Below are 60,948 nucleotides of genomic sequence, written 5' to 3'. Positions count from 1 at the left end.
GTTGAAGAAATACAGTTTGACAAAGTGAGAGAGTGGCATGGACATATATACAGTACCAAACGTAAAATAGATAGCTAGTGGGAAGCAGCCGCATAGCACAGGGAGATCAGCTCGGTGCTTTGTGACCACCTACAGGGGTGGGATAGGGAGGGCGGGAGGGAGGGAGACGCAAGAGATATGGGAACGTATGTATATGTATAACTGATTCACTTTGTTATAAAGCAGAAACTAACACATCATTGTAAAGCAATTATACTCCAATAAAGATGTTAAAAAAAAAAAGAAGAAATACAGTTTGGAGGCAGCAAATCCTCACAGAAAGTGAATATGAGTGTGCCTTGCTTTAAGCCACCACTTATAGGAAAACTGCATAGCTCCTGAGGATAGACCAAGGAGCAAGTCCATATTTTAAAGAAGGACTCTCTTTGGGGATAGTGGGCATGCGTGAGCTCCCCTAGTGAACTGGAAATTGTTGCCTTTATGAATATTCCGCTTCCACATAATAATCATTTGAAATGTGGCACTCTCTGATTTATAACATGCCTTCAAAGATGTAAATACTTTTCCACATATATATTCTCATCAGATTATCAGAGGGTCCTATGAGATCCCCATTTTACAGATGAGAAAACAGAGGCCTAGAGTGGGTAAGTCGTACAGTTCAGCCAGGTTTTTGGACTTGAAGATCTTCCCAGCCCAGCATGCTGTCCCCATGTGATTCCTACAACATCTCTACAGAGCAGGAGACTATGATCCCTATGACAGAAGAGAAAACCGAAACCCAGTGGGTAAAGGCTCCAACCAGATTCCCAACTCTGAGCCCAGGCTTTGGAGTCAGACAAAGTTTACAGCTCACTAGCTCTACTTAGCACTTACTTGACCTCTATGGGCCTCGGTTTCCTCATCTATAAAATGGGGGTAATAATACCCATGTCAGGCAAGCTGTGAGGGTGAACGATGTACGTTATTGCTTAGAGCAGTGGCTGACACGTAGCTGCTATTTTTATGCCTGTCATTCTTGTTATTTTTACAGTTTCTCACACTTCTATGTGAAACATCCACAGAGACGTGTTATGGAGTCTCCTCCGGGGTGAGCAAGACGTCAGCCCCTCCCTCATCCCAGGCTTTCACTCCCTTCCTGCTCTCGCCCCTTCCAGAAGGTCACACCAGGCTGATTCTCTCCCAACCCCCAGGAGCCACCCTGCCACCGGGCCTCGGCCCCACCTCACGGCTGCCTTGGCCAAGGATGAAGGGCAATCCCCACAGCCCCTGCCAGCGTGTGGTCACCCCACCTCTGCCTGCTGCAGGGCCCGGAGCCCGGACGGGCCTGGCAGGCTACCAGTACTTCCTTGGTAGGATGCCCCAGCGCTCCCTCCGGGTCCCTCTATTCTGGGAGCTGTAATTTAGACGGCCTTCCCCGCCCCAATTGCTATCTGTGGTAGCAGTTACCCTTCCCTCAGGCCCTGCCCACCCCCACTAGGCTGCCTTTTCATAAACAGCTCCTAGGCTGCCCTGTTATCTTAGGCGCCCGTGGCTCTGGGGAGGAGGCCCTGCCAACCTGGAGATACAAATGACCCCTCAATCCCAGCAGAAGCCAGCCCAAGGCAGGCAAAGTAAGGATGGAACCCTCACCCACCAGAGCCCAATATAGCAGCCCTCAGAACCTGACCCTGCAGTCTGCCAGGGCGGGTGGGGCGCAGAAAAGAGGAGAGCCTGTCATTATGCCCCCAACACCCTGAGGACTGGGTCAGCTTAGGCTGTGGTCTCCCCAGAGGCCCCTGCCTCAGCTCAGCCTGCTCAGCCACAGGGGTGGGGTGGGGGGCATGGGGGGGCATGTGGCAGTCAGTAACAGCAGCAAAAGTGATGTTTCTAAAATGCAGCTGTGACTGTGTCAACCCCTAGCTCCACACCTTCAGCGGCTCCCCATGGCCCTTAGGGATGAGGCTTATAACACCCTCTGCCCTCTGCCCTTTCTACCGCCTCTCTCGCTTTAGGACCTTTGCACAAGCAAAGAGTTCTTCTCTTCATCTAGCTCCTACTCATACTGCAGGTCCTAGCTTAGAAGTCACTTCTCATGGACCCTTCCCCCGACATCACCACACATCACGCTCCTCCCAGGTCCTCCCTTAGACTGGAATGAGTGTCCCTCCCAGGCTCCCCTGAAGCACCAGGCCGTTGCCTATACACTTGTCTCTCTCGCTTGCTGGCTTTAAGTGCTCCCAGGGCAGGAACTCTGTCTTGCTCAGATTGTTTCTAACACCTAGCCCAGTCCTGGTATACAGTAGGTGTTCAAGAAAAGTTTGTTGAAAGGCAATTTCCTGGTGGTCCTGTGCTTAGAACTCTGCGCTTCCACTGCAGGGGGCCCGGGTTCAATCCCTGCTCAGGGAACTAGGATCCCACAAGCTGCACAGCACGGCCAAAAAAAAAAACGCTTGTTGAAAGAACTCATTGATGAATAAAGGGATGGCTCCTCTGCCCTCCAGGATGAGTGGGTCTCTTAGGGGCAGGGGTATTTGCTGCTTTGGGCCCTTCATTTTCCCAGAAAGCCCCATCTTCAGTGTTCTGTCCCTTTGTCCTCTAAGTATAACTTCAGGCTTGCTGCACTGTCTGTCCTTTCTGATCTGGAATATACAGTTGCTATCGTCATGGGCCTGCCATTGTGGAGCCCTGAGGGGCTCTGAGGACACACTGTAGGACAAGGTAGACATCCCTGTGTTGAGAGGGTGGAAGGCACAGAAAGAGGGAGTCCCCAGGCCATGGGTCACTTACAAGCAACAATTCTGTTACTAGGAGGCAGATGCGGGTTCTTATTTCGGCACTTTTTGCCGTGATACGTCCGTATCACACACTTTGTATTCTGCTTGCTCCAAAGACAGACATTGCGAAGAAGAGCCTACAACTACAGAAATGAAGCTGGAGTTAAATTGTTCTACCTGTTATCCCCCTAAATTATGGGAGGATCTCTGAAATTTGATCTCTGCATCCAAATTGCATTTCCTCCATCGTTTCTCTCATCCTGAAGTTTCACTTGAGTTTCTCCCAGACCGCCTGCCTGGGAGACTGGGAAAATATGGGCACTGCAGCTGCTTCTACTTCCCAAGAGCCTGAGACGCACTCCCAGGAATACAGCCACAGAGCCAAGGTCTAGGGCCCAGGCCTTTTAGGGGTAGAAGAGAGGGGGCTCAACACACCACCTCCCTGCTCCTGGAGGCTGCCTGATGATGTGGCCAAAGCCAGGCCTGGTTAGGACAATCAATCTAGAGGCAAAATATATTACAAAGTGCGAGCTCTGGTAGGTCCCATGATCCAGACATGCTCCCACCTCAGGGCCTTTGCACTTGCTGTTCCCTCTGCCTGATGCTCTTCCCCTCAGGTTTCTCTAAGGCTCACACCCATGGGTCTTTGTTTAACTGACCCCTTCGCAGTCAGACCTTCCCTGGTCGCCCTATTTAAATGGAACCTCCCTCACTCCCACTCCATTTCCCTGCTTTATTTTTCTCCATAGCACTTACTGCTTATCTAACATATAGGGTTCCTTTTCTCCCTCCCTCCCTCCTTTCCTCCCTCCCTCCCTCCATCCTTTCCTTCCTTCCACTGTCTCCTTTCTACAGAATGTAAGAAATACATGTACAGATGTATCACTCATTTAGTTCTCTATGGCTGTGTAATAGATGACCCTAAATTTTTAGCAACTTAAAACTAGCATGTATTATCTCCCACAGTTTCTGAGAGCCAGAGGTGAAGTTGCAGTCACCTCAAGGCCTGACCCAGGCTGAGGGTCTGCGTCCACACTGGCTTGTGTAGTTGCTGACAGGCCTTAGGTCTGCGCTGGCTGCTGGCCAGAGGCTTCAGTTCCTTGCCTTGTGTGCCTCCCTATAGGACTATCCATGACAGGGTACCTTGCTGCCACGAGAGCAAGTAATCCAAAAAGAGGAAGCGCAAGAGAGTGAGAGAGCCCCAGGAGGGAAGCCACACTCTTATAACCTATATTGGAAGAGATGTCCCTTCGTTTTTGCCCAATGCCACAGGTCACTCAGACTAACCCTGGGTGTGGCCACCGGGAGGCAGGCATCACTGAGGCCATTTTGGAAGCTGGCTACCAATCTCCAACACATCTTCCACACAGAGAAGATGCTCAAGAAACAGTTGTAGAATGAAAGAAGGAAGATAGGAATGATTTCAGCAGAAATCAGTTCTCATGGGGAGCTAATAGCTGTGACCACTGCCCCATCCCTGAAGGATCTGGACCACATTCAGCTTCCCTCCCCCTCCCCCCCCACCTCTGTCCCTGCGATGCTGTCTTATAATTCACCTCCACCTCTTCCCAGCCATGTGACCTCGGGCAAGCTGCTAAACTCACGGGCCTGTTGTGGGGATGAAAAGAGATGAGGGTGTAAGCATCATAGTGTCTGACCCACACAGCCCTCAAGAAATGTAGCCATCGTGGGCCGTACTGTGTGTTACTAATACCAGAGGGAAAAACCAAAGTATTTCCCTGGCGTCAGGAGCAGTTTTAGAGCTGCGTGTGGCATGTGCGTGTGGCATGTGTGTGTTTCTGTATGTTGACTCCTCCAGAAGTGGCTGAGAGGAGCTGTCCAGGGTCTCAGTGCCGAGGATGGGTCATGTGGGCCAGAGACGGTCACGTGCTGGGGCCTTAGTCACCCAAACAAGCAGGACAGACTGTTGAGCACATGGGCCGCTGTCCATTTACAATAAGTAGCATGTGTTACCCCAGTGGTGCTTAACATTTTTGCAGGAAGGGGAGAGGAGGGCAGGTGGTGTCACGAAACTTTTTGAAAGTTTACATAAAAAATGCACGTTGGTACATAAACACACAAAAATGTATGTACTAAATTCAGGCCATTCCCAGATGGACCACAGATTCAAAATGCTAGCACTGGACTGTGACCTTCTTGAAGGCAATGTGGAGCTTATGTCTCTTGGACAAATTAATGCATGAATGAATAAAAAAAGAACAAAAGAGTCAACTGCCAAAAAGGCCAGAATCTTGGACTCTTTGCTGGTTAGCAGCACGTCACCTCCCCTGGTATAATCACCTCTGGAAAACTAGCTGGTTTCATAAGACCTGGGTTCAAGTTTTGCCTTATCCACTCTACTGACTGTATGACCTTGGACTTGTCACCTAACCTCTCTCAGCCTCATTTTCCTCACCAGGAAAATAATGTGAATTACAGAGAGTGTTTTTTTTGTTTTAAGTTTTTTTTTTTTTTTGGCCATGCAGCGCGGCTTGCGGGATCTTAGTTCCCCAAGCAGGGATCGAACCCGTGCCCCCTTCCGCGGAAACGTGAGCACCAGGGAAGTCCCCAGAGTGTTTTGTAAGCTCCAAAGTCTACTGAAAACATGAGGGACTCTTATTGTTGGTGCACCTGGACCTAGGCAAAAGGAACCCAAAATATTGTTCCTATCAACCTGCCCTCAAGGCCTCCAGCTCCCAGAAGCACAGGCCTGCCTTGGGATAGGAGATTCCTGGGTGGGTCAGCTTGCTCAGAGGAAGGTGTAAAGACACGCTGAGCTGCCAGCACCATCTATTGTTAGCAGATCCACAGTCAGACGGCCAGGTTGCAACACAACTGAGGCTGAGACAGCTTGCTTTGGTCTCATTCCAGGCCTAAGGCCACACCCTATACCAGTAGATGAGGTAGACTCCTGCAATCCTTCAGGCAACAAGTATTTATGGTGCGGCTGGCTGCTCTAGATCAAGGCCTGTGCAGCTGCTGCGGATATCCTGGGAGCAAACGCACTATGGCCCTATCCTCGTGAAGGTGACAGTCTGATGGGAGGCAGATATTAATCCATCACCCAGGACAAGTACAGGGTGCTGTGGAGATGTGGAATGGGAGGTCCCCACATCAAGGTGGGAGGAGGGGTTGCGGGCATAACAAATTTCCTTTTAGAAGTGACTTACAGAGCTGAGCCCTGAACTCAGTGAGAGGCCATGGATGGTGTGGGAAGAGGCTACAGCATGTGCAAAGGGCCTGTGGTAGCACACGTGAAAGTCTGAAATAAGGCTGGTATGTTTAGAGCACACAATACGAGGAGGAGAGGGATGCAAGAAGTAACCATGGACACGAGGCAGGCAGAAACTAAATCACCCTGTTCTCTCTAATGTGACATTTGCAAAAATGAAGAGACTAGAGTGGCGGATTTCAAGCCTCTGAAAGTTGTTTCACAGAAGGAGGGTGCTTAGAAGCCAAATGAGAGGACAGCAGACAGCTCAGTCCGGGTGAGCCCGTTGTATGGAGAAGGGGCCGGGGCTGGAGAAGGCAGGGAGGGAAATGTTACCCGAAAAACCTGGAAAGGGATTTATCCAGCCCTGGTCCCTAAGCCCCAGCACAATGCCTTAGACCCAGAGCACCTAAAACAGATCTTGCAGAACTGCCTCAGCGGGGTCACTCCCAGTGGCCTCTTCCACTAAGCCCACCTGCATCAGTTACCAGATCCCCAAGGGAACCTCTACCTTCTGCAGACAGAGAAGTGCTGACCTGAACATCGGGACTGACCACCACTTGCTACACAGCGTCTTTGGGCAAGGTGCTTTCTTAATGTCCCCAAGCTTCTGCTTTCTTATTTGTACAATGGAAATACTAAAACCCACCTGCCAGGGTTGATGTGGGGATTACGTTCTTGGCACCCCGTTGGTGCCCAGTGCCTGAATGCAATCGTCCCGGCGGCGATCTGCTCCTCCCTCTGGCCAGCGCCCCTCTCACCACCGGGCAGATTGGAGAGTCAGAGGTCACATTCCTGGCCTCCCGGCCTCCCAGGCCTTACAACCAAAACCTCGGGCAAGAGTTACATCCTCTTTGTGAAGACCAGCTGGAGAGCTCCATTCCTGGCCACCTGAGTCAGGGCTCACCAGGGACTCCTGTCCCTGTCACCTCAGATGGCTCCCATCTCCACAAGCTCTCTGCCAGATGGACTGAGCTGAGTTCTAAGGTGAACCCCATGGGAGGGGAGGAAGTTCTGCAGCCAGAGAGCTGGGCAGAGGCCTCAACCTGCTGGGGGTGGGGATGGGGTGTGGTAGCAGGTGAGAATTCCCATTCCTTCTGTCCCCATCTTTAGACACATGGCTGAGCATCCAACTTGCTTACTCATTGGCACAATGAGAGCGGAAAGTTTAAAGAGAAATACAGGGCTTCCCTGGTGGTGCAGTGGTTGAGAGTCTGCCTGCCGATGCAGGGGACACGGGTTCGTGCCCCGGTCCAGGAAGATTCCACATGCCGCAGAGCGGCTGGGCCCGTGAGCCATGGCCGCTGAGCCTGTGCGTCCGGAGCCTGTGCTCCACAATGGGAGAGGCCACAGCAGTGAGAGGCCCGTGTACCTCAAAAAAAGAAAGAGAGAAATAGGTTTGCTCCTGAAAATTTTAGTGCAGGGAGAGCTAGGAGTTTCTACATTTATTCCATAAAGGTGCTTTGCACGAAGCCCCTGTTGAACTTTGGTATTCCTGTGGCTGGAAGGCGAAACCAGGCAGTAAGAACTCACTACAGGCGGCTACAGGAAGCTCTCTGCCCACCCCTCCTTCAGCCCCAGGGGTGAATTTGGAAACAAGGTTAAAAGGGCTAATTGCATCAAAGGGATTAGAATCTAGTGCCTCCTGAGAGCATGTGACCCTGGACAAGTCATTTGATCTCAATTTCCCTGTTGTAAAATGGGAATAAATCCGAAGTGACTGTTGGTGTGAAGATTTAACAGGGAACACAAGTGGAGCACTAACGTTGAGGAGACTAATGTTGAGGTGAACACAGCAGGGGACTTGTTTCATCCAACAACAAATATCTAAGGCCTACTATGTGCCAGGGTCTATATGCTAGGGACTAGGGGGACACTAATAAATAAGACAAGCATGGTCTCTGCCCTCACGTTGCCTACTGGAGAAGCAGCGAGGCAGACACTGAATGAGAGGGTGTGGCGTGATGATTAAGGTAGCCAGGTTGGAAGCCCAGCTCTACCATTCACCAGCTGAGTGACCCTAGTCTAGCTCAACTCTTTGTGCCTTGATTTCCCAACAGTAAAATGAGCCATGCACCCACTTCATAGGGTGGTGAGGATTTCATGAACTGACATATGGAAAAATATTTATGTTACCTGAAAACTAGGTTCGCCCCTTGGTGGGTGCCAAAAGACACAACCAAACCAAAGAGCAGGAGAAGGAAGAATTTATTATTTAGAGCACACTTTCACTGCTGTGGCCCGGGTTCAACCCCTGGTCAGGGAACTAAGATCCTGCAAGCCAGGCGGTACGGCAAAAATAAAACAAAACAAAACAAAAAGTCAATAAGGAGAACACCAGGCATCTTTCCCAAAGGAGATTCAGCATAGAACTGGGGCAAAGGTCAACAAAGTTCAAGCTTTACTTGACTGAAGTCAGGAGGGTCAACATCTTCATCCCATCCTCCACCTGGGCAGGGGCCTTAGTTCCTACAGAACTCAAAGATATGTATCAGATTGTCATGCAGATCCCTTGAGGAGGATCCAGGACTCTGTTTTACAGCTGAGCTATTGGTTCTTGACGGCTTTTCCTTTTTTCCTGCATTCCCTCACTTTCCTTAAACTCATGAATTACTGAGACCTGTTAACGATAAGCACCGTGGCCTGGATCAGATCACGACATGGCTTAGGTCAAAACGGCCTCTCTCGTGTCAAGAAAGCCACGCCTGATCGCTTTCTCCAGGGACCCCCTACATTTACAGCACCTACTACGCGCTCTGTTAGCACACACGTGATCAGTATAATAAAAGGAAGTGCAGGATGTGTAACAGGGCAAGAGATGATGTCCAGGCTGAACTTGCTCAGCAAATGGGGTGGGTGTGGTCCTGAGAAGGAAAGGGCCCCCTGCAGGGGAGCAGGAGGAAAGGGTGAGGCGTGAAGACTGGGCTGTGAGATGAAGTGGAGCAGCAAACCAGTTGAAGGAGCTGGGACACTGGGAGTTACTGGCAAGGGTTTTAAGGGTCAGGTTTGCAGATTTAAAGCCTTGCTTCCCCTTTGTATATATGGAAACATGGCACACGTTTGTCCTATTCATCAATGTACCCCTAGCCCCTGGCACAGAGATTAGGGTACTCCCTGGCTGACCCTCGCTCCCTCTGGTTTCCAGTCCCACTGGCCTCCAGATCACTCAGGGCCTTTGCATTTGCGCCCTCTTTTCTCCCGGAAGAGAGTGGAGCCAGGGAGACTAGCCCCAGGCCTGGGGCTGCGCACCTTCTCCCCACCCACACAGCCCCTTTGTGACCCCCATGAGTTAGGTGTGCCTGGGTTTGAACTCAATTTTTCCTGCTGTCAACATTCAACCATAAGTGCTGCGATCTAGTACGATACCCGGTTCATAGTATGTTCTCAGTAAATAAGTTTCTTTCCTCTCTAAACATAATCTTCTCTCCTCCTCACCACCAGGGTGGGAGGGCATAAGGGTGGGGCGGGTGTGGCTAGGAAAGGACTCAGCGAGCGAGGAGAAAGTGGGTTTTTTATTTACCACACTACTTGCAAAGGGGCAGAGAGTTTGGTCCCCAACTTAGTGTTTACAGGGTAGGGGAGTGGGAAAGTCGGCAACCCCCTGTGACCTGTAACGGGAGCAAGGGTCCCAAGGAGCGGGGCGCAGTGACTCTGCCTGGAGGGCAGAGGGCACCTAGCTATGCGCACGTGGGAGAGGAATTGCTTTTCCTCGGCGGGGTCAACCGATCCCTGCTCTTGGGCTTAGGAGAGCAGAACGGAATAAGGGCTGGAGATGAGGGTGCATTTCTGCAAATCTCCGGGATCAGAGCTCTGGAGGCGGCGGTGGAGAAAGTCCACAGCCCGAGCACCTCCAGGTGTGTGCTCGGGACTTACGTAGAGGCCCGCAGCCGCTCTAATGAGGGTGCCCCCCACCCAAGCCCCTCTGAAGGGACGCGTTCCACCTCCACTCTCCTACCCTTTCCCGCAGCTCCCAATCCCACCTTCGCTTGCGCTCCGGGAGCCTCCGGGGCAGCCGGGAGGCGTGGCCTGCGGAGGCCCGCCCCCTTAGTGTTCTCCGGCGCCACTGTGATTGGACAGCCGCTTGTGACGTGCGGGGACTGCGGTGGGCCCGGGTGCTGCGGCAGCCGCAGCGCCAACCGCGGCTTGGGCTCCGGCTCAGGCTCCCGGGTATTTAAAGGGGACGCGGCGGCGGCCCGGGGTGGGGATGGGGGGCAAGTGGAGAGAGCGGTCCAGATGCACATCATCCACGGCCCCTCGGGAGTGGAGGGACTCGTGAGAGCCGGAGCCCAAGAAATCCGGGGGCGGATAAGACACCGCGTCCCCTTCAATTCCCGTAAGCAGCCCTTGCTCCATCCTGCGCCCAAATACCTCAGCTAGCCCCTCTCCCCACTCTTTACACTCCAAACTCAGCCGGGACAGACGTCTGCAGCCACCGCTCCCCACGTGAGTCCTGGGTTTCCCAAGGTGGGGAGTGCTGGGGTCCCAGTGTGGGGTGGCGGCTGCGCTGAGTCTGAGAGCGCTCTTTCACGCGCGTGTCATTGGGGGAGTCTCCGGGGCGGAGGAATGAGTCCCCCTTCTCCTACCCCAGGAACGGGCTGTCCGGGTTTAGGTCCGTCCCCGACTCGGACAAGGCTTAGGAATCCGTGCTCCCTTGCTCCCTGCCACCCACGAGTCCCCTCGACTCCCGAGCTGCCCGCCCGCCGCCCCTCACTGGAGCGAAGCACCCGCCACCTGGGGGTGTGCCAGAGTGCCTGCTTTCCAGCCACCTCTAAAAATATCTCTCCCCCAACTCCACCGTCAGCTGCCACCTCCTTGCCCATTGACGATCCCCTCCGAGCTTGTCCACCCAGGCAGGGCGAGACCAGAGGTGACTCAGGGTCTCAGCTTCCTCACTGGCACGAGAGCTCCACGACTTCAACCCAGCTAGTCAGGACTGCAAGCTCACAACCCAGGGGGGCAATAGGGAAAGTTCTGGCTGCAGTTTTCCCAAGAGGCAGTAGAGACCCCTGAGTTCTAATCTTGATTCTGATGCTGTGTGACCCAGGATGTTAGCTTGACCTCTCTGGGCCTTTCCTATTCACTGCTGGTGGTGGTGAGTGAGGAATAGACCATGACGAAGTTGGGAGTGCTGTCTGGGGGAGGGAGAGAACTCCAGCCTAGTGGTGGAATCTGGTTTCTAGTGGTTGATACTAAGAGGATGCGTTACTATAGTATCTCTGGGGTCCTTGCCCCCACCACATCCTTATCCTGCACGTTTCTCATAGAAAACCGTTAAAGCTGCTAAAACTCCATCCATCCATTAAGAGGGGCCTTTCAAACTTAGGGCCTATTCTTGTTTCCCTCCCTCATCCCCAGGTGTCCTCGCACCCTATTCCCATAGATGTAATGTAGCAGCACTTGTGTAAAAAGGTGAACGGGGTGGGTGGGGAGGGGGGAGGGGGGAGGAGAGAAGCAGTGCTTTTAGGTAGGACTAGAACGTGGACTCCCTGCCAGCCTGATGAAACCCTTCTCTCTCTACTCTAGCCTGCAGGAGAAGCTCAGAGGTCCTGTCCCCCTGTCCTCTGAGGGACCCTTTTTGGTGACCACAAAAGGTTTTGATCACTCAGGACAAAGCTAGCAGAGGTGAGTACCTTTTTGAATGTCACAGGAGGCAGATCCAAGCGGGGCCTGGGGTCCCTCTGACTACTCTGGGGTAGGGGTGGGTATCACAGCATGGCCTTCTCAGTTTCGAGGGGAGAAACCCAGGATGCCTTGCTTTCTGCTGTGGGGACTAAAACAAGGGCAACTCACCAAATAAATGTTTAACTGATTTCCCTAAATACTAGTATTAGATGAAAAAAATGTAACTATTTCTTTTGCTATGAGAAGTTTTGAACATGATTAAAACCCAGTAGACTATTCCACCAAATTTAAAAAAGAAAAGAAAAGAAAAAGCACCAAGGGCAGTGAAAGTTGGCTTCTGGGTGGCTCCTGGAGACCCTTTTTTAGCTTTGTATCTGCCCGGCGCATGTCTGTCCATGTTTGCTTTTACAAGGGGAGTGGCATCCCTTGACCTTTTCTCTTTGGATTTGCCTGGCCCCTGGGGAACATGTGATATCAGCCAGGATTCTGGAAGGCTGAAACTCCCTCTAGATGGGGCCTGGGGACAGCCCTCCCACCTCTAACCCCCTAAACGTGCCCTTCCTTCATCTCACATGCCTCCCTCCCCTTCTCTCCCATTTTCTTTTTCTTTCTTTTTTTTTTTTGCGGTACACGGGCCTATCACTGTTGTGGCCTCTCCTGTTGCGGAGCACAGGCTCCGGACGCGCAGGCTCAGCGGCCATGGCTCACGGGCCTAGCCGCTCTGTGGCATGTGGGATCTTCCCAGACCGGGGCACGAACCCGTGTCCCCTGCATAAGCAGGCAGACTCTCAACCACTGCACCACCAGGGAAGCCCTCTCCCATCTTCTTGAACTGTGTCTCTTCAATTCCTAGATTACAAGTTCTTAGGGAAAAGGCTGAAACCCACATCCCATCCCTAGCAAAAGGGTTTAACGCATGTGTGGTCAGGGAGTGGGGAGGGATGGGGTACCTCAAATGGAGAGCGAGAGAGCCCCTCCCTCCTGGGATATCCCAGTCTCTGTCTTGAGGGCTACAGCTTCTCCATGCTGTCCTGGGATGCTCTGGGGAGAGTCAACTTGACAAAGTCAGAGGGGTACCCAGTGTCACCCACTCTCACCACCAGAGGGAAGCAGCCAGCCAGACCTTTGCTCCTTTGCTCCTTAGCCTGTCTAGTCTCCTGGCTCACAGTAGCTTTCCAGACCTGTCCCAGCTGCATCTAGTCTCTCATTTAACCCCAGGATGGAGGGGAGGCACTGGAGTTGTGGGTTTGTAGCTGCACTGGTGAAGCCCCCCACGAAGCCAAACCCTGTCCCCAAAGTTACATAGCAAAGTCCGGCAGAAATTTCAACCCGACTCCTGCTGACTGCCAGCCTCTAGAAGCACCAGGGAGGAAGACAGTCCCAGATCACCTGTGGTGCCCAGGGGTCCCGGCCTTCCAGCTGTGGTGCAGTGAGCCTGGTCATCTGCCCCTTCCCCTTTGAGGGCAGAGGGCAGGCAAGGCTGTGGCCAGGTTTTCATGAACCAGGCTCTGTGCCATGGAACCATCATAGCCTTGGGCAAGTTATTTAATCTCTGAGCCCTTCTCATCTGCTGAATTCATGGGATTGTGATGAGCAGGGAGAGAATGTGAGCGAAGATGATTTGTAAACTATGATGTGCCGTACACAAGAATGGGGCAATGACCATACAGAGAAAAAAGCACTGGTCTCAGACTCTGAGATCTGTTTTTGAGATCTCTGCCACATACAGTGGGTGATGTCTGCACAAGTTGGTTAAACTTTCTAGGTCTCCAATAATATCATCTGTAACCTTTCCAGCGTCGTAGGGGATTGTTAAGAGGGTGCCCAGCAAGGGCTTTGTGGTCCTTGGCCTATCTGAGGGGCTGTTTTTACTGAGTGGTTCCTGGGGCTCAGGAGAGGGGTTAGGACAAGGAAACAAAGCCACCTGACTGGGACCCTCAAACGGACCTTGTGTGGTTGTTAGGAGCTCTGGACGACAGCTGGAGGCCAACAGTCCCTACAGGTGGTGCCCAGGGTGATGTACTGACCATGAGTGGGTGTTTTCCAGTTGCTGGCCTCCGATGCCTATCTAGGGTAAGTGGGTCCCTCCAGGGGTCTCTTAGGATGAGGCCTCAGCTCCCATGTTCCCATCATGGGGAGGGAGGAGCCCTATCCAGCCCCTTTTAAGCCTGCCCTCACCTCTACTGCGCCTCCACTAATCCCTGGAAGCTTCCATCCCAGGGGTGGGGCCCTGATGCTTTACATCCTCCACTCCAGGGATCGTGGGCCACTGAAACTCACAGATAGATGTTGGTGAGACCAGAGAGTGACTCTAGGGATGGAAGTCAAAGGGACAATTCTCTTAGGGAGGCAGACAGCAGGTTCAAATCCCAGTTTGGAAATCAGGAGCTTGGCCTTCTGTTTACAGGATGTACCAGGCCATAAACATCACAGGAATATTGGAAAGGGAGTTAGGAAGAAACCAGAAAGAGGAGTGGCTCTGTCTCAACTAACTGGGGTGGGGGGTTGAGAGGCAGAAAGGCAGCATGGTGGATATTCTGAAGCTGTACGTAATCTGCTCGCTGCCCCTCTGTCACATAAAGCTGCTGGCAGGCAGAGAGGCAGGGCCAGGCTGCAGAGGGCTTCTGCTCTCCATTTGCTTGCCTTCGCGCCCTCACACTTGCCCTGTTGCCTCCCATCCTCTCCCTTGTGTTTCCCACCCGCCCCCCGCAACATGGTTAACCCAGGGTCTTGACTTCATGTTCCTTCCTCCCCGTGGCCCCGGCACGACTTCCTCCTCTAGCCCCCTTCTTCCCCACTCCTGCCTCATCCCCCCCCCCACCCATGTCCCCACTACCTGCTGCCTCCTCTGCCTTTTCAGCCACTGCTGCTCTCTTTCCTCTCCCTTACCTGTCTCCCAGGTATGTCGTGGCCTGGTGTGGGAGGCTCCGACTTCCCCAAGCCCCACTGCTTCTCCTGCTGCCCGCTTGCTTCGGACTCTCGCAGAAACCCCACCTGCTGACAAGTTCCTCCCAGGGAATTGGCAAGTGATTAGTGATGAGCTGCCAGCACAGGGCCCTAAAACTCCCCCGAGAAGTTGTGTCCCATCCTCGGACCCCTGCCCAGTGCCACTGGCTGGAGGCAGCTCACAGAGAGCCTGCCTGGATTTGGGATAGTCAATCCACCTACCTGGCTCTTCCAAGAGCTAAAATCCAATTCTCTGGCCAGTGCAGAAGCCCAGGCCCCTACCTCTCCAGGCCTGGCACTGATCGCCCACATGCTTTGGGTGGTGCTAGCAAGTCTTCCCTGGCTCCTCCTGTCCACCAGCCCCACAAGCCGTTGGCTGTGCATGGCCAAAAAGGGGAACGAGGAGGCTGCTGCATTTGGGTGAACGGGTGGTTTTCCTTAACTATGTTAGGGAAGAGGGAGTAGAGAGTCCCTCCCACCCTCCCTGTATCCAATGGACAGCTGGGGTCACTGGAAGTCTCCAGAATAGTCCAGAAACCTCCCCAAAGGAGCGCCCCCTTGGAAGCCACTCTGCCACTCCTTTAAGCTGACCCTCGTTAAGCCCCCATAGCCCCGGATGAGAGTAGAAGAAGCAGGTGTCAAAGAAGCCCTTCTGGGTTCACGAGGAGGATGGTCCCCTGAGGATTAACCCCAGCGCAGTTAACCGAGAGGTGCAAGGGGGTGGGCGGGGAAGGCTGGGGGTGAGGACAGCGTTGCTTAACCAGCCTTGGGTCCTCCTCAGGTCTTGGATGTGCCAGCGCCTCTGGCCGAGGCCCGCTAACCAGCCTCTCCCTGGCCGGCTCCCGCCGCGCCCCCTCTCGCTTGCTCCCTCCTCTCTCCCCTGCTCCCAGGACGGCGGGATGGCTGCGCAGGGTGCACCGCGCTTCCTCCTGACCTTCGACTTTGACGAGACTATCGTGGATGAAAACAGCGATGACTCCATCGTGCGCGCCGCGCCGGGCCAGCGGCTGCCTGAGAGCCTGCGTGCCACCTACCGCGAGGGCTTCTACAACGAGTACATGCAGCGCGTCTTCCAGTACCTGGGCGAGCAGGGCGTGCGGCCCCGGGACCTGCGCGCCATCTACGAGGCCATCCCCCTGTCGCCCGGCATGGGCGAGCTGCTGCAGTTTGTGGCCAAGCAGGGCGCCTGCTTTGAGGTTATTCTTATCTCAGACGCCAACACCTTTGGCGTGGAGAGTGCGCTGCGCGCCGCCGGCCACCACGGCCTGTTCCGCCGCATCTTCAGCAACCCGTCGGGGCCCGACGCTCGGGGGCTGCTGGCGCTGCGGCCCTTCCACGCGCACAGCTGCGCTCGCTGCCCCGCCAACATGTGCAAGCACAAGGTGCTCAGCGACTACCTGCGCGAGCGGGCCCACGACGGCGTGCACTTCGAGCGCCTGTTCTACGTGGGCGACGGCGCCAACGACTTCTGCCCCATGGGGGTGCTGGCAGGAGGCGACGTGGCCTTCCCGCGCCGGGGCTACCCCATGCACCGCCTTATCCAGGAGGCGCAGAAGGCCGAGCCCAGCTCCTTCTGCGCCAGGGTGGTGCCCTGGGAAACCGCCACCGAAGTGCGCCTCCATCTGCAACAGGTGCTGAAGACGTGCTGAGGACGGGGCCTGCAGGGGGCACCCGGGCGGGGAGGGGGTGAGGGGGTGGGGGTCGGGAAAGACACACCTAGCTTTATTACCCCCTTTCCCTTTCGCTTTGTTATGATCCTCCGGGAATTTCCGGAATCCTAGGTTCGTCCATTTGGGGACTGAAAGAGGGAGTTCGGAGCTGTCCCCGTCTATGCAGTTAACCCAGCTCTGCTGCCTCCCCCAGTTCCACTGCAAGCAAATTCCGGAGTCTGCCCCACCCGGGTGGTGCGCATACCTGAGCAGGCAGCAGCGTTTCCAAAAACCTGGTCCTCCCAGCTGGGAGGAAGGGGTTCCCTGGCGGGGTAGAACATCTCCCGCTGCGTTGGTTTAGTTAAACCAACTAAACCTTTAACTAAAGGTTTAGTTAAACCTTGGGCTGCATGACCTCCCACCCCCAGTCTTCTGTCAAGGGGACCCAGGCCCTGCACTCTCCACCACCCCTCCCCCGCACCGGACTCCCCGCGGAGAGGAGTGGCGCTCTCTGCCGAAGGTCCCAGGCCTAGATCTTGTTTTACCTACTGTGACCCTACACTGTACTCCTGGCCTCCCTTCCCCCCCCAACCCTGTCAGCATCCCCACAGGAAAAAAAGCCAGAGGGCACAGACACCTCCTTGTGGTCGAATGAGGTAGCACACTGTCCGGGGCTCGGGTCTGGCCAGCCAGGGACCTCACAGACCCCGAAGATACCTCCTCGCACCCCAGCCTCGTCTATGCAGCAAGAAACCAGGGACTTAACCAAAGTTGCCCCGCCGACTGGGCCCTCTGAGTCCCCCTTCTCCCGTATGGAACAGAAAGCCATGATGTTTTAAAGCAGAGCCAGCGGAAACCCAAGGCCCTCCTCCCTCTTTTGGTGTTTCAGAGCTATAAAGGAGGTGAAGGGGCTTCCCTCGTGGTGCAGTGGTTGAGAGTCCGCCTGCCGATGCAGGGAACGTGGGTTCGTGCCCCGGTCCGGGAAGATCCCCCATGCCGCGGAGCGGCTGGGCCCGTGAGCCATGGCCGCTGAGCCTGCGCGTCCGGAGCCTGTGCTCCGCAACGGGAGAGGCCACAACAGTGAGAGGCCCGCGTACAGAAAAAAAAAGAAAAAGAGAAAGGAGGTGAAGGTGGCTGAGATCTCTTGCGCCGCAGCCTGAGGGATGAGGGCGAGGTGATCTCTCCTCTCAGAGAGCCCCACTTAAGTGAGGGAGCTGGTCCCCACTCTTGGGAGGAGTGCCCAGCTTGGGGAACCAAAACTAAATGCATAACAAAGCAAGCAACAGGCAAAAGAGCAGGGTGCAGCCCGTCTCTGCAGAGGGGCACAGGGGTCGAGCGCAGAGGGCTCAGTGAGCACCGAGGAGATGGGGGATACCGCTGCTCAGGGCAGGCGGGGGCGCTCAATTAGCGGGAGCCTTACAAGTGGGCTGCCTTTCAGTCCCTCGGTTCCCCAGCCCTGCAGGGCAATCAGGGCATCAGAGTTTTATTCAAAGTTGGCGCTTGCAGCTGGAGACCCTGTCATGCATGGCGTAAGGGTCCCCTGTGGATAAGGTCACCAAACTCCTTGGTTTCCAGTTCTTTCCTGTCTCCAGCAGGCCTCTGGAGAAGGAACAGACACAGATCACAGCCCAGGAGGTGTGCAGGCCTGGTCCAGTCTTGACTGTGGAGCTGGCTTCGGTGTGGGACTCAGAAAAAGAGGCTCACTCAAGGCTGTGCTTGGGTCAGCATCCCAGAGAGCCCGGACTGTCAGCAGCTGGGTTCCACATAGTTCCCGGGGAAGAATCCAGACCCCTCTGAGCAGACACCCTCACACCAGCCATCGGAGTAGCGGCGGGTGATGCAGATAACGGTGCCCTCAGAGAAGGAGAGTTCGTTGTCCTTCTGGCGGGTGTACGGGTACAGTGTCACCACTGCAGGGCGGGAGGAGAAGGTGCCGTGAGATGTGCCTCCTGCCCCACCACAGGGATGCTGGAGCCCACATACTGGACCCTAGGGAGCAACGTGGGGGGTGGAGCAGGAGATGCCTTCTCCAAAGCCCCGGGACTCCTCCCCAGCTGAGATAATATTCAATATCAGGCCGGCTGCTTCTCTTCTCTATGGGGGTGTGGGGAACAACAGCCTCACCCCTTTGCAGCTGGAGGGGAGAATGGCTCTGGGCTAGAAGAGCGGGGAATCCTGACCCCAGGATCTGGTGCCTTTCAATCCCAGGTGTCAAGTACCTTTCTCCAAGTATGCATCAGGGACCCAGCTGGGTTCTTCAGGCCCAAAGCCTGGTGGTGGCGGAGGTGGTAGCCCCAAATCATCTACATCCAAGGGTGGAGGAGGGGGCAGGTCCAGGGGCATGGGCAGCTCTGGGGCTGGGAGGGAAAGCAGAAAGGCTGCAAGTGTCACACAGGCAACTGCCTCCAGGCCAAGAAACTTCAGTGTTGGAGAGCAGGGCCCCAGGATCTACCCGTTTTTTGCAATCTGCTTTCAGCCCCCGTTCATCCTGGTCCTCCCACAATGCCTCTAGCAGGTAGTAGGTGCTCAGTAAATACGGTAACATTGAACAGTTGTAGGGCTGTCAGACTCTGCCACTTGACTGAGTGAGCCAATGCACTTAGTTTAACCTCTCAGGCTCAGCTTCATCTATTAAATGGGAGTGTGAAGATCCTAGGAGGTTAAGTAAAAGGGAGAAAATGGATGAGAAAGCGGGGGCTAAATTATGTTAGTTCATTCCCTCCGCTGCCTTTCTTCCCGGTACTCCTGCCTTGGACAAAGTGGTCACTGACATAGACCCAGTTGGACCCAACAAGGGTGAGGGTGGGGAGAAGTATTGGGAGGTGAGAACGACCCCAAAGTTGAGCTAGGAGGAGAGGGCAGAGCTCCTTACCCGTTGGGGGCAGGTACAGTTCCCCCAGCGGAGGGGGCGGCAGGAAACCTTCGGAGGCAGCAGGTGGAGGGGGTGGAGGTGGGGGTACTGCCTGCTTCTGGGTCGTGGAGACCCCACCGACACCTTCGGCGCTGCTGAAGACCAGAGAAAGCGGGCACTCGGCTAGATTGGGGGCGTGGGGGGGAACACCTTCCTAACTCAGCAACCAACTGGCCCCGCCCCCTTCCGTCATAAGCTCCGCCCCCGTGACCCTGAGTCCTCTTAAGCCCCCGCCCTTCACGACCACCCCCAACCTGGACCTGTGCGGCTCACCCGGCCGAGGCCAGGGAGGAGGCAGAGGAGGCGGCGGAGAGTTTGCCGTCCGGCACCATGGGGAGCTGCACTGGCTCGGGGATCCGGGGCGCTCTCCTGGGGGTGGGCAGAGAGAAGGGGTGTCGTCAAGGGGAAGGCATCAGGCGAGCAGGCGGTCGGTGCGGGGAGGAGGTGGCAACTGGCGGAGGAGGAAGTTTGGCGCCCGGCTTGAAGGGGGCTATGGAGGAGTAGGGTTTCTGGATGGAGCGGCGCAGGTGTGAATTGCGGGGAGGCCTCACCCCAGGGTGGTGGAGCCGGGTGTGGCAGGCGCCTTGATGCTCTTTCGAGACAGGGTCCCGGTCCGCGACAGCTGTGTGCTCAGATCCTGCGGGGGAACAGGGGGCGGGGCTGACACCGGGGGGTGGCCTGCACTAGGCCCCTCATCCCAGAGAGGAAATGCGGGAGGGGCAGACGAGAACTGGGAGGGAGAGCGCGGACACAGCAAGTTCCCGGTTCCACTTCCCAGCCCCCCTCTCCCACCCCCGCCCCACCCACTCTTGCTCGCTGCCTGGATCCCAGGCCTCAAGTCTGCCTAGGCTCAGACAGGCACGGTCAGAAGGCCACTTCCTCTGCAGAGCCTCAGCGGCTGAGCCCCACCCGCTCGCAAAAGCGTCTCAGCGCTCAGCTTGGTGGTCCCTGACTCTGAGAAACCCCAACGCCAGTGCGCGGCTGAGGAGGTAGAGGTTGACTTAGAAATGTCCCACCTGTCATTTTCGCAGGCCTGGGGAACTGGCTTTGGGGAGTTTGGGGCAGAGAGGAGCAGAACATTTAGTGTACCCGTGACAAGGTGCAAACCCACATGCAAGAGAGCACCTCTGTTAGTGACAGGGTTTCCCCTACCTAGAGGGGGTGCATGGGGGCTGATGTCCTCTGCTATCCTTCACAAGGGACAAGACAAAAAGGGACTCGAGCCCACGCATAAAGAATTGAAGTTGGACAGAAGGAAGAACTTACTGGTGAGGAGGCCTGGTGACTGAAGGAGGGCGTGTGCTTTCTCTTTCTGGGGGGAGATGGCGTGTTAAGGATAGCAAGGGGCCATTTAGATGCAGGGGAACGTCCAATCTAGTCTGGAATGTTGGAGTGTGGGGACAAGTAATCAGCAAAATGTGATGGGGGTGTGTGTCCTCTCCCACCTCTCAGAAGGACATGGGTTGTCAAGAAAATGCCAGAGTCATTCACCGTGTCCTCCTGTGAGTGGCTGCGTCCCAGCCCCTTCCCACCCAACAGCAGCTCTGGGGTGACTGTTCAGTGCAGTGACCTCAAACCTCCAGACAGAGGAAGTTGCCGATCTCATGTGGCTGGCCCGCCATTCTCATACACACCCTGACATTCTCCCTCCCCCCTCTTCCCTTTCACACACACCCGCCACCCACAAGGAGGGGTGGAGTGCCCAGATGTCACTCACAGCAGATCGTGTGATACAGAGTAAAGGTCAGTTATGAAGAGAGGGGTCATGAAGAATTTTTAAGGAGGAAGGGGGTGAAGGGACTCCTCTAAGGAGGCCTTGTGGAGTAAGGTAGCCACTTAGGGTGGTGGCTTTAGGGAGTGAGGACGGAAAGGGACTGCAGCTTGGGACAAGAACATGGTTGTGGAAGAAAACTGAGGGTCTAGAGAGAAGAGAGCCATGAGGCAGAAGAGGGTGGGGGGACTTCCCTGGTGGTCCAGTGGTTAAGACTCCGCACTTCCACTGCAAGGGGCACAGGTTCGATCCCTGGTCAGGGAACTAAAATCTCGCATGCTGCGTGACACAGCCAAAAAAAAAAGAGAAGAGGGTGGGCTCTGGAGAAAGAGGAGGAGCCCCTCTCTCTACCTTGACCCCGTGACCGATGTCATCCAGGCAACCGAAGTTGAGGGGTCTCCTGTAGTAGGGCGTGAGGGGAGGCAGGCTCTCAGGGGCGATAATTTTCTGGCTGGGGGGCAGCCGCTGGACGGTGGCTAAGGTGCCGATCTCCCTTCGGGCCACCTTCTCCATATGCATGTTCACCATCTGCAAAGACAGGGTTGGAGATGACAGTGGGGCAGCCTCTGCACAGCACCCTTCCCCTTAAGGCTTTGGGGTGGGAGGAGGGATCATCGGAGGCAGGGAAGTCCAGAGAAAGAGTGAGTTTTGTCCCCAAGGGCAGAGAGCATTTGGGGAAAGGGTTGCCAGTTGAGAATGGAACCACTCTGGAGCAACTTCCTGGTGGAAGAGAGCAAGGGTTATTATTAGCTGAGCAGGAACCGAGGAAGAGAAAACACAACATCCCTGGGGATGCTGGGAAGAGACGGGGCTGGCTTGGGAGCAGAGGGAGATAAAGTGGAGGTGGCTGAGAATTGTGGCTGGATCAGCCCTTCCTTTGGGGGGACAATAATATAAGTGAATTAACTTCCTCTTGGAATGTACTGTGGAGAAACCTACAGCACTGAGAGGGTGGGAACTCCAATCTGCTGGGGTGAGAGGAAAAGACACACCCACACTGAACATGGGAGAGATGCACAGGCCAGACCCATGTGTAACTGGATCTGTGCGTGTGGTTTATGGGGCAATTCCTTGGCCAAGGATCCAGGAAGGAAGGAGAGTGCGTATGCTAGATGGGCTGGGGTTGCTGTGTGGTGGTGGCAGTGCTTCCAGGGCTGAGGATGACCTTGCCAAGCAAGCACTCTGAGTCTGGGATATTTATAAAATCACCACCCGTGTTTATATGGAAACAGGGTCCATTTTCCTCTTTCCTGTCCTATGCAGCCACCGTGATAGGGAGAGCCTGCTTTCTACCATGTAGGATAGAATTCAGAGAAAGATAAAGTTCTGCCATCGGGGAGTTCCTGGTCCGATGGGGCAGCAAGGCTCACCCCCGAGACACAGCCACAAAGACTAGAAGGCTCAAAAAGTTTGGGGAGTGCCAGCCTTCTGTGATACAGGTGGGCATTTGGACATGGAGGGAGGCAAGAAAGAAATTTTGCTGCAGAAGATGTCCAGGTGGGGCTGAAGAGTTGGGGTCTGAGGCGAGCAGCCTTCCCACAGCCCTTACCTGGCCCAGCGTGCTCACACGGGCTTCCACCTGCCTCAGGGCGGACGCCTGAAGGTCCAACATACGCAGAGTGTGTCCAGCCAGGTTGCCCACCTGGTAGGCCACACTGGCCAGGGCCTGGGTGGTGAAGGCCATGGTCTCCTCCAGCGCCTTCCGTTTGTCTGTGGCCTGAAATACACACAGCCCTGGCCTGAGGCCAGCATATTCCACTGGGGCCGCGGCTGGGTGGGCTGGGCTGGGATGGGGTATAGGAAATGTGGGGGCTGAGTTGGGAGGAAGTGGCAACCCTCAGCTGTTTGAGGAGGTTTCTGTAAGAATGATGTGGTAAGAAGGACTCAGGGGACATCAGGAGAGTGAATCTGCAGCCCTGAGGACTGGGTGCAAGGGAAGGAAAAGGCACCCTGCTCAAATAGTCACACAGGATTGGCTCCACCATCCTCCTGAAGATATTTTTTGAGGGGGGTGGGGGCGGGAGCTAAAGGGTGAATGGTAGAAAGGAAAGAGGAAGTCAATACTGGCTGGAAGAGATATTCTCAGACTTGAAAACCAAACAGCCAACCTCATGCCCCCATCCCAGACCTTCTAACCAGAATCCCCTGGGCGCGGGACCAATGAATCTGTACCTCTAAAAGTTCCTCAGGCGACTCCTGTGCTCCTGGTTTATCTCCAGTCTTCAAGCTGGTGTTTGGGAAGCGATAATCTGATCCATTTTATAGATAAGAAACTGAGGCCCAGGAAGGGTGATTTCAATCACTCATTCCCTCCAACAGCTTCCCAACACACTGAGAATAAAGCTACTTCTAACCGTGGCCTATATAGGGCCTCACAAGGCTGGCTCCTGCTTTCTTTCTCACCCTCATTGCCTTCCACTCTCCCTCACTCACGCCCCTCAAGCCACTCTGGCCATTGGGTCTCTCTTCCTGATCAAGCTAAGATCGTTTCTACCTTAGGCCTTTTTTTTTTTTTGGCTGCGTTGGATCTTTGTTGCTGCGTGCGGGCTTTCTCTAGTTGCAGCGAGCAGGGGCTACTCTTCATTGCGGTGCACGGACTTCTAGTGCGGTGGCTTCTCTTGTTGCGGAGCACGGGCTCTAGGTGTGCAGGCTTCAGTAGTCGTGGCACACGGCCTCAGTAGTCGTGGCACGTGGGCTCTAGAGCACAGGTTCAGTAGTTGTGGCGCACGGGCTTAGCTGCTCCGTGGCGTAGGGGATCCTCCCGGATCAGGGATCGAACCTATCTCCCCCTGCATTGGCAGGCGGGCTCTTAACCACTGTGCCACCAGGGGAGTTCCTCTACCTCAGGACTTTGCACTGGCTGTATTTCTTTCTAGAATCCTTATTAAGTCTCAGCGCTTCAGAGACACCTTCCCTCACCACCCTAAGATCTCCCCCAGCCCACTTCTGTATTGACTCACTATCAGATTTACTCTGTTCTCTTTTCTTCATAGCACTTAGCACGATCAGAAATTATTTATCTATGTACTTTATTATCTATACTCACACACACACACACACACACACACACACGTAAGCATTGTGAGGGCAGGGAGCGCATCTGTTATATTCTGTATCCTGTCCTGGAATAGTGCCCAATACACAGACGGTACTTAACGAATATGTGTCTGTGAGTTACTCAGCGGATTGAATGCAAACCCAGACACTTGCTGGGCATCTTCCTGCTGCGTGCCCGGCACTGTGCCAGGTGCTGGCCAGGGCCACACTTCCAGTCAGTGGCGTTGGGGTGGGCAGGGAGTGGCTGAAGACAGAAGAGGGTTTTTTTTCCGTCCCAGATCGGACTGTGCGGGTTGGGACAAAGCTTCTCTGGTCATTTGCTTCCCCAGACAGCTTCCTCATCTCAGGTCAGGGACATGGAGGGTAGCGGGCCAATCCATGGCAAGTCTGGGGAGAGGCCAGCAGAGTGACCAGCAAGGCTGCACGCTGAGGTCTCCTTGCTAAGGGCTCTCAGGTACTCCTCTGGGCCTGCAGTGGAGAACAGACCTAGAAGCTGTCCGAGAAGGGTGCTGAGAGAGACCTGGGTGCCTCCAGTGTAGCCCAAGCCAGGCTTGAGCCAAAGGGCAGGCCTAGAACCTTCTGGACAGCACACACACACACACACACACACACACACACACACACACACCCCGCCCCACACACCCCCTCCATGCTTTTCCCCTCAGGTGCTCCTCCCTGCCTTTCTGTTCCAACTGAGGGAAAGAGCTGCTCGTTTGCATCTAATTTACATCTCATCAACATATGTCACCAAGTGCCTTGAAAAGGCAAAGAAATCAAACCGGAAATCATAGCAGGTCTTATTCTAGTCCAAGACCTTCCTTTAGTAGGCAAGGAGATGGACGAAGGCCCAGAATGGAGCAGTGACTACTTCTCTGGTCTCAGCTGGCCTCTCCTATACTGTCCCCTCCCTGGACTGGCATATGGAATTCATCACTGGATTTTTCCTGTCAGTCCAAACAGGAAAAATGTCTGCTTGGGCCCAGCTCTGGGAGGCTAGAGCCTGGATGCCTACTGACCCCTGGCTTTGGTCTTAATCGAAAGTGAGGTCTGGAGAGACAAAGGTCTGGGATCCAGCTTCATGGGTGATTGCTTATTCATCATGCAAATCACCCTGTCTACAAATCCAATGGACCCTGACGGAGAACTCTGCCGTTCACCCCAGCCTGCCCTCCCCCATTCCCCATGGGTTTCCTGACACCTGGTTGGGGTGGAGGGAGGGGTGAGGGAGGGAGGGTGTGGGAACCAGGCTTTGTTTAAGACCAGTTCTGAGAAGTCATCCAAACCCTTCCTTAGCATTTGCTCCCCAGACAAAGATCGTCAGAGAAGTCAGGAAAGGTACCTGGTTGTGTGGTCTAGTAGTTAGTGTTCTGCATGAAGGAAGCATAAATCTACAGATTCTGGCCTGGGTCAGGGCTTCCGATGCCCTGAGTGTCTCTGTGCAAGGGCTGCTTCACCTCACTAGAATTGACTTTTAATATCTGTATGTGTCTTCCATCCTTCTGATGAAAGATGATGATGGTGGTGATAACGGTAACAGCTGCCATTTATCCTGCCCTTCTTAAGGAGGAGGCACTGGGCTAAATGCTTTAATACATTATTACATTTAACCCATATGACCACCGAGAAGGAGGGTATAAGAATCAGAGAGGAGGGCTTCCCTGGTGGCGCAGTGGTCGAGAGTCCGCCTGCCGATGCAGGGGACATGGGTTTGTGCCCTGGTCTGGGAAGATCCCACATGCCGCGGAGCGGCTGGGCCCGTGAGTCATGGCCGCTGAGCCTGCGCATCCGGAGCCTGTGCTCCGCAACGGGAGAGGCCACAACAGTGAGAGGCCCGCGTACCGCAAAAAAAAAAGAATCAGAGGGGAAACTTGTCTCAGGTCCAGAAGTTGGAAATTGGGCTCAGCTCTTTGCGACCTCAAATTCTGTGTGCACACTGCGTGCAAACGAGAACCCATCTGGAAGTGCTTTGAGATGCGCAGAAGATACTGAAGGAATGGGAAGGCCAGCCTCCATCCTAGTCCATAGAAGGAGCATGCCTTCCAGGGCTTGGAGAATAGAGCTGGTTCACAAGCCACATTCCGGCTCATCTGCAGTAGCTACAATCAGCCACTCAATATCTACACGCGGGGTAACATTTTCAACTAGAGGTTTGGGGGTGCTGCTCTGGAGTCAGAGTTGCCGGTTCGAATTCAGATTCTACCACTAGCTTAGAGACCTTGGGAAAGTGAGTTAAATTCTCCAAAGCTCAGCCTCCTGGTTGTGAAGTAGGAGTGGTCCTCACCTCACAGACTGGGGTGAGGACTGAAGGAGGCAATGAGAGCAGTTTGGGTGCAGAGCAAAGCGGCTTAACTTTTGTTACCATTGACTCTCTTTAATCTGCCATTTTCCCATAAGCACTTGCTCCTTATATTATTATTTTTTTCCACACTCCTACTGAGCCGGGAGGTCCCAGTGCAAATAACTGTCTTAAAGTCATACAGCATGTCAGGGAGGGGAAGGCAGGGAGGAGAGGGCTCATCGTCAGAAGTCAGGAGTCCTGGGCTGATGCCCGCTCTACCATTGCCAAGCTGTATGACTTGGACAAGTCACCTCACCTCCCTGAACTGTTGTTTCCTTATCTATGAAATTGGAATAATGATGCTGTCTCACAAGGTGGTTAAGAAGGTTAGTGAGGGCTTCCCTGGTGGCACAGTGGTTGAGAGTCCGCCTGCCGATGCAGGGGACACGGGCTCGTGCCCCAGTCTGGGAAGATCCCACATGCCGCGGAGCGGCTGGGCCCATGAGCCATGGCCGCTGGGCCTGCGCGTCCGGAGCCTATGCTCCGCAACGGGAGAGGCCACAACAGTGAGAGGCCCGCGTACCGCAAAAAAAAAAAGGTTAATGAAATAACAGAGGTGCTCAATCGTTGTTAAGTTTCCCGTGCTCCAGACTTGCGGTCCTGGGACAACCCCACAATTTAGAAAACTATTCTAAAATGCCACCATCCTTATCTTTTGCCGGTAGCCTGTTCCCGGCAGTCTTATTGTCCATCTCCCTGCCTCTGAGTCAGACCCCATCTCTTTAACCTAGCGTAGTCTGACATCTCTCGGCTCTCCCTCAGATCTCAGGAGCAGAACTTTCCCTCGTCCATCTCAAGCTCATGACAATGGGAAGTTCTTCTGAAGTCTCACCCAGAGCCAGCCTGAACATGGAATGATGGCATCAACAGGTGTGTGAGGATAAGTCTTTGGGCCTCTGGATCTGAGTGAAAGGCTAGGAGGGAGATGAGCCTAGGATGAGGCCTGTAGCAGGACGGGGTAGCGCTGCCTGCCGGGCATGCCTGAGGCTCCGGGAGAGAGAAGGGGCACAGTGGGGGCTTGGAGAGCACGAGTCAGCGTTAGAGTTTGCGGGACTGGGATGAAGCCGGCCTGGAGTGGGAGGATAGATCAGCCAAGGCCCAGGCCGAGCACCTGTCAGGACGGGGTCCGGGCCCCTGGAGGGGCTGGGCCACCGGGGCTGCGCCTGCTCTGCTTACCTGCACGTAGTTGTCCTCGCAGTAGTCTGCGACTCGCAGCAGGGAGCTGTAGTTGCCCTGCAGGGCCTCCCGGCCCGTGGGGATCTCAAACTCCTGCAGCTGCTGCAGCTCCGCCATGGCCCCCCGCCTCTGCCTGGCTCCCCGGGGAGCCGCTGGTTTTGCGCCTCACCCTGCCCTTGATTGGTCGCTCCGCCTTCCCTCCCTCTCACTGCTTTTGGTTTCCTCTGCTTGAGAGACCCAAACCCACTTGCAAAGGGCAGACATGCTCATTCCGGCACAAGAGGAAGTTAGTCCCCGCTCCCTGGGCCTGTGCTTCTCTGTCCCCTGCCCAGGGGAAGGGGGAAGCTGGGGGCCCCTTGCAGGGGCCCAGCCCCCCAATCCCTCCCAGCAGAGGAAGCCAAGGTCGGGGCAGCTGTGATTGCTCCCTGGGCCTGGAAAGGAAACTGCAGCGGGGGCTGGGATGGGAGACAGGAGGAAGGGGGCTGGCCTGCTCTGGGGGTGGAGATGGATTTTCCACTCATGGAAGGGGAGGAAAGGGCAGAGGGTGGGGGCTTCCTTGGGAAGCTCGGGGATGAGTCACCAAGAGACAGGGGACTGGAGGGTGGAGAGGATACGGAGACCGGTTGTGCTGGGGGCCCTAGGGCAGTGGTGCCGCGACAGTGGAAAACAACCGATGCAGCAGCCAGGGAAACCATGCTGGACACCGGGAAGATACAGCCAGAGGCGCCCTGAGAATCATTATCAAGTCTCTGAAGGGTTACCTGCAATGAAGATCTGGTGTACATACATGCTCTGTGCCTGATAGCGGCAGGACAAGATGAAATTGACTAAGCGCAGAACAAGGGACTCAGATGGGACAACAGGAAGGACTTGGCTTTGAGAAGCACTAAGTTTAAATTCCAGATTAACAGGTCAGTCTTAGGAGGCAGCGGTGGCCGGAGCCCTGAGCCCGCCTCAGGAGGTCTGTGCTCCAGTTCCTGCATTCACAGGAGGAGACTCAGACCGGATGACCTCCGGGGTCCTGTCCTGATCTCAATTTCTTAGTGCTCAGAGCTGTGAGTGGGACTTGGATCCTGGAGCTGGGGAAGTTAGGATGGACTCCGGGCCTCCTCCCGGCCCCTCCCACTGGGGAGTCTGTCATTCATTCTAGAGTCAGGAGAAAGAAGAGGATCCCTCACTGACCACATCGGTCCCTTAACATCTGCTCCTTGAGAGGGTTTCCTGTCATTGGACGGGCGTCAGCCTGAGCAGGAGCTCAGTGACTGTTAAATGGCACAGCGCTTGGGTGGTCCTGGGAGGAGACCAAGAGAGAGATCAGGACGTGGGCCCTGAGCTCGGGGACTGCTGAGGGAGACCCACACATGGGGCTCAAGGGGAGGCATGGAGGCAAAAACGTGGGGACACAGGTGTTAGAGGTGTGGCCATGGGCCCAAGTGCTGAGAGGCACAGCGTCCTAAGTGAGTACATTTTTACCGAATGAGTGAATGAAGATTGAGCTGGGAGAACCTTGCAAGGTGAAATGGTGGGGCTCAAAATGGGAACACAAGGCTTCTCGGGTGAGGGAAGTTAGGAGCCTGTCTAGGAATTGCCTCATTGGGAAGAACAGCCTCAGAGCAGGCTCAGAGGTGGGGGAGGAGAGGGCTTGGGAGAGAAGGCCGGGGAAGGGGAGCAATCAGGGCCGGAGGGTGAGAACAGGGAAGCGGGCTGTAAGCCAGAGGGGTCACTACAGGAGGGCGGCCGACGCAGGGGGCAGGGTGCCTGCAGTGGTGGCAGTCTTGGAGGCTCAGGCTGCTGGATGGGCTTAGAACCTTGAGCCTATGATCAGCTTAGGCATCAGAGATTTGGGCTTCCAAACCATCTGCTTTATCCAAAGACTTTCAGCTGCTGAGGAGCTAGGAGGCTCAAACTCCATCTTGTCTGGGCTGGGGACAAGACTTGAAGCGCACGTTCTTTCTTGGCAGGTAAGAGGGGCTAAGGTTGCACTGGGCTGGGAGCTAGCCTTAGAGTTATTGGGTTAGGCACTGGGCAGGCCTTCCTGATAACCCTGTAGTAGTGATGATGAGGATGATGATGATAATAAATGTATCGTGTTCATTATGTGCCAGGCAGTGTGTTAAAATATTTTACATGCATTATTTTCTTAGCACTCACGATAATCATATAAGGTAGGTAGCATTATTATACCCATTTTGCAGATGGGCAAACTAAGGCTCAAGGAGGATGAGCAACTTGCCTAAGGCCACACAACTTGGAAGCAGCAGAGTCATGATCAGAGTTGGAGGCTGGCAGATTCCAGAGTCTTTCTCTTAGTCACTAAACTACTCTGTCTTCTGACAGGACCTGGAGTTTCCTGAAAACTTCTACCTGTGTCATTAGGTGGAACAATAACTTTGCTTCCCAAATCTGCCTCACTGAAAGAAACTCTTCTCTCTCTTCTCCATGCTCTGATTCCCTTTTCCTCCATAGACAGGTCTTATCTAAAGGGCAAAGATTGGGTGTGCCTCCCCCATGAGGCTGGGAGCATCCTCTCCTCTGGAGGCTAGACTCATAATGGGATGGGGGTGGGGGTGCAGTGAATCTACGGTGAGTGATGAGAATATACGGTGAGCAGGGAAGAGGGTAGAAGTTGAGGTGTGGGGAGTACAGAGGAGGGAGCTGGGGGAGCCCAGGGGATTTGCAATCCCAGCCGTGGAATCCTTTCCAGGACCTGGTCTCTCCAGGGCAGGATGACCCAGGAGCTCAGTGAGAAGGAGCTTTTAAAGATGGAGGTGGAGCAGCTGAAGAAGGAAGTGAAGAACCCAAGAGCTCCGGTGAGCCTCCTATTCCCTTCCCTGCTTCCTCTTCTCCATCCCCTTCTGGTCCTCATGGAGCCGGGACACGAAGGAGGAAGTGATGGACAGCCTGGTGGTGGGCCTTCTCCAGGACAGTAGAAAGAGCAGGAGGTGCCTCTGGAATGGGATGGGAAGTGGAAGGAGGCCAGGATTTGATCCCACAAAGATGTGTAAGAGATAACCTCAGAGCCTCGAGGGCTCAGTGGGTCCGGCCCTGTCCCTGGGCTGGACCTGGCCAAAAAGTCCCTCAGGGTAAGAGTCAGGCTCTGCGGTTCTGGTCAAGGTACTCACACCTGCCTGTGCCTCTCATCTTTCTCCTCTCCGGCCTCTATCCCCACCCTGCCCAGAAGCCTGCTTTCTTGGGACTGAACAAGTCATGAATCCCGAGCCACAGACAGGGGCTAGAGCACACTTTACTTTCCGCAGATTTCTAAGACAGGAAAGGAAATCAAGGACTACGTGGAGGCCGAAGCGGGAAACGACCCTCTTCTCAAAGGCATCCCTGAGGACAAGAATCCCTTCAAGGAAAAAGGCGGTTGTATGATAAGCTGATGGCACTGGAGCCCCTCATCCTGAATGCCTGCCCCTCCTCAGTCCCCTCCTTATCCAGAGTCAAGTATCCTGGGACGCCCAGGGAACCAGTGGATGTTCACCTTCTCTTAGTCACAGAATGAGTAGAGATGCCTGGCTGCGTGCATCAGGAATCCACTCCCCAGTCCTGCTTTGAACTCTTCTCTCCCATTACCACCTGCCTGGTCACTGCTGACCCCACTTGGAAACACTCCCAGGAAAGCTTCCCTGGCTCAGCAGTGGACACCTAAACTCGTGGGGTCTGAAAAGACTGCAGTTGCCTGAGACCTGGGACGGTCCTTGGGAAACAGTTACTCCTCCCATTTCCCCCCTCCACTGTCTGCCTAGGAGCCAGAATTCCCATTCAGAGCTTTCGGGTTGAGGACTGGAGTCGGGGGTGTCCTTTCCCCCCACCTCATGGCCAGTCCTGTGGAAGTCCCCCTGGTCATTTGGATCACCCCAGATGGCCTGGTGACAAAAAGAGCTCGTAAAGTCATGTTGTCGTGATTTATTGAATATTATTGAGTGCCTGTTCCATGCTGGGCTAGGATAGAAAAGTGAGCTAAATTCAAATGGCTCTTATTTTCATGGAATTTAGCATAGAAGGCATGAAACAGGGATACAGTTTAATCAGTAAGTGCTGCTGTGGGGAAAAGAAAGTCAAGGGTGGTGCAGGAACACTCAGCAGGTGGACAGTCAGGGCAATGTGAACTGTCAAAGTGAACTGTTGCAGGCAAGTGGGGGCGTGGGGGGTGAGGACAGACCTGGGAGGGGTGAAACATGGGGCTGGAGAGGAAGACGAGCTCAAGTCTAAAGGATCTTGCTGTGAGCTCAGGTAAGAAGTTTCTTTTTGACCCTCATTGCAATAGGAAGCTGCTGAGGGTATTTAAGCCGCAGAAGGCTAGGTTTTGATTAGCATGAGGGAGGCTGGATCCTGCTAAGGTCGGGAAGACTAATTCCTAGGCCTTGTTAGCAAGAAGATTACTGTCTAAAGGGGCCACAGACAGACGTTCATGATGCAGTGCATTCAGTGCAATGTCAGAGAGGTCTGCGTGAAGTATGAGGGGGACACATGGAAGGGCTACCAAATCCAACTGAGGGGCTGCGTTGCATCCCGGGAGGGAGGACAGGAAAGACCTCGAAACGTAGGTGATACTTGGAGCTGAGTCCTAAGGGGTTAAGTTGTAAAGGGTGGATGGGTGGCAAATCTGGTTGAAGGGACAGTATGAACAGAGGAATAGATAAAAGAAGAAAAAAAGAACATGGGTTTGTATGCAAACACTCATCAGGTCAGTTGTTGGAATGTCAAGAGAAAGGCCTAGATTTTTAGGATCTGCTGCTGGAGAGGTGGGGTTGGAGACCATCCGAGGGTCTTGTCTGCAATACTAAACCACTGAATCTGCTGGGAGTGGGTTGGTAATGTTTGCATTTAGAAGGGAATAGCTTTTGAAAAGATGGAAAGGAGAAAGCGTGGAGGCAGAGAGGGAGTTAAGGAGATGATTGTGAGCTCAGGGGAGAGGTGGGTCAGGGCAGTGGCTATAAGTCTAGAGGGGGAGTTCTTTGCGAAATAAAGTTTTCAGATCTTGACATTTCATTGAGAGATAGGCGAGGGACAGGGGGTGGTCAAGGATGCTGACGAGTTTCTGGCTTGGAGGGTGAGAGAGAGAATTGAAAGCAAGTATCTGAAAACAAACCTAACATAATACATTGATCTGAAAACAAACCTAACATAATGCATTGAGTTGCAAACTCCCTCAGCCCCTCCCCAGTGGGCCACAGCCCTATGGTGTGTCCTGCTCCTACAGGTGAGGTCATGGGCCACTGGTCAGAATCCAGGATCTCCCGGGAACTGTCCACTCCTTTCCCAATTCCATAGTAACCCCACTATGCCATTCTGTGACCTCAATAATAAATTCAGGGGCTTCCCTGGTGGCGCAGTGGTTGAGAGTCCGCCTGCCGATGCAGGGGACACGGAATCGTGCCCCGGTCCGGGAGGATCCCACATGCCGCGGGGCGGCTGGGCCCGTGAGCCATGGCCGCTGAGCCTGCGCGTCCGGAGCCTGTGCTCCGCAACGGGAGAGGCCACAGCAGTGAGAGGCCTGCGTACCGCAAAAAAAAATAAAAATAAAAATAATAAATTCAGCCACCCCAATATACTCTGCTTAAGAGCAGGAAAAGAAGAGGAAACATTTAAATATAATACTTTTTTTTTTTTAATGGGGAAGTGTGAATATTTCATACGGCTCCATCAGTAAGAAAGGAAAAACAGATGGGGCCTACAGTCACACGGGTGTAGGTCATGGGCTATGGCTTCCTTCTTGGCTGGAGTTCTTGGTCCAGGGGTGGACTCCCACCTTCATTCCTCAGGACTCTGAACCCTTATCAGGGCTCCAGGTAGAGCAGTGGTTTCTTCTGCTCACCTTTGTTACCTGAAATACCCAGTCTGCCTCCTGGTGGGTTTCAAGCTAAAAGACACAACCAAGCCAAAGAGCGGGAGAAGGATTATTACTTACAACAAGTAAGGAGAACACCAGGGATCTTTCCCCAAACAATCAAATTGGGAAAGTTTTAAGCTAAGGATACGTGCATATTCATGAAGGGTCCACAGGAGTCCAAGCTTGAGTTGACTGAAGTCATGAGGGTCAGAAAAGGTCCACATCATCATCCCTTAGGTTCCAGCTGATCTGGTGGTTGAGTGCTTCAGGCTAATCTTTACCAGTGAGGCAAAACTGGGAGTCTTTACAACTGATATATTATCTTTGATATAGTACAATAACTTCTCTCGCCTGATAACAGTTGTTTGCTTTTGCATTCTTTTGTTCCCTTAAAATCTTTCATTACTGAGACCTGTTCAAGGGTAAGCATTGTGGCCAGGCTTACATCACCAAATGGCTTAGGCCAAAAATGGCCTCTCTTACGTCAAGAAAGTCATGCCTGGTTCTCTTTCTCCAGGGACCCCTTACCTTATCTGCAGTAGTGTCTCAATGTCCCCCTGGCCGCTCTGACTTTTCTCTACCAGACCACGGAAATGGGTGAAGGGGGTGACATCACCTGCAGCATCGGAGCTGAGGAAACAAACCAGTGGGGCCAGGAAAGGAGAAAAAGGCCAAGAAGAGACGAGGACTCTGCCCACTGCCCCATGCCGTCTGATCAGATGCAAATTCCTCAAGACTCTATCTTCTACCCTGCTCACACACTCATCTGTCTATCCCTTTGTTCCAACAGCCTCCCACTGAGCTCCCCTCATCTGGCCCCTCTACTCCCACCCCCAACGCTTGGCTGCAGTGTTTCTCTGTGGCTCCCTTGCTTACCTCCTGTAAGACCAAGTCAAGACTTGTGGGTTGAGCACCGAGGCCCTTCCCACACCATGAGTAAGGGTCCTGCTTACCCCTGCTTACCCCTGAGGCCTCAGCTCTCCCCACTGCTCACCCCACCTGCCCCCAGGGCTCTATCAGTGGAGCTTTTCTTAATTCCTCCACCAGCTCGTGCTGGGCTTGAGACACCTTCTGTATCCAGCTAATTCATGTAGGGTCACAACTAGGCTGAAGCATCCCTTCTAGGAAAGCTTTCCCAGATTCTCTCCTTTATGACTGAATGAATAGGTCATTCAAAATTAGGTAGTTCAGAATTTAAGAAAGAAGTGTAAAACGGCATACCATGAACAGTGCCTCCCTCCTCTTCTCCTATATTCCTCCCTGGAGAAACCGACGTTAACTGTTTCTCACATGAGCTCTCAGAGATGTTTTATGCAGATACAAGTCAACACATATAAACATTCTCCCTCTTTTTACACAAGCGCTTTTTACCCTTTTTACATTTTTACACAAGCGCATTTTCCCTCTTCTTACAACAGCGCTTCATGCTGTTCTGAGCTTTGGTCTGGATTTCTTTTTTTTAACCTTCCCTAGCTGGACTTCACTTACCTTTGGTGTCTACATGTACTCCTGAGCCTATAACCTTTCATTTTAAACTCTCCTTTAGTCTTCGTTTATTAGTCAAGTTTCAAGCTCCTTGAGGGCGGGGGACAAATCTTTGATTTTTGTATTTCCAGCACCTAGAACATAGTAGGTGCTCAACAAATGGGTGTGGAATGACTGAGTGATTCCTCTTTATAGGCTTACTATGCGCCAGGCATTGTGTATTGAATATACACTATGTCATGTACAAATGAATAAACCAAAGATAATGAGTGGACAGCCCTGGGAATCTAGCATAATGGAGGGGCCAGGCTAGGCACAGACCCGGCTTCCCTGGAGGTCCTGGTGTTCTGCCCTCTGCTGGTCATTCTAGGCAAGGACAACATCCTGCAGACGCTACCTTCCCGACAATGCTGTCCCTGGGGGCCCTTCCATGAAATAAACCCATGGTAGGGGCTCCTCAGACTGCTGGCAAGGAGGAGGGAGAGGTTCTCCCCTCAGCTACTGGGGATGGAAAAGGGAGGAAAGGTGGAGGGGGGTGTCAGAGAGAGAAGTCTCAGAGAAGCTGAGCTAGGAGGGGAAGGAAGAGGGGATGGTGGTGGGTTCAGAACCATTAGTGAGTAGTTGTGAAATCACTTTAGTAGTTGTGACCAGATTTATTTTTTTTTAGTATTTATTTCTTTCTTTATTATTTATTTATATTTATTTTGGCTGTGCCAGGCCTTAGTTGCAGCACACGGGATCTTCGTCGCAGCTCATGGGATCTTTAGTTGTGGCAGGCAGCATCTTTAGTTGCGGTGCGCAAACTCTTAGTTGCGGCATGCATGCAGGATCTAGTTCCCGAACAGGGGTCAAACCTGGGCCCCGTGCATTGGGAGCGTGGAGTCTTACCCACTGGACCACCAGGAAAGTCCCGAGACCAGCTTTAAAAAAATAAAAACATAGAAAATATCAGAGTGCAATTTACATAGAATAAAGGTGACTATTGTTTCCCAAACTTTTATTTCAGTTTTGTGTATGTGTGAACTGGTTTGTGATGTAAAACGATATCTTACTGAGGATCTTCATACAAACAAACAAGCAAAACATGGTGAAAGCCACTGGAGACATGATGAGAAAGGTCCTGGGGAGTAAGTCCTCAGTGGGCGTGAGGATTCCCAGCAGAATCAAAGCTCAGAGAAAACCATAATTCAAAAAGACACATGCACCCCAATGTTCATTGCAGCACTATTTACAATAGCCAGGTCATGGAAGCAACCTAAATGCCCATCAACAGACAAATGGATAAAGAAGATATGGTACATATATACAATGGAGTATTACTCAGCCATAAAAAGGAACGAAATTGGGTCATTTGTAGAGACGTGGATGGATCTAGAGACTGTCCTACAGAGTGAAGTAAGTCAGAAAGAGAAAAACAAATATTGTATATTAACGCATATATGTGGAACCTAGAAAAATGGTACAGATGAACCGGTTTGCAGGGCAGAAATTGAGACACAGATGTAGAGAACAAACGTATGGACACCAAGGGGGGAAAGTGGCAGGGGGGTGGGGATGGTGGTGTGATGAATTGGGAGATTGGGATTGACATGTATACACTGATGTATATAAAATTGATGACTAATAAGGTCCTGCTGTATAAAAAATATATAAAATAAAATTCAGAAATTCAAAAAAAAAATCAAAGCTCAGGGCAGAAGGCAGGGCAACTTTTGTGGAACACAACCTCTATCTCAGTGCAGAAATCTTCCTACACCCCATGTGACAAAGACCTTTGAGCTCCCTGACTCCAGACTTCCAGGCACCAGAAGCTCAAAATTTCTCAAGCCTGTTCCATTGATGGACAGCTCAGACTGTTAGAAAGTTCTTCCCATTTGCCCCTCTAACTTCCACCCACGAGTCCTCGTTCTCTGCCTCTGTTGCAACCAAGACTAGGAACAACTAAGCAAATAAATTGACAACTAACAAGTGCTCTATAAGTTTTATTTTCCTTCCCATATAAGCATTTGTTTTTTTCTCAAGAATCTGACTTTCCACAGTGTTTATTATTCTGGTTATCTTTCTAGCAGTTAACATTATTGAGCCTATCATGGATGGGACACAGAGAAAAGGACTTTTTGCTTACTATTTTATTAAGTCTTAGAGCACTGCCATGCAAAAGGCACCGTTATTGTCATTTTACAGATGAGGCGCAGAATTTTTTTTCCAGCTTTAGTGAGATGTAATTGACATATAACATTGTATAAATTTTAGGTGTACAACATAATGATTTGCTATACATGTATACATTGCCAAATGATTACCACAGTAAGTTTAGTTAACACATCCATCACCTCACATAGTTACAATTTCAGAACATTTAAATTGCTTACCCAAATGCACCCACCCAGTTAGTGGCAGGATGAAATTTATCAGTGTCTTTGTGTGATCCCTAGAATTGAACCTGATCCTCTGAATGTGGTTCTGCTGGCTCAGAATAGAGGATCTTTAACCTGACTCCCTCTCTGTGGACAACTTTTGATCTCGGATTTCTCATCTGTGACCATGGCAGAAACATGTCTCTAGGCAGGTACTTTTTGACTTTTGTTTTTGTTTTCTTTTGTGTTTTTTTTTTTTTCTTTTTTTGCTGTACGCGGGCCTCTCACTGCTGTGGCCTCTCCCGTCGCGGAGCACAGGCTCCGGACGCGCAGGCTCAGCGGCCATGGCTCACGGGCCCAGCCACTCCGCGGCATGTGGGATCTTCCCGGACCGGGGCACGAACCCGTGTCCCCTGCATCGGCAGGCGGACTCTCAACCACTGCGCCACCAGGGAAGCCCCTGTTTTGTTTTTTAACTTATTGAAGTATAGTTGTTTACAATGTTGTGTTAATTTCTGCTGTATAGCAAAGCGATTCAGTTACACACACACACACACACACACACACACACACATATATACATTCTTTTTCGTATTCTTTTCCATTATGGTTTATCACAGAATATTAAATATAGTTCCCTGGGCTATACAGTAGGACCTTGTTGTTTATCACTTTTTGACTTTTTAAATTGACATTCAGAATAGTGCATACAACATAATGCGCACTTTAACAAAATTTTGTAAAGTGAACAATCAATGTAACCTCCACTCAAGGACAAGAAATACAATAGTACCAGTACCCCTGGAAGACTGTTGCTGGCCCCTTTCCAATCATGGCCCTCTCTCTTCCCCAAAGTATTCCATATCCTCACTTATATGTGAATTACTCCTTTGCTTTGCTGGATAATTTTACCATCTAAGTTTGCAGCTCTAGACAATATACAGTAGTTAGTTTTGCCTGTTTAGAAACTTTTTTTTTAAATTAATTAATTTATTTATTTTATTTTTGGCTGCTTTGGGTCTTCATTGCTAAGTGCAGGCTTTCTCTAGTTGCAGCGGGGGCGGAGGGGGGGCTACTCTTTGTTGCAGTGCGCGGGCTTCTCATTGTGGTGGCTTCTCTTGTTGCAGAGAACGGGCTGTAGGTGCGCGGGCTTCAGCAGTTGTGGCTCACGGGCTCTAGAGCGCAGGCTCAGTAGTTGTGGCTCTCTGCGGCACGTGGGATGTGGGATCTTCCTGGACCAGTGCTCAAAACTGTGACCCCTGCATTGGCAGGCAGATTCTTAACCACTGCGCCACCAGGGAAGTCCCAAGAAACTTTATACAAATGGAATAATTTATCATTTATCCTTTTGTATCTACCTTCTTCTGTTCAATACTTAAAAAAAAAAATTCACCCATTTCGTTGCATGTAGTTGTCCATTTGTTTTGTTGCTGTGTAATATTCCATCGTGTGGCCTTACTGCAAATTATTTATCCATTCTACTGTAGGTGGACATTTGAGTTCCAATTTTTGGCTATTATGTTGCCCAAAACTCTTACACATGTCTCTAAGTGCACAAAAGCACACATTTCTGTGGGTATATGTACAAGAGTGAAATTGCTAGATCATAGGGTATGATATCTTCAACTTTAGTAGATCTCAAACTGCTTTCCACCAATTTACGCTCCTTTGAGAATTCACATTATTCCATATTCTCAATAACATTCAGCATTGTCATTCTGGTGAGTGGTATCTCAATGGCATCTCATTGAGCTTTTAATTTGCATTTTCCTGATGACTGATGTGTTGCATCTTTTCACGTGTACCGGTTATTCTCGATTTCCTTTTTTTTTATGAAGTACCAGTCCAAGTCTTTTGTTATTTTCCATTAGGTTGTTTGTCTTTTTTCTTACTGAATTTTAGGAGCTTTTAATATACTCTGGATACAAGTTGTCAGTTATGCATTACAAATATCTTTTCCTATTCTATGGCTTACTTTTCATTTCCTTTTTGGGGTCTTCTGATAAGAAAAACATAGAATATCATATTAATATGGTGACATATATCAAACTTTCAGAACCTTTTGTGTCTTGCTTAAGAAGACTTTCCCTGCCCTGAGGTCATGAAGATATTCTATGTTGTCTTCCAAAGTTTTATTGCTCTTTTTTTTCTTTTTTTCACATAAAGGTCTATAATTCACATGCAATGTATTGCTGTGTTAGTGAAAACTGGGAGGAATTTGATTTCATATTTTTCCATATGGACACTCGATTGTCCCAGAATAATTTATTGAAAAAAAGGTCCTTTTCCCCACTGTTCTGTTGTGCTATATTTGTCATAAATCACTGGTCCAAGTATGTGTGCGGCTCTATCTGGGCTCTCCATTCTGTTCCATTGGTATGTTTGTCTTTCTTTTCACCAGTACCACACTGTCTTAATTCCTACAGTTAATAGTTGATAATAAGCTTTAATATCTGTTAGTGCAAGTCCTCCCACGTCTCATGTTTAGGTATTTTTGAAGCTGGGATCGCTCATACACACAAATTCATTCAAATGTTTAAGGAGTGTGTGGGGTGGAGTGGGGAGGAAGGGTGCTCAGGAGAGAGTTGGGGAGAGCAGAGCGAGGGTTCTGTTTCCACGGCATCCTCCCAAGGCGCGGGGCCGTATAACCACAGTGCCAGTCACCCTGTAGGGGGATCACAAATGCGTGAGCGGGCTCCCTCGTCACTTGTCCCCGAGAGACAGACAGCTCTCAAAACCCAGATACCAATCCAAAGAAGACAATACTCCGTGTACGTCTCTTCCCCGCTACCCCAGAGGTAGAACCTTTCCTGCAAATCACGTGCGCTTGGTCAGCACCCAAATCAGCGACCCTGGACAAATTCGCCAAAAGAGATTCGCTCAGCCCTGCGGGTGAACCCCATAGAGATTCCCATCGTCTGCTCGGGAGAAATAGCCCATCGATACGGCGAGAAACCGTCGCCAGAGATACCCTGACCTGCTGAAACGGATTGAAGAGTGGATTCCTTGACTAAGGGATTTTTTTTTCCAACTGAAAGACAACCTCGCAGTCTACTGCCCGAGTACCGGACAACCCAGACAGACACACGTCAGTATCTGGCCGACTTCCGGGCGGACGGACCCCCAAACACACGCCCTCCTCCGCAGTCGGCTATTCCCTCCCGCTCCCCTCGGCTCCCTATGGCTATTTCGTTCGCTGTTTCCAGAGCAGAAGTGTTTGGCCCTTCTGCATGTTAGCCAATGGGGAGAAGCATTCCCGGCAGCTTGCGGGGCGGGGGTGGGGGTGGCGGTGGCGGTGGCGTTTCCTAGACCAGAAGGCTGCCACTGTTCCCCGCCCGAAGCGGAATCCTCGGGATCCCTCGGGCACCTTCGGCCGTCCCCGGCAAGCTAAAGTCACGCTCCAGCTCCCACAGACACTTACTTTTCCGCCCTGAGTCTCGCGCATGCGCACCGCGACCTTCAAGCAGGCTCTGAAATGAAAGCATCTTGAGAAAGAGGGAGGGACCCTAAATCGCGGTCAGGTAGGTCACGGGGGGGCACCGGAACAGCCGGAGATGGCCACTGCCGCCAGGGGCCTCCAAAATAGGAATTGTAGAACCAAAAGGTTTTGGAGAGGTCCCACCGAGATTTGAACTCGGATCGCTGGATTCAAAGTCCAGAGTGCTAACCATTACACCATGGGACCCGCTCGCTACTTTTGGCGGCCGGGAGCCTCCTCAAGTCACATAGCGGGCGCGCCGGGCTGCCTTTCGAAAACGGCAGTGGATGCCGGGTTTACCGGCTCTGGGTCCTGGGCTCTGGTCCCCAAGCCGAACTGGCGGGCAGGAGCGGAGCAACGAGGGCTTCAGCGTCCCCGGCGTCCTATACCATCCCGGTCCCAGGGTGTCATTTCTTGCTGCCTCTCTCCCTGCTCTCCTCCAGGGGTCCTCACCGGGTTTGAGGAAGCCCGGGGGGTGGGGTGGGGGGGGGCGGCAGGCTGGCGGGGTCGGCCTTAGCGGGGCTAGGCCCGCAATGTTGGACCGGAGAAGGCCGACTCCGACCCATAGACCCCTAGCAGGAGGCTCGGCGCTCGCATCCTGGGCTTCGTATTGTTTATTTATTTACTTACACAGCGACTACCCCGGGGAGGTTATTTTTGGCCGAGCGGGGAGGGAAGCTGACTGGCACGTCGAGGGACAGCCGTTCAAGGCCCAGGTGCCCCAAGCGCGAATCGCCGCTAGGAAGTGCGCCCCACCTGATTCCTTGGCGTTACACGTAGCTAGAGCCACCGAGAAATCTGCACAGAAAGTTCCGCTTCCATCTCCCTCTCCTACTTTAAACGCTACTTGGGGGCATGGTTCCTTTTAACGTGTAGATTAGAATCAGATCAGTGAAAGAGACAATCCCTTTTGGACTTTCTCATAAGTTTTAGTGAAGGTGTAAAAGGGTAATGTTTCTTCAGGTCAATCTGGCGACAGATAAAATTTTATATGCCATTTGCTCAACAATTGCACTTTTGGAAATTTATCCTAACGGGCTACTAGGACGAGTGCCAGTTAGTCAAGGATGCTCTCAGCTGTGTGGTTTTTAATAGTAAAGAATAAAAATAAATGTCCATTGAGTGAAACTTGATTAAATAAATACTGACAATATCTATACAATAAATACTGTGCAGGAATTTAGGGGGGAATTTATTGCATTGGCATGAAAAGATGTACTGTCCTAAAGAAACAAAAACAAAAATCTACTTGCCGAATAGTGTGTATAATAAAATCCAACTTATACACAAACAGAAAAGCTGAATGAATACACATGTAATGAATATTTGCCATTTATTTGCCCTCGGCCATCTGATTGACTCCGTTTCTTGAGAGACTCGACATTGCATGGGACTGGGTGACAGCAGAGCTGTGCCCCAAGGTAGACACGCTCACTCTCCAGGCTTCTGGCAGCCAGAGTGAAAATGTGTGTCCTTAACTTGGCCAATTGGATTTAGAATCCAGAAGCAGGAACGTTTTAGAACTTAGTTGGCTGCCGGTGGTGGCTGTGCCAATCCAGAGCCTCAGGGGCGGTGATGGCAGCCGTGCCATGTCCACTGGCAGCAGAAGTGGCATCCTAACTAGACTGTCCAGGATCCTGACCTTGGCTGAGTTCCTGGTTGCCTAGTTCCCCTTCATTCTTGCCCATCTTTCTGAGTTTGCTTTCCCTCTGGTGCTGTGAACTCTATAACGTCCTCCTAATAAGTTCCTTTTCTATGTAAGGTACCCAGAGTCCGTTTCTGTTGCATATAGTCAAGAACCTGCTTAGCCCAAATCCGAAAAGATCTGTTGATGACATTTATCTCCTGGGAGTAAACTTATGAAGTCCTGTTTTTTTGTATTGCTTGAAAAAATCGTTTATAATTCTTGTATATTGTCCGAAGAAACATTAATGATTTTCCATTTTGAAGAATGAACCAAATTCCCCTTCAGCTCCTATGAGATAAGGGTGTCCCTCTCTTAAGGCTGGAGTGACTTAATATCAAATTGACTTAACATCAAATACCTTTAGCAGCTCTGGACCTCAGCTTTCCCATCTATTTCCTTCTTACAAGGGTTCTGTACTGGCTAGAGGGTATTGAAATTAAGTTTTCAAAAGCTACTGTAGAAAGCTACTAAAGGGTGATGATTGTATCCTTTGAAAGTGTATGACAGTTTCTCTGTCCGGTGTGAGGAGAAGGAATGACTGCCCTCCTATTCCCACTCTCCCTACTCCACTCCCTAGTTCTTTGCAGTTCCCTCCACTTTCTTTCTCAGCTTGAAAAAAATCTTACCAGCCCAAATGAAATCCTCCACTTGCTCATTCCTCAAGGAATGTAAAAGGATCATCTCCCTTACTGCTTTTGTCATGACTCACTGGAATTATAAGAAATTGTGTTCTGCGGCTCAGTCTCTCCCATCTTCCCTCTCTTCCCCTTGGTTGGGCTGTGAATTCCTTGGGACTTGCTTATCTTTATGTGTGGCTAGTGCCTTAACAGACACGTCCCCTGAACCCCTTTAGAGGGCACAGGAGAACTTAGGAGGAAGAAACAACATTCTAATTTTGTGTTCAGAGACCCTTTATAGCATCATATTCTATATATATATATTTAATGATAACAGAGAAAACGGAGACAATATGTAATCTCCCTGCCCCAGTGTGACTAGGTTCTTTTAATATAAATCCACTGCACGTGACATCCCAAAGATGGCATCCCATGACATCTTTGAGAACAGACTCTCCAGCTTCCACACAAGGCGGCTCCTGAAGCTGGGGGAGCCCAGGGCTCTGCTGGAGGTGGGTTTATTGTGGCTTCAGCTGTGGCATCCCAGCTGAGGGCTGAACTGGGGCAGAGTGTACCCCAGAAAGTACAATGAGGCTAAGGGTTAAGAAAAGAGGGCTGAAATCCAGGATTAGGGGCTTTAAAGATATTTTCCCAAGTTTCTTATGAGCCTGTAAATATAGAGACAATGGAGTAGGGACAATAATGCTTTGAGGAGTCAACATGGAAAGTATTCATATTCACTCTCAAGGCTGTGTTCAGACAGTTTCCTGTATCCATGCTAGGCTGCTCACAGCTGGGATAGAATGGGCCTTGCTCTGTGTCCTCGCCATTCAGGATAAGTGAGATCTGCCACAGGTCCCCACTTTGCCTTGGGAGCCCTGGTTTTGCCAGACAAGCCACCACTTTGTGCAGGGTGACAGCTGGCACCTACCCAAGCCCTCTGGTCCAGGCCCCCGCTCTGGGCCTGGCATTCCCCAGGCTCTGATGGGGAAATCTGACCGCTTAGTTGTTTTGTTTTTTTAATTGAAGTATAGTTGATTTACAATGTTGTGTTAGTTTCAGGTGTACAGCAAAGTGATCAGTTATATATAATATATACATATATATATTCTTTTTCAGATTCTTTTCCCTTATAGGTTATTACAAGATATTGAATATAGTTCCCTGTGCTATACAGTAGGTCCTTGTTGTTTATCTATTTTATCCATAGTAGTGTATATCTGTTAATCCCAAACTCCTAATGTATCCCTCCCAGGCCACTTACTTTTTTTGAACAACAGAAAAAAGCAGCATCCACCTTTTATCCTTTTCTTGCGTGTTTTTACTTTCTCTTTTTAAAATAACTATCTTGGGACTTCCCTGGTGGCACAGTGGTTAAGAATCTGCTTGCCAATGCAGGGGAAACAGGCTTGATCCCTGGTCCAGGAAGATCACATGTGCCGCGGAGCAATCAAGCCAGTGTGCCACAACTACAGAGCCTGTGCTTTAGAGCCCATGAGCCACAACTACTGAGCCTGCAAGCCACAACTACTGAGCCCACGAGATACAACTACTGAGCTCACGTGCCACAACTACTGGAGCCCGTGCTCCGCAACAAGAGAAGCCACTGCAATGAAGATGGAAGGCAGCCAAAAATAAATAAATTAATTAAAAAATAATAATTATTATCTTTTCAGATTACAAAGGTAAAATATTTATGGAAAATGTAGAAAATACAGTAAAGTAGACGGAAGATTTTTAAATAACTACAATTCCAACAAGCACTTTTACATTTGCTATTTCATTTCCTTTTTTAAAATGCATTTTTACAGTCTCACTGTATATATAATTTTATGTTCTGCTTTTGCACTTAACATAATTAAAATGTTAAAAAATATTTAAATAGATAATACATGAGCATAATACAAAATTCAAAAGGTATAAAAGGAAAACACAGATAAATAAGACTTCCTGACTATAATTTTTTTTTGTTCTCCGAGGCAACTTCTGATATGGTCCTTCTAGAGATATTTCATTCTTACACAGATATACATGCATATGCATAATCCTTTTCTAGAAAAAGAAATCAAAACATTGTTCTGCATCTGGTTTTATTTACTTAGCACCATATCTTGAGCATTGTTCCATAACAGTACATATGAAATATACCTCACTTTTTTAAAGGCATTTTATTTTGAGGTATTATTTACATTAAGGAAAATGCACAAATCTTAACGGAATCAATTATTTTTTACAAATGTATACACTTGTGTGATCATCACCTAGATCAAGATATAGGGCATTTCCATCACTCCAGAGAGTTCCCTGGTGCCTTTTTCCAGTTTTTACTGAAATCACTACTCTGGTTTCTATCACCAGAAATTAGTTTTGCCTATTATTATAGTATACGTATACTGTTTTGCAGTATCTATCGCGTGTGGCTTCTTTTGCTAAACATGTTTTCGAGATTCATTCATGTCACTTTATGTATCAGCAGTATGTTTTTCATTGCTGAGAAGTACTCCACTGTATGAATATACCACAATTCGTTGGTCCATTCTTCAGTTGATGGACATTTGGGTTGTTTCCAATTTGGGCCTAATATGAGTAAAGCTACTATGACCATTCCTTTACAAACCTTTTTTGGTCTTGGGTATATAACTAGGAATGGAATTGCTGGGTCGTAGGGTAAGTGTACATTTAAGTTTATTAGGAACAGCCAAACAGCTCTCCAAAGTGCTTGTACCATTTTACACTCCCACCAGCAGTGTATGAGGGAGTTCCAGTTGCTTCACATCTTAGCTAACAAGTGGTATTATTAGTCGCTTAAATTTAGCCATTCTAGGAGGTGTATGATAATCTTTCCTTTTGCTTTTAAGTTGCACTTCCCTAATGGTTAATGATGTTGAACGTATTTTTTTACATGCTCACTAGCCATTTGAATATCTTCTTTTCTAAGTGCTTCAAGTATTTTGCCCATTTAGAAAAAAAAACCTGTCTTTATCTTATTGATTTATAAGAATTATATATTTATACATACTTATATATATATATAGATCCATTATGGATATATATATGGTAATTATATATATGGATCCTTTATCAAATATTTGTACTGCAGATATTTTCTTCCAGTCTGTGGCTTGTCTTTTCACTTTCTTTCTTTTTTTTTAATTTTGCTAATTTAAAAAAGTATATTTATTTATTTGGTTGTACTGGGTCTTAGTTGTGGTAGGCTGGCTCCTTCGTTGCGGCATACATGCGGGATCTAGTTCCCCGACCAGGGATCAAACCCGGGACCCCTACCTTGGGAGTGCAGAGTCTTAACCACTGTACCACCAGGGAAGTTTCTTCACTTTCTTGATAGTGTCTTTTGGTTAGCAGGTTTTAATTTCAATCAAGTCAAATTTATCTTTTTTTTTTTCCTTTTATGATTAATGCCTCTATGTTCTTGCATGCAGAGATCTGGGATATTTCCAAGCACACAGAATAGAAGAGGGGCTTGTGCAGTTAATACAGATTACTCAATTATACAATGAAAACTTTGATAATCTCTTGGTAAAATTTCAAGAGGGATGTAGGCTTTATTTTTTTTTTTTCTGTTTTATTTATTTATTTTTTTAATTTTTAATTTTTATTTATTTATACAGCAGGTTCTTATGGGATGTAGGTTTTACATGGGAGAGTTGTCTGAAACTGGAGCAGGGCGGCTGAAGGGCAGAAAGGTAGCTGGAGGACCCAGGCGAAGGATTAAGAAAAAGAGCTGTATATAGACATGAATACTGTGAAGGTCATTAGATGTAGGTTTGAGCAGAAGAAATGGGGTAGAGAGCAGAGACTTCCTGGGAAGCTGGTGATCCTGATGTTGTTACTGGTGTCTGAAACACAAACTATGGGCCTACCAAGACTGTAGAATATCAAGAATGGGAAATGGGAGGAAAGAATCAGGATATTGGCATGTGTTAGTCTTCATGTTGGTCCTATGAGAGATAAGCTTTAGGCTGAGGCAGCCTGTTTTTTATTTTTGCGGTACGCGGGCCTCTCACTGTTGTGGTTTCTCCCGTTGCGGAGCACAGCCTCCGGACGCGCAAGCTCAGCGGCCATGGCTCACAGGCCCAGCTGCTCCACAGCATGTGGGATATTCCCGGCCCGGGGCACGAACCCGTGTTCCCTACATCTGCAGGCAGACTCTCAACCACTGCGCCACCAGGGAAGCCCAAGGCAGCCTGTTTTAAAGCAGGTGTAGTATGGTTTTGCTGAGAGTATCTTGCAATCCAAGTTTACTGGATGTCCTATAACTTGGAGCCTTGTAGGCCTAGAAAAGCTAAAATCTCCAACCCAAGAGAAAGCACCGGCAGAAACAGAAGACTTCGCAGGAGACCAATTTGAGTAAAAGACCAGCCTACTACACTGCAATGCTTTAAACATTTTCTGCCCATTAAGAGGAAAAACCTGGGGGCAAAGAGCAAATTATAGATGGTCTTTCTGTACCTTAGATGACTGTTTTGAAGAGCATTAAGGCAGAGGCCAGGTGCAGAGACCTGTGGGCTTGGAATCCCTCATACATATTCCTGTCGGTCATAGGACACCTGTGCTCTGCCCCACCTCTGGGCTGCAACCTATATATGATAGTTTAAGACAGTTTGGGTCAAGTTTCTGGTACTTGCAGACAAATGCATTCTCATAGATACACTTGGTAGCGGCTTGTATATGTTGTTGGTCTATCAACAATCAAAAAACAGCTGGGGAGGTACCTTCCTGAGTCAGGGAGAGACAGTATCCAGAATGAGGCGGACCCCAGTCCCATTTCCACTTCAGCCACAGGAAATGGACACGCCCATGCACGCAAAAAAAGGCCACTAGCCCAGTAGCCAATAGGATCCCTCCTTTCTGAAAGTCTTAGGAATTTTCCTTTCCTGAGCAGGAGGGTGGGAATTAGTAGAGGGGAAACAGAGAGAGTGGACTTGAGCTCCCCCTGGAGGCCCACACGATTATTTGCACCAAGTTGTCCAGGAATTAGGAGTTGACCCGCAAGTATCAGAGAGGCCCTTCGCTGTCCTGGAAGGATACCTTTGTCATTGGTTTAGTCCAGGCTGCTCAGTTGTGTCTGAAATTGAAGGCTGGAGGGAGGCCTGTACGGCGGTTATTTTCTGTGATCTGATTTTTACTTCCAAACCACCCAAAGAGAAAACCTTTTATTTATGCCTTTCTGTTTTGAAAACACACAGAATGGTTGTATTTAGGACACTTTGCTTATAAGTCACAGGAGCCAACTCAAATTCGATTAAGCAAAAAAGGAGAATTATAAGGGTATAGTGTTTCACAAAGCCCCAGGGAAGGAGTATAGCCAGACCTCAGGAAAGAACCAGAAGGCCGCCAGGAGTCTCTCATTTCAGCTCCTTTTTGTGCTCATGTCGAATTCTTTTCTCACTGCACACTGGCTGTCTCAGCTCCCCGGTCTGCACAGTAAGGGGCTGCCCCGCTGCTCCGGAGTGTGACGCCTGCCATCCAGCCACCCATAAAGCCCCACTGGGTATTCTCAGGCCCAATTCAAATTCCAAGAAAGACAATCTGCTTGGCTATTGGTACAGCTTCTCTTAATCCAATATATTTTGACTAGGGAATGGAGGCACACACTCTCTGGGTAGTTGATCTATTCCTGGAGAAGAATTCTTGGAGAACTGGCTCACAGTTTAGGCGAACACCCTCCCTTTAAGAACTCCTCCCTGCTGGAGTAGAAGGTTCCAGTTCTTGGGACAGGGAAGAAGATCTTCCTGGAACCTACCGATGGTAACCACAGCACATCACAACAGTCCCTGCTGGGGGATGTTTTAGGATGCTACAGTTGCCATGAAAACACACACCTTTATCTCCCTGTCTCAAGAATGCAAGAAATTCACCAGGAAGGCAGACTTCTTTTTTTGGAACCAGGCATGGGACAAATTAAATGTTTGTCTAAATATTTAATTTACATTTTAGCTATGTTTATATATTTAAATATTTAAAAGCTATAAAAACTGAAGCTAGCAAATTGTTAAAATAAATGTTCTATCCTCTTACCCTGACAAATATATCTTTAAAAAGGAAAAATCCAAATTATTGTAAAGCTGTGATTTTTGTAGTTATTTTATTATCCCCCCTTTTTAAAAAAAAAAATTTTTTTTGGCCGTGCCCTGTGGCATGTAGTATCTTAGTGCCCCAGCCAGGGATTGAACCTGGGCCCCCTTCACTGGGAGCATGGAGTCTTAACCCCTGGACCACCAGGGAAGTCCCTTTTGTAGTTACTTTAATTTTAAAAAACTTAAGCCATTAAGTGTTTTTATAAAATAATTAGTTTTTGCATTCAATAACCACTTAATTCCCAGCGTAAAGAATTGGTATTGGGACTTCCCTGGTGGCACAGTGGTTAAGAATCCACCTGCCAGGGCTTCCCTGCTGGCGCAGTGGTTGAGAGTCTGCCTGCCGATGCAGGGGACACAGGTTCATGCCCCGGTCAGGGAAGATCCCACATGCCACGGAGCAGCTGGGCCCGTGAGCCATAGCTGCTGAGCCTGTGCATCCGGAGCCTGTGCTCCACAACGGGAGAGGCCACAACAGTGAGAGGCCCGTGTACCGCAAAAAAAAAAAAAAAAAAAAGAATCCACCTGCCAATGCAAAGGACATGGGTTCGTGCTCTGGTCCGGGAAGATCCCACATGCTGCGGAGCAACTAAGCCTGTGCGCCACAACTACTGAGCCTGCGCTCTCACCCTGCGCAACTAGAGCCTGTGCTCCACAAGAGAAACCACCGCAATGAGAAGCGCGCGTACCGCAATGAAGAGCAGCCCCCGCCCCCCACCCCCACCGCAACTAGAGAAAGCCCACGCACAGCAACTAAGACCCAATGCAGCCAAAAATAAATAAATAAATAAATAAGAATTGGTATCACACTTCAAGCATGATACATCTAGAACTACATGTATAAAAATTAGAGTAATAAAAATTGCTTCCATTTATTTTTTAAAACTATCCAATTTAGAATGTTTATTTTTGGCATGAGGCATTGAGGACTCTTTTACATTAAAAATTAAGGTAAGATCTTACTCGAATAAAGATCTATTAAAAAAAACCAAAACAAAAGAAAATGTCTCATAGTATCTTGTTCAAAGATCTTTGCTTACTATTTTTAAATGTTCTTAAGCCACCGTGCAATTGTTGTGAACAGCACACTAATTTTCTAGTACTTTTGGAACCATGAATTGAAAGGCAAGAAAATAGACACTAGGTAGTGGGCAAGACTCTATTGCTATTTATGTTATCTGAGAGGAAGAATTTGACAAATTTAAAAATGTGTCTTTTTCTTTTACCTAAGCACTTTGCTGCTCAAATATTACCAGCATTCCAAAGCACTGTCCACAGACTTGCAGGGCATTTACACACAGTCGCCTTCTGTTTTGAGAACATAGGGCAAAAAGAATGGAGAGGGCTTCCCTGGTGGCGCAGTGGTTCAGAATCCACCTGCCAACTCGGGGTACATGGGTTCGAGCCCTGGCACGGGAAGATCCCACATGCTACGGAGCAACTAGCCCGTGCACCACAACTACTGAAGCCCACGTGCCACAGCTACTGAAGCCCACATGCCACAACTACTGAAGCGCACACGCCTAGAGCCCGTGCTCCGCAACAAGAGAAGCCACTGCAATTAGAAGCCCATGCACTGAAATGAGGAGTAGCCCCCGCTCGCCGCAACTAGAGAAAGCCCGCGTGCAGCAACAAACACCCAATGCATCCAAAGATAAATTAAAATAAATAAATTTATTTTCTTAAAAAAAGGAACAGAGACACATTTCTCTAGAGCCTGAACAGTGTTTAGTCCCAAGAGGGGATATTTAGGGAAACAGGTTATGCTGTCCCGGCGCTAAGCACTAGATCCTGAGTGAGAGAGATGCCCAAATGTTCATCAGTAAATACATGTGTTTGTTCTTTTCCTCCAGTTTTACTGAGATATAATTGACTGACAGCACTGTATAGTTTAAGTAGAGCATAATGATTTGACTTAGCATACATCATGAAATGATTATCACCATAAGTTTAGTGAAAATCTATCATCTCACATAGGTACAAAATTAAAGAAATAGAAAAATAATATTTTTTTCTGCGATGAGAACTCTTAGGATTTACTCTCTTAACCACTTTCATATATTACACACGGCAGTGTTTGTTATATTTATCATGTTGTACATTATGTCCCTAGTACTTATTTATCTTATAACTGGACGTCTGTACCTTCTGACCACCTTCATCCAACTTTGCCTTCCCCCACCCCCTGCCTCTGGTAACCACAAATCTGATCTCTTCTGTGAGTTTGTTTGTTTTATTTATTTGGTTGCGCTGGGTCTTAGCTGAGGCAGGTGGGCTCCTTAGTTGCGGCTCACTGGCTCCTTAGTTGTGTCATGTGAACTCTTAGTTGCAGCATGCATGTGGGATCTAGTTCCCTGACCAGGAACCGAACCTGGGCCCCCTGCATTGGGAGCGTGGAGTCTTAACCACTGTGCCACCAAGGAAGTCCCTGTTTGTTTTTAACATCTTTATTAGAGTATAATTGCTTTACAATGGTGTGTTAGTTTCTGCTTTATAACAAAGTGAATCAGTTATACATATACATGTGTCCCCATATCTCTTCCCTCTTGCATCTCCCTCCCTCCCACCCTCCCTATCCCAGCCCTGTTTGTTTCTTGTTTTTTTTTTTTTTTTGCGGTACGCGGGCCTCTCACTGTTGTGGCCTCTCCCGTTGCGGAGCACAGGCTCCGGACGTGCAGGCTCAGCGGCCATGGCTCACGGGCCCAGCCACTCTGCGGCATGTGGGATCTTCCCGGACCGGGGCACCAACCCACGTCCCTTGCATCGGCAGGTGGACTCTCAACCACTGCACCACCAGGGAAGCCCTGTTTGTTTGTTTTTGAAGTAAATACATGTGTCTGTGATATGCAGCGTTCTCTAAAGCACAGGATCCAGGTAGGGGCTCGTCTTGCCTGGGTCTAAGGACAGTACTGAATGGAGCAATCCAACATTGTCCCCCTATATAGCTATGGTGTTGTACATAAAATACATACTATTGCACTAAATGATCATGCATGCTAAAGTTATAAAAACTTTATATAACTATGTTTATGACATACACAATGGAATGAGGTATGTACTTTACTCCTGTTTGGGAGAATAAACAATGATCGCCAGTCTGTATTTGTATCTGAGAAACGCTAAATTGAAGTTAAGCCAATTTCTTTACAGCAGGACTTCTCAGAACCTTGAATATACTAATGTGAATTGCGACTGTCCAAGAGGGAGACAGAGCGTGCAGTATTTTTCAAAATTATTTGACCACCAAAACATTTTTCATGAAGTTTTATTAATATCTCACAGACACATTTTCAGAGATCCTGAACTACCCTCGGCCATCTTCAGTAGGAAAGAGTAGAAACCAAAAGGCAGAGCCAGTGCAGCACTGGGAGAACCTCCTGACTCCCAAGGTAACCGAGAGAGCCTGCCTCATCGTGACGGCTCCACTCTGCAGATGACACGGGTCTCGAGCGGTCAGCAACTGATCTCAAGGCCCTAGAATTTAGTGGCTTGGCCACTGCACTTACGCCGTTTATCATGGCTCCTCAGCACAGTGTCTGAGTTCAATCCCAGGAAGTATGGAATCTGTCTTTATGATAGGGAGTCTGATGCCAGGGAAACCTTTATTCCAGCAGTGAGTGGACTACCCCAGGGATCTCATCCCTCCAACTGCCTGCGTCCCATCCGTGTGCCGGGCTCCAGGTGAGCTGACTCCCTCCTCGCCTGCCTGGTCCGCCTCTCATCATCTGATCCGATTCCACTAGTGGACTGAACTGAACCAGGCTTCCACCTTCTCCAGGCAAGGACCCTGGGTTATTCACATTATTTGAGTCCACAAGGTAGGACCAAAAAAAAATCTGTGGATGGCAATGATGCTGGAGATGATCTGTGATATAATTTCCACCAAATAACCCTCAAGGACCCAGCAGCCATCTTTTTGACTGAGGATACCAACCCATCATATACTCTTTCGTGTGAGATGAAATGAGATAATGTGAGATACTATATGTACAAATGTTTCATAAATGGTAAGACATCATACAAACAATAATGAATACAGTCTCCATCGCCCTGATCAGTGATTGGTCCATTTCTAATGACCCTCAGCTTTTGATTGATATTTCCAGTACCTGAGCCAGACCCATCTGCCCTGTCCATCTTATCTAGAGTTCAAATTTTGATAGCCCATCCACCAGTTCCTCTGTTTTAGATACCTGCAACCGGTCAGCATAGCGCTTTTCCAGTGCCCGGACAACCTTTACGTGGCACATTGGAGATGGTTCTTGAAGTAGTGGAGAGCCAGCTTGAACTGGATCTGAGCTTTGGTGTTGGTCCGGTATACGTTGTAGCTCTTCTCCAGGGCTGCCAGCTCTGGGTCCGCCACTGGAGAACGGGGCTGGTGACCTACAATCACATTTGAGCAGGACCCCACAAGCAGGCTTCCGAGTCCATCGATAAAGAACTCTGCCAAGAGAGGGAAAGTGCGAGAAGGAAATGTGAGCTTCCGCCAGAGACCCAGGGCCATACTGCAGGTCTGGGAGGAGAGTCGGGGGGAGGGGACACAGTTTATACCCCTGGGGAGCTTCCGCCCCTGTGAAGCCACCTGCCCAGGCTACTGAGTTGGAAGGACAGACAATGATATGGGTAGAGAGACACAGATTGGCTTCCAACTGGACGGAACTGTGGACTCCAGGACTGAGAGGAATGAGAGGGGAAGGTCACCAGCTGCAGTTTCATAGGAGAGGATGTCTGGAAAAGAAGCAGCAGCAGCCAGGTGGGAAAAGAGGGAGGGGCCAGAGCTGTAGGCAAAGGAAGGGGAAGGGCGTCGTGGAGAAGCAGAACAGCCTGGGGGAGACAAGAAGGCAGAGAGGGTGGTGGGAGGCAAGAGAGACCACGAGGGACTTCCCTGGTGGTCCAGTGGCTAGGACTCTGAGTTCCCAATGCAGGGGGCCTGGGTTCGATCCCTGGCCAGGGAACTAGATCTCACATGCCGCAACTAAGGGTTCGCATGCCGCAACTAAAGACCCTGCATGCTGCAACAAAGATCCTGCACACGGCAATGAAGATCCGGTGTGCCGCAACGAAGACCCAGTGCAGCCAAGTAAATAAATAAATATTCTAAAAAAAAAAAGAGAGAGACCACGAGCTCTCCATTTTAGCGAGAAAGGGTGAGCTCCCCATTTTGGGGAGAAAGGACAAGCTCCCCTGAGCAGTGACACACGGCCCTCCCTCCTTGGGAAAAAACAGGCTTCTGAGATCTGTCCACAGCACAGCTCTCTTCCTCACTCTTCCAGCCTCCCCACCTGAATGAGCCACTCGCTGCAGGCGGGGGTCGAAGCCCACTCTTTGGAGCCGCTCTGTGTGGGCCAGGAAGAAGTTGACAACGCCACTCGTCACCACACAGCTGGGGAAGCCGTCCAGGGGCCGGAAAGATCCTGACCGCCGGTGGAGACAGTCTCCATTCTCACTGTGCTCCAGGAACAGCTTAAACTGGAACACGTTTCCAAGCACACTGCCGCCTACCTAGCCGGTGGGCAGAGAAATCCACATTAGAGAATAGACTCAGTATCCATGTAGCTGCTGTCAAGAAGCCTTCCTGGACTGAACCTCAGTTATGACAAAAATCACACCCTTTATCTACCCTTCATACTACACTCACACCAAGTCCAAAGGGCAGACAACTCTGCTCCGTTTACCCTCCAGCAGGCTCACTCTTTCCAGAAGGTGACTCACTCCCTTCCAGTACAAGGAGTGGTGTTTAGGTGCAAGAGGCAGCCTGCTCATGCAGGGGTCCCTGTGTGGACTTCCTGCAGCCAGTAGTTTGTCTCAAGCTGCCTTCGTTCCGTTCTCTGCTCCCGGCTCACCTCTCTGTGCTGCCCGTCCCTGCACTCGTGGGAGATGCATGCATCTAGCTGTTGGAGCCCGAGCAAAACAGGACAAGCAATTATATCTATTCCTGAACCATCATAATCACCCAGGGTGGCACAGCAGTCTGACTGTCTGCCATCACCTGTACTTTCCCTCCCCGCTTAGTAAATGAACCCTCTTGAGTTTTAACTGGACTAAATTAAAGTCTAGCCAATTAACCCAATAAAGATGAAATTTTCCCACTTCCCTTGCAAGGTCTGACCATGTGTCTAAGTCCTGGCTGAAAGGATGTGATTCAGAACAGATGTCTGCAACTTTTATAAAGATCTCAATCTTAAAAGAGAACTTGTCCTTCACTTCCCCTCTCCCCATTTCTTCTGACCATACAGCTGAGGACCACGAAGATGGACAAACAACGGGGAAGGAAGCTGGCCCAGGATGACCCTGGAAGGAGAGTCGAGTGCCAGCTTGCATTCTTACACGGGTGGGAACTGCACCTTCTATGTCATTTACGCTATTGTGATTGGGTCTCTAGAGACATCTTAGTCAAGTCAGATGCTTTGGGGACTGTCCACCTGGAGTATGAAGTAACTGTGGTCACTGTGCTACTTCTTATACATTTTCTTTCTTTTTAACAGCTATATTGAGATAGCTTTGACATATTAAAATTGTATATATTTAAGGTGTACAGCTTGGTGTTTTGATGTATGTATACGTTGTGAAAAGATCACCACACAAGCTAATTGACAAATCTATCGCCTCTACCTAGTAATCTCTGCAAATTTCAAAAATACAATGCAGCATTATTAATTACTGTTACCTTTTTCTTCTCTTTTCTATATGTGACTTGACTTTTGATGTTTTTGTTATTTTTTTAATGTCCTTAAGGCCACACAGTCTTTTATAGCCTTGTGCCATTTTCATTTTTGTAACGGTGTGTGACGGCGCCAGAGCCCCGCTCGCTTTCTCTGGCCGCTCCAGAGAGGAGGAAGGTAGAAGTAATAAACACACCATTTTAAAAACAGAACAACGGTGAGTTTTGGGCGTGGGTGTTGGTGTAATTTGCTCAAAGAAAAGTAAGAACAGAGGCAGAAGCGGAACTCGTGTGTCTGATTCCCGCGTGATGGTCTCAACCCCGGAGCTGTGCTGCATCACCTCCTGCACTGGGCCCTCCCCCACCCCTTCTGCCCTCCCTTCTCTCTTTCCCTCCTCTTCTTTCGCATACTTCCCTCTCTTCCTTTCTCCTCCCCTTCCCCTCTCACTTGTCAGATTGCAATGGGGTAGAACGAGCAACTCTCCCTTACCACGTCCAGTTCTGTCTTCTCTAGGACATCCACCAGCACCTCAATCTTGGTCTTGTCGTTGAAGAGAAAGTCATCGTCCACCCAGAGAACGTATTTGGTGGTGACCTGAGATATGGCCAGGTTCCTACCAGCGAACCAACCCTGTGAGTAGAGTGAGGTTAGATGGTGGTTGCCTGCCCTGCTTCATATCAGCGTCACCTGGGAGCTTTCTCAGTTCCCAACAAGCAGGCTGCGCCACAAACAGTGGCTGAGAACCTCTGGGTTAAAGGGAGTCCCTGTCTCAGAGACACTGGGAGAGGGACAGGGGCTCTCTGGATCAAAGACTGAGACAAAGGCAGAAAGTCCTTCCTTGGCCCTGTGGCTAATATGACCGATGGAAGTCCCCTTTCACCCCAGAGAGTCTCTGTGGCTCTCCCGCCCTTTCCCCTCATGCAGCCTGGAAGCTGTTGGAGGAGGGGACACTCTGGTACGTATAATATCCACTATCCACTTCCTCCTGTGTGTGCTTGAAAGATGGTGCATGGGGGAGAGAGATGCTCCAGCGAGGGGGGAATTATAGGGATGAGAGGTTTCTCTGCTGTTGGACCTGCATGTCAGGAAACCTTAGACTGTCGGACACCTCAAGTCACTTAGAAGGCCCTCAATCAGTTTCCACACCAAGTGTGAGGAGAGGCAGATTAACTACCCTGTTAATGCAAAAAAGGGAGAGTGGCCTGATTTCTCTGTGAATTTGGAATCAGCAAGGGGACTCCCCTCCCATGCCAGGCCCCTGCTGCCTTGGGAGGGCCACTGAAGCAGCCCCATTCAGGGCAGAACCTGACTGTGGGCCCTCTTGTCCCGGGATCCGGGTGTCTCCCCATCTGGGAGGGACATACCTTCCCATAAGGCATGGTGTAATACTCCACGTGGCTGTCATTAATTTTCAGGGGCTCCTTGCTGTCATCAGCCACGATCACGGTCAAATCTGGGTAATACTCACGAATGCTCCGGACCATGGTCATGAGCTTGTGGGGACGGAGGAAAGTTTTGGTGGCAATGGTCACCAGGTCTCTGAGCTTCCTCTCTGAGCAAGAAAGGGTAGATGTCAGAGCTCTGTCTTCAGGAAGCCTCACTGTCCTGACTTGCATCATTCTGGGGGCACATGGGTCATCTGGTGCAGTGGGGTCAGCTGAAGTTAACGCATGCTGAAAGCTACACCCTCACCTATTGTTTGTGGGTGAATGCAAGAGAACCCGACTGCAGAGCCACTTTTCAGAATGACAGAAATCAGAAATCATTCTATAAACCCTTTTCAGGACATGCTGCAGCATTACCCAGCTTCTCCTGGGTCTGTGGGAGTGAGTGGAAATGAGACAGGGAGACGAGAGTACAGCCATTTTGGACAAAGACCGGTCTTGGGTAAACAGGCCTTGCAAACTAAAGAACAAAGGCCCTGGGGGCCCGAGTCCCAGAGGAAAAAAACCAGACTCACAGGAATAAAAGATTAACTTTATCTCTGTGCCACTAAGAGTATACCTAGTTGCCACAAGACAAGAAGCTCAACTGTAAATTTTCGCCTAATCTGTTCCTGGGCTTTCTTACAGAACATTCTCATGCATTTCTTCCCCCTCACGGAAGGGCTCCCTATTCCTGACAGCCACCATGCAGCCACCCGCTGCTGAGCAAAGAAGTTGGATGATTTCTGGAAATTATCCGTGATCGTGAGACAAACCTCCCTTTTGTTATAAAAGCAACTCTCCCCTTCTACTCGAGGAGTTGGCACTTTTTTCCCGCCTTCTCTCTCTCTCTCTTTTAAAAAATTTTTGAATTTTATTTTATTTTTTATACAGAAGGTTCTTATTAGTTATCCATTTTATACGTATTAGTGTATACATGTCAATCCCAATCTCCCAATTCATCCCACCACCACCACCCCCCGCCACTTGGTGTCCATACATTCGTTCTCTACATCTATGTCTCTATTTCTGCCCTGCAAACCGATTCATCTGTACCATTCTTCTAGGTTCCACATATATGCATTAATATACGATATCTGTTTTTCTCTTTCTGACTTACTTCACTCTGTATGACAGTCTCTAGATCCATCCACATCTCTACAAATGACCCAATTTCGTTCCTTTTTATGGCTGAGTAATATTGCATTGTATATATGTACCACATCTTCTTTATCCATTCGTCCGTCAATGGACACTTAGGTTGCTTCCATGTCCTGGCTATTGTAAATAGAGCTGCAATGAACATTGTGGTACTTGACTATTTTTGAATTATGGTTTTCTCAGGGTATATGCCCAGTAGTGGGATTGCTGGGTTGTATGGTAGTTCTATTTTTAGTTGTTTAAGGAACCTCCATACTGTTCTCCATAGTGGCTGTATCAATTTACATTCCCACCAACAGTGCAAGAGGGTTCCCTTTTCTCCACACCCCCTCCAGCATTTGTTGTTTGTAGATTTTTTGATGATGGCCATTCTAACTGGTGTGAGGTGACACCTCATTGTAGTTTTGATTTGCATTTCTCTAATAATTAGTGATGTTGAGCAGCTTTTCATGTGCTTCTTGGCCATCTGTATGTCTTCTTTGGAGAAATGTCTATTCAGGTCTTCTGCCCATTTTTGGATTGGGTTGTTTGTTTTCTTAATATTGAGCTGCATGAGCTATTTATATATTTTGGAGATTAATCCTTTGTCTGTTGATTCGTTTTGCAAATATTTTCTCCCATTCTGAGGGTTGTCTTTTCCTCTTGTTTATGGTTTCCTTTGCTGTGCAAAAGCTTTTAAGTTTCATTAGGTCCCATTTGTTTATTTTTGTTTTTATTTCCATTACTCTAGGAGGTGAGTCAAAAAAGATCTTGCTGTGATTTATGTCAAAGAGTGTTCTTCCTATGTTTGCCTCTAAGAGTTTCATAGTGCCCGGTATTACATTTAGGTCTCTAATGCATTTTGAGTTTATTTCTGTGTATGGTGTTAGGGAGTATTCTAATTCCATTCTTTTACATGTAGCTGTCCAGGTTTCCCAGCACCACTTATTGAAGAGACTGTCTTTTCCATTGTATATCCTTGCCTCCTTTGTCATAGATTAGTTGACCATAGGTGCGTGGGTTTATCTCTGGGCTTTCTATCCTGTTCCATTGAACTATATTTCTGTTTTTGTGCCAGTACCATATTATCTTGATTACTGTAGCTTTGTAGTATAGTCTGAAGTCAGGGAGTCTGATTCCTCTAGCTCCATTTTTTTCCCTCAAGACCACTTTGGCTATTCGGGGCCTTTTATGTCTCCATACAAATTTTAAGATTTTTTGTTCTAGTTCTGTAAAAAATGCCATTGGTAATTTGATAGGGATTGCACTGAATCTGTTGATTGCTTTGGGTAGTATAGTCATTTTCACAATACTGATTCTTCCAATCCAAGAACACGGTATATCTTTCCATCTGTTTGTATCATCTTTAATTTCTCTCATCAGTATCTTATAGTTTTCTGCATACAGGTCTTTTGTCTCCATAGGTAGGTTTATTCCTAGGTATTTTATTCTTTTTGTTGCAGTGGTAAACGGGAGTGTTTCCTTAATTTCTCTTTCAGATTATTCATCATTAGTGTATAGGAATGCAAGAGATTTCTGTGCATTAACTTTGTATCCTGCAACTTTACCAAATTCATTGATTAGCTCTAGTAGTTTTCTGGTGGCATCTTTAGGATTCTCTATGTATAATATCATGTCGTCTGCAAACAGGGACAGTTGTACTTCTTCTTTTCCAACTTGAATTCCTTTTATTTCTTTTTCTTCTCTGACTGCCATGGCTAGGACTTCAAAAATTATGTTAAATAATAGCGGTGAGAGTGGACATTCTTGTCTTGTTCCTGATCTTAGAGGAAATGCTTTCAGTTTTTCACCATTGAGAATGATGTTTGCTGTGGGTTTGTTGTATATGGCTTTTATTATGTAGAGGTAGGTTCCCTCTATGCCCACTTTCTGGAGAGTTTTTATCACAACTGGGTGTTGAATTTTGTAAAAAGCTTTTTCTGCATCTATTGAGATGATCACATGGTTTTTTTCTTCAATTTGTTAATATGGTGTATCACATTGATTGATTTGCGTATATTGAAGAATCCTTGCATCCCTGGGATAAATCCCACTTGATCATGGTGTATGATCCTTTTAATGTGTTGTTGGATTCTGTTTGCTAGTATTTTGTTGAGGATTTTTGCATCTATATTCATCAGTGATATTGGTCTGTAATTTTCTTTTTTTATAGTATCTTTGTCTGGTTTTGGTATCAGGGTGATGGTGGCCTCATAGAATGAGTTTGGGAGTGTTCATTCCTCTGCAATTTTTTGGAAGAGCTTGAGAAGGATGGGTAATAGCTCTTCTCTAAATGTTTGATAGAATTCACCTGTGAAGCCATCTGGTCCTGGTCTTTTGTTTGTTGGAAGATTTTTAATCACAGTTTCAATTTCATTACTTGTGATTGGTCTATTTATATTTTCCATTTCTTCCTGGTTCGGTCTTGGAAGGTTACACCTTTCTAAGAATTTGTCCATTTCTTCCAGGTTGTCCATTTTATTGGCATAGAGTTGCTTGTTGTAGTCTCTGAGGATGCTTTGTATTTCTGCAGTGTCTGTTGTAACTTCTCCTTTTTCATTTCTAATTTTATTGATTTGAGTCCTCTCCCTCTTTTTCTTGATGAGTCTGGCTAATGGTTTATCAATTTGGTTTATCTTCTCAAAGAACCAGGTTTTAGTTTTATTGATCTTTGCTATTGTCTTCTTTGTTTGTATTTCATTTATTTCTGCTCTGATCTTTATAATT

The 60,948-nt window shown here is 49.8% G+C and overlaps 4 protein-coding genes and 1 non-coding gene across 10 annotated transcripts in view; 2 read left to right on the top strand and 3 right to left on the bottom strand.

Moving 5' to 3' along the window:
- The first annotated feature begins 10,188 nt into the window (after positions 1–10,188).
- Positions 10,189–17,293, top strand: PHOSPHO1 (phosphoethanolamine/phosphocholine phosphatase 1). Of its 6 annotated transcripts, none has more exons than XM_059998082.1 (5): positions 10,189–10,300; positions 11,491–11,589; positions 13,553–13,662; positions 15,317–16,166; positions 17,074–17,293. In XM_059998082.1, the coding sequence occupies exons 4-5, from the start codon at positions 15,324–15,326 to the stop codon at positions 17,215–17,217; spliced, it is 987 nt and encodes a 328-aa protein (XP_059854065.1). In that variant the 5' UTR covers positions 10,189–10,300; positions 11,491–11,589; positions 13,553–13,662; positions 15,317–15,323; the 3' UTR covers positions 17,218–17,293. The 6 variants fall into 6 exon arrangements, with proteins under 6 accessions (XP_059854065.1, XP_059854066.1, XP_059854064.1 ...); XM_059998083.1 differs by having other exon boundaries at positions 10,189–10,410; positions 15,426–16,166; XM_059998081.1 differs by having other exon boundaries at positions 10,189–10,410.
- On the bottom strand, positions 17,204–27,850 carry ABI3 (ABI family member 3). Its single transcript, XM_059998076.1, has 8 exons — positions 27,438–27,850; positions 22,416–22,583; positions 21,218–21,394; positions 19,647–19,732; positions 19,369–19,464; positions 19,057–19,190; positions 18,404–18,541; positions 17,204–18,094 (listed from the first exon to the last, which is right to left on the bottom strand). The coding sequence occupies exons 1-8, from the start codon at positions 27,552–27,554 to the stop codon at positions 17,931–17,933; spliced, it is 1,080 nt and encodes a 359-aa protein (XP_059854059.1). The 5' UTR covers positions 27,555–27,850; the 3' UTR covers positions 17,204–17,930.
- Positions 27,851–28,047: 197 nt separating this feature from the next.
- On the top strand, positions 28,048–31,320 carry GNGT2 (G protein subunit gamma transducin 2). Its single transcript, XM_059998751.1, has 4 exons — positions 28,048–28,348; positions 29,311–29,398; positions 30,142–30,247; positions 30,695–31,320. The coding sequence occupies exons 3-4, from the start codon at positions 30,164–30,166 to the stop codon at positions 30,818–30,820; spliced, it is 210 nt and encodes a 69-aa protein (XP_059854734.1). The 5' UTR covers positions 28,048–28,348; positions 29,311–29,398; positions 30,142–30,163; the 3' UTR covers positions 30,821–31,320.
- Positions 31,321–40,728: 9,408 nt separating this feature from the next.
- Positions 40,729–40,800, bottom strand: TRNAQ-UUG (transfer RNA glutamine (anticodon UUG)). The gene has a single exon. It is a non-coding gene; the product is annotated as a tRNA-Gln (tRNA).
- A 12,432-nt stretch (positions 40,801–53,232) lies between these two features.
- Positions 53,233–60,948, bottom strand: part of B4GALNT2 (beta-1,4-N-acetyl-galactosaminyltransferase 2 (SID blood group)) — a 25,036-nt gene continuing 17,320 nt past the window's right edge. Inside the window, exons 7-10 of the mRNA XM_059996349.2 lie at positions 57,022–57,209; positions 56,147–56,287; positions 54,278–54,497; positions 53,233–53,438 (exon numbers count right to left, since the gene is read on the bottom strand). Coding sequence (XP_059852332.1) covers positions 53,233–53,438; positions 54,278–54,497; positions 56,147–56,287; positions 57,022–57,209 — 755 coding nt within the window. The remainder of the gene's footprint in view (positions 53,439–54,277; positions 54,498–56,146; positions 56,288–57,021; positions 57,210–60,948) is intronic.

This window comes from Delphinus delphis, chromosome 19 (genome assembly GCF_949987515.2).
Source record: "Delphinus delphis chromosome 19, mDelDel1.2, whole genome shotgun sequence".
NCBI classification, from domain to species: Eukaryota; Metazoa; Chordata; class Mammalia; order Artiodactyla; family Delphinidae; genus Delphinus; species Delphinus delphis.
Note: the sequence above shows the minus strand (reverse complement) of the source record. Positions and strands in the feature narration are given on the sequence as shown.

Bases quoted from the DNA above. Each gene is read 5' to 3' on its own strand.
- PHOSPHO1 (XM_059998080.1), top strand. From the start codon at position 13,618: ATGAGTGGGTGTTTTCCAGTTGCTGGCCTCCGATGCCTATCTAGG. The intron at 13,663-14,489 runs GTAAGTGGGTCC...CCTGTCTCCCAG, and splicing joins GCCTCCGATGCCTATCTAGG to GTATGTCGTGGCCTGGTGTG. The intron at 14,612-15,316 runs GCAAGTGATTAG...GGTCCTCCTCAG, and splicing joins AAGTTCCTCCCAGGGAATTG to GTCTTGGATGTGCCAGCGCC.
- ABI3 (XM_059998076.1), bottom strand. From the start codon at position 27,554: ATGGCGGAGCTGCAGCAGCTGCAGGAGTTTGAGATCCCCACGGGCCGG. The intron at 22,584-27,437 runs GTAAGCAGAGCA...TGTGTATTTCAG, and splicing joins GCGAGGACAACTACGTGCAG to GCCACAGACAAACGGAAGGC. The intron at 21,395-22,415 runs GTAAGGGCTGTG...CTGTCTTTGCAG, and splicing joins GTGTGAGCACGCTGGGCCAG to ATGGTGAACATGCATATGGA.
- GNGT2 (XM_059998751.1), top strand. From the start codon at position 30,164: ATGACCCAGGAGCTCAGTGAGAAGGAGCTTTTAAAGATGGAGGTGGAG. The intron at 30,248-30,694 runs GTGAGCCTCCTA...TACTTTCCGCAG, and splicing joins TGAAGAACCCAAGAGCTCCG to ATTTCTAAGACAGGAAAGGA.